Raw genomic sequence first — 72,089 nt, 5'->3', positions numbered from 1 at the left:
CTGAATAAACCATGCAAATCACCAAGATCCTTTTGGAACTAGCAATTAATAGAACTTATGAAAAAATCCAAAGTGACCACATATATAATTTTTTAATAGAATTTGGTGACACATATATTACTGAATTTATCAAAGTAAAATTATCAGGAGTATACAAATTATTTTTCATTGAGTGTGTTTTTAATAAATTAAAATTTTCATTATTAATAATGTAGAAAAAGAGGAATTGAAACTCAAGAATAGACATGAAATATGTCCTGAACATTTTGAAAACTCAAGACAACTGAATGTCAATATTCATAATTGCTTTGAATAGGAACTGTAAAGACAATTAATTGGCTAACAATTACATTTGATTTATCACCTAGATTTCAGGTGTATCAATAGTTCTGTGGTAATTACAGGAATTAAATTACAGATTACAAATTTTTTGAAAACATGTCTGCTGTTGTAAAGATTTGTTGAGTGTTAATGAAATAAGAAAAAGTCAATTAAGAAATAAAATAGACTAAAGAAAAAAATCCTCTTGTTCATTTATGCCTGACAATTTTCTAGTAAATTAGCATGATTTATGTCAATCTATTTTTCAATAAAACAAAATCTATGTTTCATATTTTGAATAAGGCACCAATAAATGGATTCAAAGTAATCTCAGAATAATCTAGCAAGCAAGAAAACAGAGAGGCTTCATTCTACTTTCTGAAATTCACCATATTATGTATAAGATAAAAGTATGGAATACCACCTATAAATTATTATTCCTAAGTTCTAAACCAGAATATGATCAAGCCTCCAGATCTACTAATTTACAAAAAAAATATAGGAAACAGACACATGTGAAATAGTACCAAAGGGATACAATTAGCAAATTCCATATTCTGGGAAATTATATAGGACAAATGGCCTCGTCTCCTCAGCAAATAAACTTTAAGAAAAAAAAGAGGTTAGAAGAAAGAGGCCTAAAAATTATAGGAGAAATTTCATTTTAACTAATTGTAGTATATGGATCATATTTGTATCTTGATTCTAATAAACATTCTACAAAAATATTGAGGCCATCAGGGAAGTTGAACATAAATTGTTTTATAATATTAAGAATTATTCTTAATAGTTTATGTATTTTGATAGAAATATGGTTATGTTTTGAGAGGAGTGCTGATTATTTAGAGATATATACTGAAACATTCAAGATGAAATAATATGATCCTTGAGATTTTTTTCAAAACAAAGCAGAAGTGCCAGGAATTAGCAAGAACTGTAGGTATGGCAAGATTAGTCATGAGTTGGTAAGAACAGATGGTACATGGATCCTTTATTATAATAGTCTCTACATTTGTATACATTTAAAATTTTCCATACTAAGAAATTTAAGAAAGCAGTACCAGATATTACATTTACAAAATATTTATTGCTCAATATATAAATATAATTAATAATTTTGAAATTAATAACATATGTATTCACCATGCTAAACTCACCTACTAAATCTAATAATTTGTCTATAATTTCTGTTTTGATTTTCTCTTAATAAAACCTGTCATCATCATCTCTCTTTTCTCCAACTGTTCTCTAAAATAGTAATTCTAATGATTAAGATGATCATCAAATGCCTGCTTATGATGGTAATAACCAGAGGGATTTAAATACAGTAGGGTTCCTGTTGCTAAATTACAAAAAAAAAAATTCAATACCCATTCCCCAGTTTTATCCTATTTAGTACAATTTAACACAATGAGCTAGGTTATGCTTATTCATGAGTGTTTTGAGGAGTTTTCCTTTAGGTTATTATACCTCCCCTTAAATATTTTATGGAGAAAAAAATCTATATCTCCTATGAGAAAGACCCTGTTAATCACATCTGTTAAATCTTGGTTTGGGATGTAAATAAAAATTAACTATGAAACTATATATATTTATATAACTTATGTGTGTATATATAATTATACAAAACAAAGTACTTAAAATTAATGAGACAAACATATATAATGTGCCTTGATAAAATACATACATATACTAAAACCAATAAAGTCCAATTATTTTGGTAAAAAATTATAATCTCAGAAATAGATTCATATCATACGAGGTTCATGGAAATTTCGCTAAAGTTTGTTTTGTAGTCAAAATTATGACCTTTGCCTAAAACCTTTTTCCTAATACATTTAGGAAAAAAATAGAGGGATTAGTCTTGTATAGTAAGAAAAACTGTATAGTGAACTAGCCATTAAGAACAGAGGCTCTGGAGGCAGATGAATAACCTGAGTAGGTTCTTATTAGTGAGTGTGGACAAGCTGCTTAATGTCCCAGTGCCTCAGACTTTTGTATAAAACTCAGATAGCAAAAGTTCATCAGCTCAGAAGATTGAATACATGAGTTACCATTCATAAAATTAGAACAGTGCTAGCAAAGAGGAAATGCACATTATTAGCATTATTATTATTGTTAAATGTTATTAGAGTCACAAAAATTAAGAAAACATACCGGGATCTTTAGCTTTAGGTTTTCATTCACATATCAAGAGAAGAATATTAAACATACCTAGCTCATTTCCATTTATATATTGATTTAACAAATAGTCATTAAGTGCTTACTATATGCCAAGCATTGTGCTTTGCAGGTATAAATGTGAATAAAATCACCCCCTCTCCACAAGATGCTTGTAGACATAGAAAGTATTATTGGCATATAAGTGTTCCAGGAGATATGAAAGAAGTATGCAGAGGTTACAATAGATGGGCAGCGGAAAGTGTGGGAGTTTAACCTGTTGAGAGTGACAGAAAAGTTCTTAGAAGGAAAACAGCATTGTAAACTCTCCAGAAAGGTAATTAAAGATTCGATCACCAGATAGTCAGGATCTGGAAGACCACAAGTTTTTCAGGCAACAGAGAAGTTGGCAGAGAGACACAAAAATCTGAAGCTGCATGCTGGGTATGATGAATTCTTTATTTATTCATTCATTCAGCAAATGATTTTTGAATGCCAAACCTGGCAGATGCCGTACTGCACAAAACAAACAAAATCTGTTTTTGTAAAATTGACATGTTAGAAAAAGACAATAATTAAATAAACAAACTAATAAATATCATAGCTCAGGTAGTGATTAATTCTACAAAGAAAAGTGAAAGCAAGTATGGGATAAAGGGGCTGCTGGAAAGTGGTGTCATTTTTAGGAAGCTAGTCCATTAATAAGATCATATTTGAGTAAAGACCTGGATGGAGGGAGGGAGCAAGTAGGATGGAATCACTTTTCAAGTAGAAGAAATAGCAAGATCAAAAACTCTGAGGGAGGACTTTGGTTAACTTGTTTGAGAAGTAGCAAAGGGGCCAGTGTGGCCGATAGTCAGTGAGAGAAATAGGACTTGAAATCAGAGAAATGGGAGGAAAGGGAGGTGGAAAGAACACATATGGCCTTTTACAGCATGGTGAGAACTTCAGATTTTATGTCGATTGGAGGAATTTGAATAAAGAAATGCTTTTAAGTTTCAAAGAACTCTAGTTGATGTGTGATGAGATTGCGGAAGGCAGGGATGGAAATGGAAACACGACATGAAGTTCTGACAGTGATCTACATGGCAGATACTGGTGCATAGGAACAGGATAGTAGCGTTTATGAAGTAAGAGTTGGTCAGATTCTGAATGCATTTTGAAGGTAATATCAACAGGCTTGGCTAATGGATCTAGAGAATGAGAAAAAAGAGAGAGCTCAAAGCTGACTACAAATTTGGGGCCAGAGCAACTGAAACATCGTGTTTCCATTTACTGGGAAAATAGGGTTACTATTGAGAAATTGAGTCTTATCTGGACACGTGAAGTTCAAGATGACTTAGTGTACCTTTAACAGAGATGAGGCATGTCCTAGTACCTTAAAGCTGCTTGGTATCCATCACCGGAGTATTAGATTCAATGGAGGCATGGTGATAATTTTAAGAAGTTATGGGGAATTTATTAGTACAGTAAGTCACTACACTTCCTAACCTGTCTTGTAGGCATGTGTGGCCTTTATGTGAATGTGTAGGCTGATAATGTCTAGAAAACGTGTCGTGAGCAATTTCTACATTATAACTTTAAAGACAAAGCTGCTCTCCCTGTGCCGTTCTTTTCCCTTCCCTCTGCTTGGGGAATGGCTCTGCCCAAAGTAACGTTGGAAGTCCAGTAATGTCCAATCTTAGTAAAGATGTCAGCATTGTTCCACTGGAAGGGGGTTGCTTAATTTATACTACCATATGGGAGAGAAATATTTTTCTCTCATATTTGAACACAGTATTTTGGACTCTCTTAGTTACAGCAGCTTAACCTGTACTCAACCTAACAGAGCATTCAAATGTTATTACTGGTGGACAAAATTTTTACGAATATTTGGTGCACATGGCATACAATAATACAAATGCTAAAACTTTCCAACTTTCTTAAAAGTTGCTGGACTCTATGTATATTTGTGTAATGCTAAAGTTTTGTCTACATTATAAGCATAGTTTGCCTTATAAGAAGGCCCAAAATGAAAAAAAATGAAAAGGAAAGAAAAAATGGAAATAAAGAAAGGAATAAAGAAATGAAGAAAAACACTGTATTTCATTAAATAATTAAATTAGTAGTTACTGAATATATGTATGTTGAATGTGGATGAAAGTAGGCATAAGTCAAACTGACTTTCAGGACTATGTATTTCTTTAAAAATATCTTTTTATTCAACTGAATTTCAAAATAATATTTATTTTTACTGAACATTTGAAATATCGCTGTTTTCATTTAAAATGACCAGCTTTTATGAGCTCTTTGTAGCTTCTCAAATTTTAACAAGCCTGAAATTATTTACTTCACCTGTAAGTAAAGAGTTCAAATAAAGTTGTAGGAGTTTTAGGTAATGGGATTTCTATCAGCCAAATATTAGACTATTTCCTGTTCAAAATGTGACATAAAGATGGGATCTGTAGACTCCAACATCCTCTGCTCCTTGCACATCTATCTAATGCTAAAGCCAATTTTTTTAAAAAAAATTATTTCTTTGAGGTTTAACTTGCCATCAGATAATTTTCATGAATAATGGCAAATTTCACAGCTCTGAGTTTCTTTTTATTTTTTCTTGCAGAAAATCCATAAAGCAAAACCACATTGCTTTAAAGAAGAACACATGGTTAGTTTTTAGAAGAGAAGTGAAAAATCTCTAGTTTGGCTACCATAATAATTATTGGCAGCCGCTAAATTCTATATACAGCATAAGGTATAAATTAGCTGATCACCAACATGTGTGTAGCCACAAGGTAACAAATAGTAAACTTGGAGGATAAAACTAAAAATGAAACAGGTTAATAGATGATGACAAAAAGATAAGATGTTTAGTTTTATGTTGATTGGGTTTTGCCACATTTCATTTATTTTAGCCCACAATGCCACTTGTTACTCAACATTTTTATGAAAAAGAGGCATTTTATGATATGTTTTCATTTTATTGCAAGGTGAGCTTCTTCATTTGAGCATAAAAAGAAAATAGCAACAATGCAAATAGGGCCATATTTATTCTGAGAGCATAAAACTAATGTAAGTCACCCTGTCAACATAGATTCAGAGCCAAAATAGGAAAAGAAAAAAAAGAGTAAAGTACCGTATGTGATTCGTTCCACTGTCCAATTTTACTGAAGGCTCTAGTTCCACAATTAGAAGCTGATGACAGCTAACCATATTTAACATGAATGTGTAGGTTCTTTTAATAAATTTGTGGGAAAAACACACTAATGGAGATTTTCACATTTCACAGAACACAGTGCCCAAGTACTAAAGTTTCAGAGTTATTAAAAAATAACTTAGAGGAAAATATAAAACAATGAATAATATGCTATCCTTCATACATCAGTATAATGTTAACAGCCTGCTGTCAATACAGCATACACCACTGGATTTCTTTCAATTGGTGATGATGGATTAACATTCATAAATTCACAACTTGCTTATTCCTCAGTGACCAGGCTCACACAAGATGCTTGATTGGAAACTGTGGTGATGGAATAGAAGAAAACTGACTAGAACTAACGAAACCCAACTATATCACTTTTACTTACTTGTGTGGTAAAGCAACACACAAGACGCCAAAAGGGAAGGATAAAAGGGAAGATTTAAAAAAAAAGCATCAATGACAAACATCATGAAATTTTAACTCTTATAACTGATATTTGTTTCATATTTATAGTTGGCAAATAAATTTTATACCCATTTTCTTATTCAAAATTTAATATTCTTCTCAGTAAGGCTTATAATCATACCTGTGTTATAAATATAAAATTATGACACAGAAGAATGATGTAGTTAAAAGTCAGATTTGAGAGATGGAATTAGTCTTAGTCTTGGTGGCTAAGACTAGCCTCTGGTTTAAATTCAAGTCCTAGGTCTACTTTGTAAGAAGTTTTATGACCTTCCTTAAAGTTATTTATGGTCTCTGAGCCTAAGTATCCTTGTCTATCAAAACAGGGCTAATTCCACATGTTCTGGTTAACAGAAAGAAAAAAAAATAAAAAAAAAAAAAAAAAAAAAAACAGGGCTAACAATAGCATCCACTTGGTGAGGGTGCTGGAAAAAATTACATAATATAATCAGATAAAATCCTTAGTATTATGCCTGGTCTCAATATATATTAATCTTATTATTACTATTAGTTTTATTATTATCATTGTTCAAATATTTATGCCCATGTCAGTAAATCCTGTTTGAGATTGCAATAAGGGCATTTATATTAAATAATAATATTTTACATAAAATAATATAGAACTTCAGTTGTGAATATTCTTATTCTTGGAAGTCAAGGAAGTGGCTTTGCCACTTTTCTTTCTTTCTTTTTATTTCAGGATATTATGAGGGTACAAACATTTTGGTTACATTTTACTTTGTCACTTCTCAATGTGATGTTAGGCCCATCAGTTAACTTAGTTGAGTCTCCATTTCCACATTTTCAATATTGGACTAATGAATTCTGCTCTGATACACTTACTGAGCTATGAGGATCAAATGCAAAATGACAATTACAAACTAGAAAGAACTGCACATGAGCAAAGTATTGTTAGTACTTGGAAAATAATTGTTAGTAAAGTCTAATCTCACTGTAGAACTCTTCTAGGTTCTCCACCATCTGGTATCACCTTACCAATTTTCAGAAAATTTCTTTCACACTCAGCAATTGGTGTTGCAAACATTTTCCTCTCGAAGCAATTTTAACAAAATTAGAGACACCATTAGGTAATCACCAAGCAAGATACTGTTCTATCTAATTCATTCTATCATGTTCAATGGGATCATAGGAGTCAAAGTGAGGAGACAAAATGGAAACTCTTTGCCAACACATGTGTTTCATTGTATGTTGAGTTGTAAAATCCTGATCTTTGATTTTTAAAGTAATTTCTCTTTCAGCTCTTTTCATCAAAAGTGGGTTTGAACATGTGTTAAAGTGTAAAACAATACAGCTTTGGAGGGGTTGTGATTAAATCCAGTCTGCCTTGTGATTTGTTAACAAATATGTCAGCTCCATTTTGATTTGGATTTTTTCAATTGATAAGAGTTAAAATGGTATGGCTTCAATTTTTAGTCCCTGCATTAGAAATTAGAGCTTAAGTGAAGACAAACATCAGCCTGGCTAATGGATTGTGTTTGTCTGGAATGCATACTCAAGAATATGCAGAGAGGGTAAAGAGAGAAGCAACACAAGCATATAGCATCATTCAATGGATATTTAACAACTCTTGTGTATCACATAAGCTTCTGGACATTCTGAATAAAGCAGTGAGCAAAACACAACTCTGTGATCCTATCAAGTTTACCTTCTCAGTGTATTATGCAAGGTACTGAAAAGACAGATACACATATTTTCATGCTTATATGAATGTGGCTGAACACTTTAAATTCACTCCTTATGTATGTATTTTCTCAGGAATGTTTATAAAACACTGTCTGTGGAAGGTGAATGAAACCATTGGGTTTATTTAAAGAACACTAAAGGAAATGTTTCTGTTGATCTCTTAAAGCAGATAAATTAAAAGGCTTTCAGTAAATTTGGAAGCCAAGAATATGCCACATGGGAGAGACTTGGTTCCTCTGTCTTCTATGCATAACCATTACTTTTATATCAGAATAAAGGAGCTTGATCTTCCACACCATAGTCTACGGGTTTGCTCACTGTCCCCACCCTCTCTGTAAATTCCGATGACATTTTCGTGTATGTGTGTTTGGGGGTGAGGGCAGGGGTTACACTTGATCTTGGTCTCTAAAACTGCTGAATTCTTAATCCTGATCCTGTTTTCTTTCCTATAACCTCTCCTCACTGTAGTTTGATCTATTCTGCATCAACCTTCGATTAATTCATTCAAAAGTACCTGGCCCTCTCAACCCTGCTCTGGGTTCTGGATCTCTGATCCTTCTCCCAGAATTGCTGACTTAAAAGATAAATTCCTGATATCTTTTTACACAAACTATTTTTACTTCATACGAATCCATTCTATTTAGCCCTATATGGGGGTGTCATTCTCTTCAGATCTATGAAAATACATGAATAAGAGTCAATCAAAGAACTTGCTTCAAGGAAGAGTCAAGGTTATTGTTTTTCCTTACTTAGAAAATAGATGTATGATATTCACATACACATGCACATTATATACATACACATACATTTACATATATATGTACTTCTTAGCAGAAAACTAACTTCTTTTCGCCTACTTAGAATACTATCTGAATGTTTGTGACAGTTGCTAGGTCCGAGAAGGGCATAGCTAAATTCCTTTTTCACTGTTATTATCTAGTTGATATTAGCTTTAGTTTAATCAACCAAGAACTCACAAATATATTATGTCACAAGATTGTTAGGAGAATTAGACGAGCTAACAGATAGGAAATAAGAATGTTATGTTTATATATAGTCACCCTTCACTTGAAGAAGGTAAATTTGTCCTTCGCAATCTCTGAATTTCTACTTCCTCCTAGTCCATCTTTAGTCTTGCTCTTCCAGGTACCTGATTTTTAAACTTCGACTGTCTTAGGCACTTTGAGTCCTCATCCTTCAACATTTTTATTGTTTTAAATTGAATAAGGTTTTTGAGTGCAACTTTAGGTTTACATATAACTGAAGAGATAGTACTAAGAATTCTCATATACATCACACCTTTCGTTCCCCTCTAACACTTGCCATTAGTGTAGTATATGTTTCAATTGGTGAACCAATACTGATACAGTGTTATTAACTAAAATTCATACCTTACATCAGGGCTCATTCTTTGTGGCATACAGTTCTATGGGTTTTGACAAATGTGTAATGTAATGTATTCACCATTATGGTACCATACAGAATAGTTTCACTGCCCTAAAATTCATGGTCTCCCACTGTTTATCCCTTCTTTTACTCCCCTCAAACCCTAGAAACCACTAATATATATATATATATATATATATATATTTTTTTTTTTTTTTACCAACCCCATAGTTTTGCTTTTTCTATAACATCATATAGTTGAAGCAATATAGTTATATACACTTTACTGACTGACTTCTTACAATAAGAAATGTGCATGTAAGTTTTCTCCATGACTTTTTGTGGATTGGTAGCTCATTTCTTTTGAACACTGACATTTCATTGTATGGATGTACCAGAGTTTGTTTATGCATTCACCTATTGAAGAACATCTTGGTTCATTGCAGTTTTGGGCAATTATGAAGAAAATGTCCATAAACATTCATGGGTAAGTTTTTGTGTAGACATAAATTTTTAGCTCATTTGGGTGAATATCTCTCTAAGATCAGGAATGTTGGATCATGTGGTAAAACTAGGTTTAGCTTTGTGAAACTCTGCCCAAATGCCCCACAGGGTAAATGTAGTATTTTTTATTCCTACCAGCAATAAACGAGAGTTAGAATGGATTTTAGTCATTTCAAAATGTGTGTAGTGGTAATACATTGTTGTTTTAATTTGCTATTCCATAATATTGAACATCTTTTCATATTAGTATTTTTTTGTCTCTATATCTTCTTTGGTGAGGTTTCATTTCATTATTTTAAAATTGTTTCTTTTCTTTTCTTTTTTTCTTATGGAAGGCCCAGAGATTTATTGGAAAAAAACACCTCATACAGCACAGAGCATTCAGCAATGTTGTTACTCTTCCGTATCCTCCTACCTATCTCCAATCACTGATAGGAACAATATTTATAATTAATTAAATGGCATTTCTGAACCCTAATGTGGCAGAATAATGCTCATACAGTACAATATTAACATGTGAATATCATAATGTCTTGAATACTATAGCTTTACTATAAATTTTGAAGTCAGGAAAAAGCAACCATTGAGTTTAGTTCTTCCGCAGGATTGTGTTCATTATTCTGTATCTTTTGTCTTTTAATGGAAACTTTAGTATCAATTTGTCCATATCCACAAAATTATTTGCTTGAATTATTATTGAGAATGACATTGAGAATAACTCTTAATTCTGAATCTATAAATCAAGTGGGAAGAACTAACATCTTAAAAATGTGTCTTCCTGTCCATGACATGGAATATCTCTCTATTTATTTAGATTTTTTATTTCCTTCATCATAATTTGGTAGTTTTTCTCATATAGATCTTGTATATCTTTATAAAGTTTATATATTTTTATTATTTTTAATATAACATCAATTGTGTTATCTTTAATTTTAAATTTCAGATGTTAACTTGATGGTATATCAGAAAACAATAGACTTTTGTTTATATACACCTTGCTGTCCTACAACCTTGCCGTAGTAGCTTATTAGTTATAAGAATTTTACAGTTAATTATTTGGGATTTTTTTACATTAACAATCATGTCATCTGTGAATAAAGATAGATTCGTTTCTTCATTTCCAAACTATATACATTTTAGTTCTTTTTTTTGTCATGTCTTATTACTTTAGCAAGGACCTCAGTACAATGGTGAATAAGAGTGGTGAGAAAAATGTCCTTACCTTGTTCCCAATCTTAGAGGGAAAAGCATCTCTTTTCTCATCACTAGGTATTATACTACTTGTAGAGTTTTTGTAGATGTTCCTTATTAAATTGTGGAAGTTCTATTCTGTTCCTAGTTTGCTGACAGTTTTTATCATGAACAGATATTAGATTTTGTCAAATGACTTTTCTGCATCAATTGATATGATTCTATGATTGATTCGTTTGCCTGTTGATGTTGACTGCTGCTGCCTATATCTGATGTTTATTCAAAGCTAAAGGACTCTTTAGTCAGCAGGTGGTGAATGCTGCCAGGACTTTGTCTTTCCCTTTAGGGCAGTAATTTTCCTTCTGGCCTAAGGTAGGTTTTGCAATACCATCCAGGAACTAAGTAAGGCCTGGAATCAGGGACTTCAAGAGTCTTCTTGTTATTTTTTTTTACTGTGGCTAAGCTGGTACCCAAGTTGCAAAACAAAGCCCTCTGAACTCTTCCCTTTCCTTTCCCCAAAGGGAAGGAGATCATCCCTTGAACTTCAATGTCTGTAATTGGGATAGGGGTGATGTAGGCACTGGTTTGGCTATTGCTTATGGCATCTCTCTGGGTCATGTGCACCCCAAGTCCACTTGCTGCCAACAACACTGTCAAGGACTGTAGCCTTTGTGACCTGACTACCTTACTAATTTATTCCAGGCCCCAGGTCACTTTTTGTCAACTGGTGGTGGGGCTGGCAGGGACTCAGGTTTCTACCACTGGGGCAGAAGATTTCCCTCTGGCTGGGCTAATCTAAATGCTCCCTCCATGGGCACTGGCAGCATTCTGCCCTCTGCTCTATTCCCCTATGACATGGTGGCCCTGAGTTCCAATGTAAAGTCCCACAATCACTTCACTCTCTCTCCCTCAAGCACACAGATTCTCTCTCTACCAGAAGCACTAGTTTGGAGCTGCCAGAGAATGAGGGAGGGGTGGTGTAGGCAATGGAAGATTGTCTTTTCTGACCTCTTCAGTGCCTCTTTCCTTGATATAATGTTAAAGGCAGGTATTGTGATCTCTCACGTGATTTTTTATTCTTCTGAAGATGTTTCTCATGGGTGGGTAGCTGTTGAGTGTGGTGTTCATGTGAAAGGAAGATTGTTCAAAGTTTCTATTTGAACATCTAGTTCTGACCCCCTCCACCTTGTTCTCTTTTTGTAAGAATAGAAGTGGTAACTTCTGAGCTCTTTACATACTGGAGCAAAACTAAAAATTTTCAAACACTATTTGTTCTCCCTGGAAATTGTCATATAATCTAACTTTAATGCATCTGTCCTTTTCCATCACAACTTATTTGCCTAATTCTCATGATTATAAAGCAGTGTCATAGTCTTTTCAAGGCTGATAATAAGCATGTGATACAAAAAATGGTATGAAGGAGCTAAGGCTTGATAATGGAGGAATGTGTGAACATTTTTGAGGGCAATTTATGCCACATTACCATTAACTATTATAATGAGACTACTGGAAATGATACTAGCAGATACAGACAAACAATATGTTTCTTTAATACAAGCAAAGAACATGGATAATTACACACACAGCTACCCAGAATAGGAGACACAGCTCCTTTTTCAGTTAGAGAAACGATCTACAATCTAACTACAATCTAACAATTCTCAGTTAGAGAAGCAATCAACAATCAGTGGTTGAACAATTAGTGTTCAACCACTAATGGTACCATCTGATTAGGTTGATTATCCTGTCTAGCTTCATAGTTTATGCTTTTATCTGCTTTAATATAGAGATTTTGTTGGTAAATGGACACTAGGAAACAATAGAAAGCAAGGATTAGACAGTGGCATTCTATAGGAGATTATCTCATAGATAAAGTCTTGGGAACCCAGGAATAGTGACAGTGACAGTCTTTTAGACTTTTTTTTTTTACACTATTCAATGCTTTTCCTATACTTCCTTATTGATGTCCCTAAGCATTCTCTAGTAAGAACTGGACACAAATTATTAATCTATCAACATGAGGAAACTAAAATCACAGGTTTCCAAGAGAGTTGCTGAAGGTTTTTTGTTGTTGTTGTTGTTGTTTGAGACGGAGTCTTGCTATGTCATCTGGGCTAGAGTGTTGTGTTGTCAGCCTAGCTTACAGCAACCTCAAACTCCTGGACTTAAGCGATCCTCCTGCCTCAGCCTCCCAAGTAGCTGGGACTACAGGCATGCACCACCATGCCCAGCTAATTTTTTTTTCTATTTTTTAGTCGCCCAGCTAATTTCTTCCTATTTTTAGTAGAAACAGGGTCTTGCTCTTGCTAAATTAGTCTTGAATTCCTGACCTCAAGCTATCCTCCCGCCTCAGCCTCCCAGAGTGCTAGGATTACAGGTGTGAGCCCCCCCCACCCAAGGTCTTAAAGTTATTAATCCAAATCAAGGACTTAGACAGAAGTCCCTATGTATATTTTTAAACCTTTGCTACATTGTGCAGTCCCTGCATGGAGGAAAAGAAAGAAAGAAAGAAAGAAAGAAAGAAAGAAAGAAAGAAAGAAAGAAAGAAAGAAAGAAAGAAAGAAAGAAAGAAAGAAAGAAAGAAAGAAAGAAAGAAAGAAAGAAAGAAAGAAAGAAAGAAAGAAAGAAAGAAAGAAGAAGAAGAAGAAGAAGAAGAAGAAGAAGAAGAAGAAGAAGAAGAAGAAGAAGAAGAAGAAGAAGAAGAAGAAGGGAAGGAAGGAAGGAAGGAAGGAAGGAAGGAAGGAAGGAAGGAAGGAAGGAAGGAAGGAAGGAAGGAAGGAAGGAAGGAAGGAAGGAAGGAAAGGAAAGGAAGGAAGGAAGGAAGGAAGGAAGGAAGGAAGGAAGGAAGGAAGGAAGGAGAAGAAGAGAAAGAAAGAAAGAAAGAAAGAAAGAAAGAAAGAAAGAAAGAAAGAAAGAAAGAAAGAAAGAAAGAAAGAAAGAAAGAAAGAAAGAAAGAAAGAAAGAAAGAAAGAAAGAAAGAAAGAAAGAAAGAAAGAAAGAAAGAAAGAAAGAAAGAAGAAAATGAGAGACGGAGAGGGAGGGATGGAGGAAAGAGGGTTGGGAGAGATAGAGAAAGAGGGGGAGAAACAATGAGCAATTCATATTATTGAAAGTTCCAAATGCTAAACAATAACTTGCTGAAAGGATTCTGAGGCCAATACCGCAATCAAAAACTGCTGTGTGGTTTTTGTTTCCAAGTTTAACAAGGTAGGCTCACTCTGTTTCTGGTTACCTATTGGAGCCTTGCAAGTATAGGTGTTTAATATAGGCTTCAGATAGATAGGAACATGTAAGAACTCATTTTTCTACACATGCTTTGAATGTTTTCAGTGGAGCAAAGCATTTAGCACAGCAAGTGATGCTAATGTCATGTATGTGATTTAGTATTTCCTTAAAGCAAATCACTGAGTGTGATTTCCACCCAATGTTCTTGACAATTCTAGAATGTATAATGGAAATTTTGATGGAACATCATTTATAGAGGAATTATCAAAAGAGTCTTCTGCAATTGAGACTCTTACCAAGAGAAATCTTACATGCACACCAACTACATAACAAAAAAATAGATTTAAATAACTTTGAGATGAATAGTGTGTGAATATTAAATCCCCATGGTTTTAATTTATTCCAGAATGAATATAGAGAAAGTAGACAGAATGTTGGCCCATGTCTTTTACAAGAGATCTTATATGTTACTTTCTATTATTAACTTGACATTTAAATATTCACATTCTCATTTTCTTTTTTTTTTTTTTTTTTTTTTTTGAGACAGAGTCTCACTTTGTTGCCCAGGCTAGAGTGAGTGCCATGGCGTCAGCCTCGCTCACAGCAACCTCAGTCTCCTGGGCTCAAGCGATCCTCCTGCCTCAGCCTCCCGAGTAGCTGGGACTACAGGCATGTGCCACCATGCCCGGCCAATTTTTTGTATATATATTTTTAGTTGGTCAATTAATTTCTTTCTATTTTTGGTAGAGACGGGGTCTCGCTCAGGCTGGTTTCGAACTCCTTACCTTGACCAATCCGCCTGCCTCAGCCTCCCAAAGTGCTAGGATTACAGGCGTGAGCCACCGCGCCCGGCCTTACATTCTCATTTTCTTTAAACTAGATACTACAATACACACCTGTACTTTTGAACACTGGTGTTATGGGGATTAATGAAATCATTCACAATATTGTCAATTCATCAGAACATGGATGCCATATGATGTCTATGACAATATTACAATAATATCATGTACTAAACCATTAGCAATTTGCTTGATTCTAAGTTTGTCTTTAACTATACATGAAATATAAGATTTCATGCCATCCATTATCTTATATCAGGTTTGGGAAAACTACTGCACCCTGGTCAACTACTGCCATTCATTTCCTATATTATCAATAAAGGTTTTGGGGAACACAGTAACCTTAATTCATTTACACATTATTTTTTGCTGCTCTCCCTCTACAAGGCAGAAGAGAACAGTTGTGACAGAGACTTTATGGCTTTCAAAGCCTAAACTATTTACTATCTGGCTTTTTACAGAAAAGCTTTCCAAGCCCCTGTCTTAAGTTTTTACTACTAGTTACTATTTCTGATCTGTATTAAAGTTTGTCACTATATTTTAAATGTTTTCATCCTTCATTAAAGACAAATACACAAATAAACCAATTTCCTTAAATAGAACAACAAATATCACTGTACTTTTCTTAGTGTCATTTTTTACTATTCACATGACTAATTATTTAATAGTTTCTGTCCTTTGTTAAGCACTAGTGATATGTTAGAGCCCATGAGAGGTACATTACATATACTCTGTCTAATCCTCAAAGTGGAATAAAACAAGAAGAAAAACAGAGACCTAATTCTATGCCGTAAAGTAGTAAAAAATGATGCCCACTTAGAAAAATAATTTTTTCTCTTTACCATCAGACTCTAACAACATGTTTACATATCTCCTATTTTACACATGCAAGAAGATAAAATATTTAATAGATATATATCTAGAAGTAGCATGCTCCAATTCTTGGCTAGATATGGTGTTGTACCTTTATTTCAACACTCTGAATAACATTATCATTAACCTGCTACTCAAGACAGAAATACAGGTCATTACTTAAATTTATTCATTTTCCAACCACCTTTCACAGCCTATTATCTCTCATGTCTCATTAATTTTGCCTTTTAACATTATTTTTCCCACTTTGCAGCCATTGTTTATAATGCTCAGCAAGTCTTAGAGGTATCAATAGCATTTGTTGTTGTTTGATCAAATACCTTCCCATATTATGGGTACAGCATCCATTCCTTTTGTTGGGGGATATGATCCTCCTCTTGCCCCTTACCTTCACATTTTGAGGTTCAGTTGGGACTGTCATCTTCCTATATAATCTTATCTCCCTGGCCTCAGTGATTGCATGAGAAATGAGAAATTGATGCTATGTGAACCTATCACAGTGTGCTAAATCCTTGGCCACTGCAGCAAGTAACATGGAGAGTGGTCATGAAACCAGGTAGGATTCTTTCTTTTTAACTTTCTGACCTGACTTGAGTTCTTCCCCTATTGGCAAAGCTAGACAGACATTAGGCCAGATGCTATTGTCAGCCTTGACTATTGCATTTTGGAAAAAGGTTTGCAATGAAAGGAATTTAAGCTTGAATGCAGATAATAGCAGCAGTAATATATGATATTTCTAAAGTCTTTGCCTTTTTTCTGATTTTCTCAAAGTTTGGTTATAAGGGCCAAAATGTTCCCATCATTTGCTTAAACTGTTTCAAGTTTGGTTTGTGTAACTTGTAACTAAAAAGATTGCAATTTACATTCTTTTGAATTGATGCCCTGAATCCACCTAAATTTATCCTACCTATTGTTGCTAAGGTTGTCTATCTGATTTCTCCTTAAAATATTAATACTGCATTAAAATTGAAAAGATATAATTTAAGTTCTATTTTATGGCTTACAGATGTTCCAGTATTTTATCTTATCTTTAGTCACTCTTGCCTTAACATTTTATAGATTGTGGTGATCACAACATTCTATATACTATTTCATACAACAATTTGTTTTGGTTTTCTTTATTTGATTAAAATGTCTTTATTTTTTTACCTTCCCATCTTACTTCTTACTCAGCCCCCATAATTCAGTACAATGTCAACTTCTCTAGGAGGATTCTCATGATCCATTTGTTGCACGTATATACTACAAGGCTATAGTAACCAAACAGCATGGACTGGCACAAGAACAGAGACATAGACCAATGGAACAGGGCTGAGAACCTAGATATAAAACCATCCTCATATAACCCTCTGATCTTTGACAAAGTAGGCAGAAACATACACTGGGAAACCCTACCCAATAATGGTGGAACAATTGGAGAGCCACATGTAGAAGACTGAAATAGGATCCACACCTCTCACCTCTCACAAACATTAACTCACAAGGGATAACAGACTTAAACCTAAGACATGAAACCATAATAGTTTTTGAAGAAAATGTTGGAAAAGCTCTTACAGACATTGGCCTAGACAAAGAATTTATGAAGAAGATACCAAAAGCAATCATAGCAACAACAAAAATAAATAAATGGGACCTGATCTAATTAAGAAGCTTCTGCACGGCCAAGGAAACTATCATTAGAGCCAACAGACAACTTACAGAATGAGAGAAAATATTTGCACGCTACACATCCAATAAAGGGCTGATAACTAGAATCTGTATAGAACTCAGGAAAATTAACAATAAAAACTCAAACAACCCCATTAAAAAGTGGACAAAGAACATGAACAGAAACTGTTCAAAAGAAGATAGACATTAGGACATTGTTGTCCATTAGGACAACAAACATATGGAAACATCCTCACCATCTCTAATCATCAGAGAAATGCAAATCAAAACCACAATGAGATGTCACTTAATTCCAGTGAGAATGGCTTTTATCAAAAAGTCCAAAAACAACAAATGTTGGCTTGGATGTGGAGAGATAAGAGCACTCATACACTGCTGGTGGGACTGCAAATTAGTACAACCTCTATGGAAGGTAATATCGAGATACCTCAAAGAACTAAAAGTAGAACTACCATTTGATCTAGCAATCCCCCTGTTATCTCTCCAAAGGAAAAAAAAAAAGACATTTTATAAAAATGACATCTGTACTCAAATGTTTAAAGCAGCACAATTCACAATTGCAAAGATGTGGAAACAACCCAAGTGCCCATCAATACATGAGTGGATTAAGAAAAAGTGGTATATGCATAAAATGGAATACTGCTTAGCCATAAAAATAATGGAGAACTAATACCTCTTGTATTATCCTGGATGGAGCTGGAGCCCATTCTTCTAAATGAAGGATCACAAGAATGGAAAAACAAGCACCACACATACTCAACATTACATTGGAACTAATTGATCAACACTAATGTGCACATATGGAAATAGCATTCAGTGGAAATCAAGAAGGTGGAAGAGGGGAGGAGAGGATGGGTAAATTCACACCTAATGAGTACAATGCCCACTCTCTTGGGGATGGGCACTCTGACTCAAATGGCACAAAAGCAATTTATGTAACCCAAATGTTTGTATCCCATAATATTCTGAAATAAATTTAAGAAAAAAATAATTCAAATTTATATCACTGCAGAGATAGGGAAAAACATTCATTTAATGATTCTCTGATCACATTTTTGATATGTAACTAATAGTCATTATTCATACAGAACATGGTAATATTCTAACCTTCTTTAATCATGCACAACTGATCTAAATATTGTAGTTTTAAAACATATACTATGACTAATATGTTTAAGAAAATAAACGGATAAATGGACAATAAGAACTTTAAAAATGTGCTGCACCTAATACATTTAAGAAAATAGAATAAAAATGGACAAAATATTTGAAAAAAATGAAGTCTTTCAACATAGAATGGAAATCTATTAAAAAGAATCAAAAGAGCAGTCTAACACAAAAATATGAAATATCTGAAATTAACTCAAAGAATAAGTAGAATGGTTATTAGTTGGAAGGAAGACCATTAGAATATATTTACATTACAGGAAAGAAAAAAAATATGAGGAAGTAAGGGACCCTAGAGGCAATGATCCTGAAGGGTTTGAAGTGCCACATCAGAAAATGCCTCATACAATATCCATCCTTAACATCTCCATAGCAAAAACTGTGTGTGTGTGTGTGTGAACCACAAAATATTTGATACTCCAATTAAATTATAAGGTAGATGTATTATTTCTACCAAAGGCTAAGAGTGTCTTTGGTAGAATAAATTGTGAGGAGATATGATGCTACTAATCTGAGAATAATTTTGAAAATATCATTATTTGGCAACCTATTATAGCCTACCAAATACCCTAATCAATTATATTAATATCATCAATGACAATAATTTAAGCCATATACTTGATGAAATGTACATGAATCCCTTCTAAGGCCAACTTGATCATACTTGCAGGTTTCTGCTTTAACTTCCTTCTACTTGATCTAATAAACTTTATTTTAAAATAATAGGATATTACTGTAGATAGACATCTTTTGTTTAACAATGTGCTTTTATACTTATTATTTTATTTAATCTCTGGATATTTTGCCTTCAAATTATGGACACTTATATATAAATTTGAAGAATTTTATATAGAAAACTCTAGATTTAAATGCCAGGTAGTAGATTGGCTTTCTTAGCCCTATAAATAAAAGAAAGGAGTATTTGACCAAGACATTTCCTTTAGTAGAGTGCAGTAGATCATTCCAAGTGAAAGATTTAGTAAAAAGTTTGTGATATAAAGATCAATTCTTTTATTAAGCATGACCATCTACAACCGTATGCAACAATTTAGTCTTTGTCAAAGGATGTTTACAGTTACTGTGGCACAGGTTATGTTGTACTACTCTGAAACAATGGAGTTAAGACCATAATCAGTGAAACAAATCAAACAAAGTGTTCTCGAGATGTGTAGACATAGCTATGAATACAGCCAAAGAATGAAGTCAATATGTGGTTCTATTGTTTTCTTGATAAAATATTGAATGTCACTCTACACAATCTACTTCAAAGGAATATATACTCATGTTTTATGCTAGTTAATAAAATAAGTGGTAAGTTGAGTTCTAGTTGTTTCTTCTTTCTTAATCTAATTTCCACAACAAAGTTTGCATTTCTTGATTTCCATGACTTAAAGGTAAATTATCTTTAGAGAACTGTAGCTAGAAACATCTGAAACAAAAATCTGTAGATCTGTGTGGATATGAAACAAAATAAAATGAAAAAAATAATACTCTGATGACTTTTTTTCTGTCAGATGTCTTTGAGTGATGATCATACTGCTAATGTGTCTGGAAACAAAAAGTAAATATAACTAAATACTCAATGTCATCCTGTAGAAAGAAAAACAAATTATTTAGAAAGTAGAAAGTAAAGTAACATTAAATTGCTCTGTTCAAGCAAGTGGTCAGAGGCAGAAAACATTCTCTTCAAGAAGAAATAGATTCTTATAACATAGAAAATACTTAATTTCCATAAATTGTTTTCTGTTAAAAATCAGAAATTAAAAGAAAAACTTTGCCATAGTTCTCCTTGCTAAACATCAGAATCACATATATAAGAACAGTTTTCTAGCTCTTTTCATATACTCTTTTCTTTGAGAAAAAGGATAAATACACATTTTCCTCAGCAGAATTTCTGAATTATCTTTGAAAAGTTAGCTTAAAAAACCTACTCAACAAAGACATATAAATGCTTGTTTCTGTGTCCAAATTCTTGCATATTCTTGATTATAAATAATCTCCAATAGCTGAATTTTTCTAGCGACTCATCATAATTACCACTATCATCCTCAATGAAAAAATATTTAATTATTTCAATTTAAAATATGAATATGGTTCTCCCTTGACTAAACTAATGAGGAAGACAAAGTTTTTATCCTGATGTGATGGGTAATTTATGACACTTATTATATTCCTGGTAAAGAAAACAACATGTAACTAAATATCCCAATTTCAAAAACAGAATCTTTTTTAGAAAATGACTAATATTAACACATTAATATGAGATTCTACTGCATTAAGTTTATGGTTATATTTTTTATTTCAGAATATTACAGTGGTACAAGGGTTTGGTTACATAAATTGCCTTTGCTCTGCCCAAGTCAAAGCTGCGAAGCATGCCCATCCCCCAGACATGGTGCACCTCACCTGTTACTCATCCCCTCATCAACATCCCCACCTGGCCAATCCCTGATGAGTGTTACTTCCATATTTGCACATCAGTATGGATCAAGTAGTACCAATTTAATGGTGAGTAGACGTGATATTTGTTTTTCCGTTCTTGTGATACTTCACTTAGAAGAATGAGCTCCAGCTTCATCTAGGATGATATAAGAGATAGTCCACTATTTTTTTTTATGGCTGAGTAGTACTCAATGGTATACATATACCACATTTTATTAATCCATTCATGTTTTAACTGAAGAATCAAGACTTGTCCTAATAAAAAGTAATGTAGCACTTCCTGTGTATGTCCCACTGTTATTAAAATTTCAGGTATTTGGGGATTGTTAAAACTGAACCTTTAGCACTCATTAAAACACTTGCTTGGGAGAGAGTCAGGAAGAGTCCTTAGGAAGCAAACTGACTTGGTGGTATGAGCCAGGACAAGCTGAAGAACATTGCACCAATCATCTCTGCTTTAAAAGCAATACCTCACATGAGAAATATTAATTTAAAGAGAAATCTGGTAAGCTATGTGGATTTTTGGATATATGTTTGTTTAAGCTATGTGTTTGTTTATACATTTGCACATGTTAATGTTTGTGTTTTTATTTAATAAATGTTACCCACTCATTGTAGAACATGAGAAAGGTATTGAAAAAAGTATATAAACACAAAAATAATTCTACTTCACCTGGTAAGATATATTTTTCTCCAATTTTATTTGTTTGTGTATATTTTTTAAAAAACCTTAAAATTTTTGATTACAAGGTACAAGAAGTTTGATTTCCAGGTGTTTTGTTGTTCTTGTTTGTTACTGTTGTTCACTTTCTAATTTAGAATTGATTTAATTTTACCTAACAGGACCAAAGAAAGTACAGAGTATCTATCCCATGGGTCCATCATCCAGCTTTCTCTAATGTCAGCATGTTACCTAACCATGGTATATATGTTAAAAGTAAGAGATTAATATTGGTGGCATACTATTTAGTGAATTAAAGATTTTATTCAGAATTTACTATTTTTTTCCCCACTAAAGTCCTCTATCTGTTCCAGGATTCAGCAGAAGATACTATAATGAATTTAGCCAGAATTTTTCTTTTTAAAAAACCCTAATATTATACTGTGTTTACTTGTACATATGGCCTTTAAAAATAAATAGATATCTGCTCAGAGGAAAGGGTGCTAATTACATAGCCAAGGAGGTCTCATAAATAGTCAACTCTAGTCTTAGACCTCTAAAAAATTATAGTGAAAAACTGGACCTCTGTTAAATGAAAGAACTAGGTTTAACACTCAGGAAGGAATAAACTTCAGTCAAACTAAAGAGGACAATAAAAGTTAGCCAGCTCCAAGAGATAGCTTCAAGAGCTCCAGACATGTTAACATAATATTGGGTTCTTGCAAATTAACCTGAAGATGAAAGAGCAATCTGTACTTATCTTGAAATGAACAGAAAAAGGATGAAGAAACTTACATTTTCTATTAAGAAGTTTAGTTTGTCTATACTGTGAGAATTTTACCCCCAAACACTTATAGTTTAACATATCTCCAAGATGTGTCTGGGAGATATGTTAAACTATAGCAATGGCATTGCAATATGAATTTGCAATAATTCAATTTATTTCTAAAGGAAATACTTTTGCAAACACAAAATTGTGGATTTTTTTTTTTTTTCAGACAGGGTCTTGTTCTCTCACCATAGCTAGAGTGCAGTGGCATCATCATAGCTCACTGCAACCTCAAACACCTGGGCTTAAGCAATCCTCCTGTCTCAGTCTCCTGAGTAGCTGGGACTACAGGTGCACACCACCATGCTCAGCTAGCTTTTTATATTTTCATAGAGACAGGGTCTCACTCTTGCTCAGGCTGGTCCCAAACTCCTGACCTCAAGGGATCCTCCCACTCGGCTGCCCAGAGTGCTAGGATTATAGGTGTGAGCCACCACCTTTGGCCTAAAATTGTGGAATCTTAACCTTTCTTCCCAAGTCTATCTTTGATACCAAATTTCACATTTTCAACAGAATATATTGTTTTCTACTTAACTAAGATTAAGACAATTCAAGATGACAAATTAAGAAAGAAAACCATTCCATCGAAGGGATTGTCTCTTAATCAAAGGAGAAACATAAAATATAACTGCCTAGCGGAATTGATGGCCCACTTGAAGATCAGGATCATGATTTTAGAGTAAAATCAGTTAACATGATTGTGTGTACATGTTTTTCACCTTTTCTGTGTGTGTGTGTGTGTGTGTGTGTGTGTGTGTGTGTGTGTGTAGTGTTAATCATATAGAGAAAAATACACAAATCATAAATATACAGCTTAATGTATTATCACAAGACAAACCAAAACCAGGTCAAGAAGCCAAATATTAACTACATTCCATAAGTTTTGTTTGTGCCAACTCCTGATCAATATCCTCATTCATCCTCAAGTTAACTGCTATGTTGAGTTCTAGTATGATAATTAGCTTATTTTTGGAATTAATATAATTGAAATAATTCAGTATATATTCTTTGGAGTCTGGCTTCTTTCTCCCAATATCATGACTATGCTATTTATCTATGCTATTATACATAGTTGTAATAAATTCATTTTCATTGCTTTATATTAAATAGTATTAGCATTTTATGAATATCCTTCTATTTATTTTCCTATTCTGCTAGTATGAATATCTGGGCAGTTAACACTTTTAGATATTAAAGTAACACTACCATGAATATTTTTCTGCATGTGTTTTGCTTTTACGTGTATATACATTTCTGTTAACACACGCTTATTGGTGGGACTTTTCTTTGTTTTATGCTGTGACTATGTTCAGCTTAATGGAAAATGTCAAACACTTTTCTGGAAGGGATATATCAATTTAGTTTTCCACAAGCAGTGTATGAAACTGTCTGTTGATCCATATTCATACTATGACTGATAATATTAGTCTTCATATTTTTTTTATTCCTGTGGGAGTATAAACATATTATTGAGTTTCAATAAGGCTTCTCATGCTGAATGATGGTATTGAGGAAATTTTCATGTTTCGTGGTCAATTGCATATGCTTTTGGTAAAATGTTATATACCAAGTTCCTCACATATCTTTTGAGGAAAGCTGAAAAGTTTTTAAAGAGAAAGCTAATTCTGAAATACACAGCATAAGAGGTGAAAATGGCTATAAAATCTAAGTGTGAAAATGTAGTATGGTCGCTTGATTAGCCTTCCTTTTTCATTTGCACACAATAGAAAAATAAACATCTTAGTAATTTAACATCTTTTTCACTAGAGAAATATTATTTGAATATATTTAAAAAGTGAGTTTGACAGAAGCTTAAGAATATTTGATGCTGAAATAGGGCTTATAAAATTTATTTGAAAAATCTGAGCTCCTATTTTAGTTTTAATACTGCCTTCAATACAATATAGCTAAAATGTATATGAAAACAATAAAGATTTCACAAATAATATATTGACTTTTGCATTATTTAGGCTATAAGTTCAGATGTGTAGTCCAAAGATCCCAAATAGGTAGTGGCTTTAACAAAATTTAAACATAAAAACCCAGGTAGGAAAGTTCCTCTGCTTCACAAAGTCATCATGGGCTGAGGTTATTTTGTATTGCAGCATCACCATTCCTAGGCAATTGCCCTCATCATATGGCCTAAGATTGCTCATCTCCTTTTCAGCATTCCACACAATGATAAGGACACAGACAGAACGGTAATAGAATTTTTGTTCAAACTTAGAGTAGAAAGTGGCTCTGTTAATACTTAATTTAAAAAAAAAAATCATTTTTACTGGTAATTCCCAGGGTAAACCTCAGATATACCACTATGAGAAAGGAGAAGCAGATAGTCTCTGTCTCTAAAGGTATAACACACAAATTGCATGTATCATTTCTGCTCACAAACCATTGCCTACAATATTCCCCATGGCCACATTTGAGAGCGCCGAATCCTAACCACTAGACCACCAGGGAGGACCATGGCCACATTTGAAATGAGGCTTTAAAATCATGTTTTTATCTGGAAGACTGCATGTCCAGTTAAAAATCCTACTTAAAAATCTCTAGGCCAGGCACAGTGGCTCAAGCCTGTAATCCTAGCACTTTGCGAGGCTGAGGTGGGAGGATGGCTTGAGCGCTGGAGTTTGAGGCTGAAGTGAGCTGTGTGATTGCACCACTGCATTCTAGCCTGGGTGAGAGCAAGATCCTATCTCAAAAAGGAAAAAAAAAATCTCTAAAAAGGGGAGAAGGATGTGAGCTAGCAACTGGCAGTGTCTGCTATATCATCAGAAAATACACGAGGCAAATCATCACATCCTGACTTTAACCAAAAAAACACAAAACAGTTATTTTAAAATTCATTTTCTCCCTTATATTAGAGAATGACTTTGTAAATATATATTTATATCCAATGACCGTTACATTTTACTTTAAACACTGTACATCTGGTTTGTGATTCAGAAATGATATATTAAATGTAAGCACGTGTGACCATGAAAGCAAGTTTTATTTTATAAATGATTTTAAGTTTTGTTCATTATCCATTTTTATTAAGGATATTTTAGGTGGCCTGAGTGACGTAAGAACATGTTTCATGGTGGGATCATTATCTGGAAGGCTCCTTGCTAAGAAAAAGAAATAAAGATGAGACATAACAGTTCAGACCAAATCACATTGGCAAAAGGAAAATTAATGAAATATGAAGCCAAAGATTTTTTTTATAAATCGGTTAGAAACCAAAGTATACAATATAATTTAGAGTTAAGTTTTATTTCCTGATTGTAGAGAATGGAAAAAGTAAGATTTCTTAAGCCACATACCAAATAGTAAAGTAGACCAAGAATAATAAGCCATGATTTTCAGAACAAAGATTAATTGACATGGATGAATCACTCGTGTAAGTTTTCCTATAAGCTCACATCCTCTGCTCTCGATCACTGTGTCTTTCTTAATTTTGAAGTGAAATGAATGGCATGATTAGAGGATTAGACAGCATCTAAAATCACCCCTTCATTCTAATTATTATTCTTGGATTATGAAGAAATCAATTTTTAAGTAATTTTAGCTTCTTTTATTTAGTTGACAATTTCTCAATTAACTGGTAATGTGCATTTGTTCTTTGTGTAATTAGAAACTTCCATTCTGTATAAAAAGTATTCAGAAAACATTGATAGTTTATACTTTAGACTATGCAATCAAACTAAGTTAATTAGTCCTATGGAAATACGATCAAAACTATGAAGAAAGAAAAATATATAGATCCTGCTGCTGAAACAGTCTAGCAAAAGATATGGCAGTGCTGAGTAATCCAAGAATTATAAAGTAACAAAAACCAACAGTTATTAATCAGCCAGTATTGAGCATCTCATGTGTCTAGCCATGAGAAATTTTATACAAAGTCTGAAACTGAAAAATAATGACCATTAACTTTTTAAAAGTTTTCCTAGGAAGCCCTTTTTGGATTGTGTGTTTAAAAAATCATACTCCACAGTGGCAATGGTAGTTTTCTAAAGTTAGTTAACTATTACAGACACACAGTAAGTTTTAGACAAGGCTGCTAACTTCTGTCAGATACTAGTATCTATTTATTCTGCATTAGTTTCTCTGAAGCTTAGCTGCTACAAACTCTTAACATTTAGGTGAATTCTAAGGCACTGTACGAGATTAGGAAAATATTCTCCGTGAAGTGGAGGTCTGAAATACCACTGGACAAATGTTGAGATTGATTCAGTAGGGGTAAGGCAAGGTCAATTGAATGAAAATTTGACTGTCAGATTGAGGAAACTAGATTAAGTTCTACTGTTACTAGTGGCCACAATAAATTTTAAATTAAGATAGTGCCGCAAATGAGATCGTATTATAAAATATAATAGTGTTATTTTCTCTTAGTAATCTCACTGCCTTCTCATTTCATTTTTCATCCCTATTCAATTTGTCTGTAAACACTATATTGTGATCATGATCATTATAATAGCTATCACAAGTAATTTCATATTAAAAGACTTTACAAATAGTGTTCATGACAACTCAAAATATTGCAACACAGGTTGTATTACCTTATTTTACATATGAGAAAACTAATGCTTCTGAGGGTTCAAGTGATTTGCCTAATGGGAAGAAGAGGTGGGGTAACTCAGTGAAAGGACATCCCTTGGTAAATCCAATTATGCATTAAAGTCTTCTACAACTAATTACCTGGTGAGTATGATGGTCTGGGGGTAAAACATAGAAATGGGATCTTTATTTATTGTTTTCACATGGGTTTATTCAGAAAAGAAACAATAATTAGCAAACAATGAGACTTTTTTTAAAAAATTTTTTTTGTTTCGGCATATTATGGGGGAACAGATTTTAAGGTTTCAATAAATGCCCTTTCCCCCCACCACAAGTCTGAGTTTCCAGCATGACCATCCCCCAAAAACAATGAGACTTTTAACTACCAAAATAATTTCATGTAAACAGAGATGACCAGGAATGGTAAGTGCCACTCCACCACAGACATCACTTTAAACTATATGTAAATTACATGTAAATTTAATTTTTTTCTGGCCCAAACCAGAAAAAAGGTTTTGATAAGGACCATGAATTTCTCCCTTACTTAGGGAGTATAATGTGCAGGATTGAGATCATTGTGAGTTACAAGCTTTTTTTTTTTACTCAAACCCTACCTGTTTGAGAGGCAATGTAGAACTATAGTGCCTATGTTTAATATTCCAGTCCAATGTTTACCAGCTATATAATTTTAGGAAAATTATTTAATCTCTGTATGCCTCATTTTCCCATATTGAAAATATGGATAATAATAGTATCAATTAATATAGTTATTTATATTCATAAATATTAGTTCTTCTTATTCTTTTTCATGTTTAGTCTACTTCTTCCAAGAAATCTTCTTAGATGGTTTCCCATTAATTGGCAATAATATGTACTTATATTAAATATGTAATATCTGACATTTTTGCTTAACTCTCCACATGATTACTATTAGCATTAGTAATGAAGGCAGAGACCTAATAAGGTACAGAGCACATACCATATATATATATATATATATATATATATATATATATATATATATATATATGTATGTATTTCTTATTTTTGGCCTAATATGTAAAAGGTTTTGGCATTTAATTGTTTTTCTTGGACAAAATGAAATGACTAAAACTCTATGAATGCTAAATTTAAAATGGAAAAATAACTGACTCATCACCAGAAAGGTAGGCTATAGAATAGAATGATTATATCTATATTTTGCCTGCTGAATGGAATGTCATTTATGGGAAAGCCAACACTTCATTCTTCTATTTTTTAATTCATTCAATTAAAAAATGTAGTCTGATCTAAATGAACTAATATAGAATGAGAAATAAAGTATCAGTGGATCATTATTAATTAATGAACCAATTCCTTATATTTAGTATTTATATTTGGGCTGAATGCAAAAATTAAAAGGAATTACATGCACAATAATGAAGTTAGTTTTCATGAATACTAATAAAAATTATGTAAGAACATAGATAACATTTTATCATTTCATCAAATAAAAATACCCCTAAAATATAAACATTTTGTATTCCCATGTGGTATTCAATACCTCATAGGACAGTTCTCTTTCATTGAAAATTATTTTACAAAAATAAGTATTGTAACATTAATAAAATGACTATTTACATTATTTAAAAGGGCACCAAAAGCCATTCACTTTGTTTGATCTTAAATTAAATGTATGTAATTTAGTAATGCTATGGAACACATGTACCCTATAGTTGAAAATAGGAAGAAATGAGAGACCTTCTTTAAACTGCTGGATAATTGTCTCACTCCTTATAATTTTTTTTTTAGTCTATATAAGTGTTTAAACACAATCAATCATAGTTTTAGATTATATTGAGCTCTTATTTGTGAACAAGATCTAAAGCTTACCATTTATGGTTTACTGTATTCTCCTTGCCTATCGTCTTGTTAAGGCGGTGGGAGTGGAAAAGCATGACCTGAAACGAAATGAAATAACAATATAAAAACTCTATATGTAGTTAATATGTGTACACAGAATGAATAAAAATATTTCATCATAGGCTGGCCTTAGTAAAATTGCAAAGCAGTATTTTGAAGGCTCAATCATTCACATGCTAATCTTTCCTCAAGTCAACATAGTGACCTATTTTTTTAGATCATACAAAAATAACATTTAAGTGCCAGAAATAAAACTTTTAGAAAATGAATTTCACTTGAAGAAAATGCATATCAAGTGAAGCTTTAGGACTTTCACTATGTGAAAGTAAGTTTCATTGTAAACAACACACATAAGATGGTATGTTGGAGATGTTTCACTCAAACCACAGGCAAATATTGTTGGCAAGAACATAAAACATATACCACCTTATAATAGTTTATGATCAACTCAAGAAAATTTTAAATATCATTAGCTTTCTTACATAATCATCTTACTATGAGTTGACAAATCTTTTACATAAAATCCCTGGAGAGAATGTATTGCTAGGACATTCAGTCCTGTTTTATGGAAAAGGTGGCACAAAATCCAGAGTTTTAAAATGTCACCTAAGGCCTGGTAACTTCCTGTAACATATGGATCATAATTCTCACATTAGAAAAGAAAGAAACAAGAATACATTAATAGCATATCTTGCCATTTCTACAATTAAGAATATTATAACATTTGTTGAGATTATAATATGGTAATATTAATGTAATAAACTTTACTTCAATGAAAGATTATGAAGACAAATTGTATTCTAATTGATGTTGTTATAAATAACTGCTTCTTCCAATGTAAAATGCTATAGTAAGGGTATTCATTTTTATAACAAATGCCTTCAAGCATATGCTTAGGAGTAAAGCAGAACAACTTTGTGTAAATTGTGTTTTATAAGGAGGATTTAGGACAGGTTATGAATGCATGTAATTTAGTGAAAATACTATTATTAATGGTATAAACTGCCAAATGGAGTTCTCTAGTCTCCAGAAGCTATGTTTACTGCCTTTTCCAAAGTGACTTAATGGATTTTTAAAGCCATGTCTTCAGTTTCATTGCTCTTGTTTAATGGAAAGTGTAATTTTAAGCTTCTCCTGATTCCATTCAGTGGAAAATCCCGTTTGCATAATCCCACAGCTTTTCTTTATTGGAAATATCTTTTGTAAAACCTGGTTATTCAAGTTTCTCTCTACTTAGAATTGATTGAAAAATAAAAAATAAATGAAAATACACAGTTTGACATTCAGGCTTCCATGTTATTTAGGCATATTACTGGAATTACATCTAAACAGCTCCAGATCTTCTCAGATTGTCTAAAACTGTATATTAAAGGAAGAAAGTACGTTCTAAAACTGTATATTAAAGGAAGAAAGTATGTTATGATACAAAGGATTTTCAAAAACATATTTTCAAAATGATGGCTTTTATATTTTCATTCATTCAATAGAAATTTATTGAGCGCCTACTATCTGTAAGGCAAAGAACCAAGGATTGAATTACACAGATACACAATATAGGATTGCATCTGTATAGACTATTTTGTGAATTATGTGTTGAGAAATTTTGTATGCAGAAATTACTTTGTCTTCTGCGTAATTGTATTTTAATTAACTTATTCTGTTCAAAATAATGAAAAATCAAAAATAAGCTATGTCAATAAATATAGCATGAATGTTTCTGATTACAAGCAGCACACACACTGTCTCTTCTCTCATATAAAACACAATTAAAATTATAGAAATGAATAAAAATAACATTTAAAAAACGAAACACTCAGCCAGAAAGAAAACTGAATAAGAATCATCTGCTGAGAGAGATTTTTTCTTTATCACCAATACATAAAAAGAATGTATCCATCATGAGTTGATTTTTGTGAGAGGTGAGAGACATAGTTCCTGTTTCATTCTTCTGCATGTGGCTATCCAATATTCCCAGCACCATTTATTGAACAAGATTCCTTTCCCCAGGTATATTTTTGTCTGCTTTGTCAAATATCATATGTCAATATGAGGATGTTTTTATATTTTGGTTCTCAGTCCTGTTCCATTGGTCTATGTCTCTGTTCTTGTACCAGTCCCATGATGTTTTGGTGACTATAGCCTTGTAGTATATCTTGAAGTCTGGTAAATAGATGCCTCCCCATTTGTTCTTCTTTCTTAAGGTTACTTTGGCTATAGAAGGTCTTGGATATCAAAAATAAATTACCTTCTAGCCAGGGTAAACAAACACTTTAATTCAGACAAAATCTTTTTCAAGTATCAAAACTAAAGAAACATTTAAACCTGCAAGATTTCAGGAAATATTGTTTAATAAAATATATGTGAAGAAAAAATAGAGGAAAACCTTCAGCTAACAAAAGAATAATGAGAAAAATTAAAGTCAAATGCTGGGCGTGAGCTTTGAATATAACTGTAAGGCTGGTGGCGGGCCCCCTCCCTTCCCTAGATCAAAAAAGAAAAGGCTCATGAGACAAGACTCATCAAGGACCTGCCAAGGACAACTGCCCTGCTGAAAACTACCACACCCCAATAAGAGAGTTTTGGCTCCTGGATTCCACAAATACCTCCAGCCTCTCCTATTTCTCTATGACCACAAAAGGTCACCCCAGCTCTTCCCACCAAAAGTTCCTAGCCAACCCCAAACAGTATAAAAGGATGCACCCCCTTCAAACAGAGGCTACTTCTGGGGTCCCCTCTCTCTAGGGACCCCAGAACCTCATCCAGGGGTGCATAATAAAGCCACATGATTTGGCCCCCACTCTCCCTCTCTCTGTCTGTCTTTTCTTTTCACTGCTGCCGAAAAATCTTACAATAATTAATAATAGAACCAAGACTACTAATCATGGGGAAGTGTCACAGAAGACAATGAAAAACTAATCTACTATAACAATGTAAAATGATACAAATAGAAATTTTATATGGAAGAGGAATGACTTGGAAGAATGACATAGAAGTATTTTATGTTATGTTATATTACAAAGGTAAGATATGAAGAATATTCCCTTTACCTAAAATGTGTGGTGAGGAAAAAAAATTGAAAAATAAGAGAGGGAACTATAGTAATACATATGATGAAAGACACAGAAAACCAAAGGATTTATATAAAGTTACAATTATAAAAGCAATCACTGGAACAAAATTACAAAACTTTCAAAGTATCAGAACTACACACACACACACACACACACACACACACACACATCATACATATCAAATAATGAAAGAGACCATTTGTTAACAAAAACTGAAACATAGGAAATAAAACAAAAACTATTTTGTTCTATATTAGAAAATTGTGCTATCAAAAATATGAAAGGTATGCCTCAACTAGTAAAAGAAAAAGGTTTCCAGCAATCTAAGAAGAATTCATACAAAAGAGAAAGAAACAAAGAAAAAGAAATAAAGAGAGAGGAAGGAAAGAAGGAAGGAGGGAAGGAAGGAAGGAAGGAAGGAAGGAAGGAAGGAAGGAAGGAAGGAAGGAAGGAAGGAAGGAAGGAAGGAAGGAAGGAAGGAAGGAAAGAGGGAAGGAGGGAAGGAAGAAAGGAGAGAAAAAGAGAGAAGAAAGAAAAACAAAGAAACAAAGAAAGGAGAGAGAGAAAGAGAAAAAGAAAGAAGGAAAGAAGAAAGAAGAAAAGAGAAAAAGAAAAGAAAGAAAGAAAGAAAGAAAGAAAGAAAGAAAGAAAGAAAGAAAGAAAGAAAGAAAGAAAGAAAGAAAGAAAGAAAGAAAGAAAGCGAACGAATTAATGAACGAACCTTGGAAAGACTAAGTTCCGTGGCATTTTAACCTGCCCTATGCTCATTTCTCCTCCCTAGTTCTATGATAACCTGGAAAGCAAAAGCCTAAAATCATGGTGAATACCATCAGGACAGCAGCCAGTGATGAAGTCAAAATGGAATTAAAATTCCTACAAAGCCACATTCCAGAGAATTGCCATTATTTGACCTGCTTGAAAGTTCCACAGAAAACCTACTCACAGAGCTTGTCTTTATTTTATGTCATTGAAAGCTTTTACACTGAAAACAGCCTTTTTCCTAGGAACAGAATATTAGTCAAAAGAAAATCAATAATGAAAAATAAAATTAAGGATAAATTTTCAAAACCATTTTAAATATAAAAAGATTAAAGACTCCATTTAAAAGGCAGAAAATGGCACAATGGTTAGAAAAAACATGATCCAAATATATGCTACCTAAAAGAGACACACTACAATTAAGGACACAAATAGGGAGAAGGTAAAAGTTGGAACAAAATATACCATGTAAATGATAACACAATGGGAGCCGGAGAGGTTATACTAATATCAGACAAAATTGACTTTAAGATTAGAAAAAAGTTTGGCAATTCCTCAAAAAGTTAAAGTTACCATACTACCTAGTAAGTAATTTTACTCTCAACTATATTCCCAAGAGAATTCAAGCATATGTCCACTTAAAAAGTTGTATTTGCATGTTTACAGCAACATTATTCATACCAACCAAAAAGTAAAACTAACTCAAGTGTCCACCAACTGACAAATATTTCATAGTTAAATAAAATTATAGGTAGATTGTAGTGATGAATATTGATATAAAAATTCTAAGATATTTGTAAGCAGACTCCAGTAAGAAATATAAAATGGCATTTATTATAGAAATATATTTGTGGCACAATATCAATTCACTTATGATTATGAGGTACTAAAAATTTAAAGAAAGAAATAAAATATATTATCCTGGATAGAGCTTGAGCCCATCCTTTGAAGTGAGGTATCACAAGGATGGAAAAACATGCACCACATGTACTTGCCATCAAATTGGTACTAACTGAGCAACACTAAGGTGCTCACATGGTAGTAATACTCACTGGGTGCCAGTCAGGTGGGGACAGGGGGTAAACTCACAACTAATGGAAGCAGAGTGCACTCTATGGGGAAAGGGCATGCCTGTAGCCCTGGCTTGGGCAAGGCAAACGCGTTGCATGTAATCAAAATGTTTGTGCTCCCACAATATCTTGAATTAAAAAAAAAAATATATATATATATACACTAAAAATAAAGAAATAAAATAATCAGAGATACTGAAAAGTTTTGTCAAAATTCAACATCCAGTTTTTATAAAAATAAAATAATTAAGTAGATGGATATATCCTTACCATGATTAAATATATCTATATAAACCCAAATGCTAGCATTATCCCTTATGGGGACCAGTATATACATTTTCAGCACAGTCAGGTATGAGATCATGATAGTCTTTTCTTCACTTAATGTTGTACTTGAAAACTACTCAGATTAGAGAAGGTGAGAAAATTAACATTATAAAATTGGAAGAGAAAAGATAAACTTTCAATATTTTCAGTTAATATGGCTATGTATAGGGAAAATCCAAAAATAATAATAATATACCAAAGCAGCAATAACAAAACAATGAAATTTTAACATTTTTTCAAATTTAATTTTCATAAATAGATTCTATAAGTATAAATAACCACAAATTAGAAGATAAAATGAAATTGAAGACCCTATTTATAAATGTCATAGAATAAATGATATCTAACATGAAATTTAATAAGGGAGAAATTTATAATGAAAACATGAAAATTGGAGTTTGCAAAAGAAGATATAGAAAAATGACAACTATAATCTTGGAGAAAATATTCAGTATTATTCAATATAATATAACATATAATTTTCAAATAATGGCATAAATCTTCTCACAGTATGTTATAAATTTAATATGATTCTCATAAAAAGACATCAACATATATTTTTTCTGGAACTAGACAAAGTAATCCCAATGTTTATATAGAAAAACAAAAATTTAGAAAATAGCTCAGAAAGAGGAAGAAAGATGGTAATAAAGGATGACTAGAACTACCAGTTAATAGAACCTATTATAAAACTTCAATAAATAGAACAGTGTTAATAAAATTAGAGCATGTTTAAGCAGACAGCAATGGAACAAAAGTTCAGAAATGACCTTTATAGAAACAGAACTTTAGTCTATGAGAAAAGGTGTCTTCAAAAATAAGTGGGAAAAACATTACCCAGTCAATAAAAATTGTGTTAGGACAACTGGAAAATAATCTGTAAAAAAATGGCTAGATCCCTACATCACAAGGATGAATTCTAAAAGAATACAAATTTATATGTTAAAAAAAGATAAAGGAAACCATAGATGTATAAGAATGAACCAAGGAGAATATTTATAACTTTGGAGTGGAGAAACTATTTCTACCTAAAATCCAGCAAGCAGAGGAGACAATTTTGACAATGTTGATTATATTATAAAATAACTCTTGCATCAGAAAGAAACAAACTACAGTGAAAACTTTAAAAAATAAGTCAAAAGCAAATGATAAAGTGATAAAAAATACATGCTACTCATGAGACATAAGACTTACCTCCCTAATATATATTAACACAAATTTGCTACCAAGTCATAGGAAATAAATTTTTTAAAAACCACAAAAACAATGATCTAAAGAATGGGAACACAGCAGTGAGGATGATCCTTTTAAAACATACGTCACTGAGTTATATTTCCCTCTATGCACATGTGTGCTCATTGGTCAGTTCCAGCTTAATAGTGAGCACATGTGGTGTTTGTATAACTCAGTGGAAATCAGAGTGGCAGTGGGGAGGAGAGGATGGATGAAAACCTACCTAAGAGGGGTACAATGAACACTATCTGGGTGACAGGCATGTTTACAACCCTGACTCAAGCATTCAAAAGCAATCCATGTAACCAAAAACATTTGTACCCCCATAATACTTTGGGGAAAGAAAAACGAGCCAAATGCAAAAGTACTGGCAAGTGCCAGTGGCTCGGTTTTGGAAATCATATCCATTGGCATTTAAATTCAAAGAGAAGAGGTTTAAATAAGATATATTACATCAGACCACCCTTCTGGTCAATCATCTCCAGCAGCATAAAAGCCAATGATCTTCGGATGACATAAGAGATTTTATAATAACCAGAGCTGTTTCCTCCCTGTCTCCTCTTATATCCTAATGTTCTTGCCTCATTCATTTTCTCTAGACATAGTATTCTTTGCTGCTCCGTTAGCAAGTTTACCCTGTGTCAGCGTTTTTGTAGTTTCTATTTCTCCTGTCTGAAATGTCCTTTCTTTTTTTTTTTTTTTTTTTATTTCGGCTTATTATGGGGGTACAGATTTTAAGGTTTCAATAAATGCCCATTTCCCCCCTCCCCCCAAAAGTCTGAGTCTCCATCATGACCATCCCCTAGATGGTGCACATCTCACTCATTATGTATGTATATACCCGCCCCCTCCCACCTGCCCAATACCCTATTACTGTAGTACCTATGTGTCCACTTAGGTGCTACTCAGTTAATACCAGTTTGCTGGAGAATATATCTGGTGCTTGTTTTTCCATTCTTGGGATACTTCACTTAGTAGTATGGGTTCCAGCTCTAACCAGGAAAATATAAGGTGTGCTATATCACCATTGTTTCTTAGAGCTGAATAGTACTTCATGGTATACATATACCACATTTTATTAATCCATTCTTGGATTGATGGGCAGTTGGGCTGTTTCCACAGCCTTGCAATTATGAATTGTGCTGCTATAAACATTCGAGTGCAGGTGTCTTTTTTGTAGAGTGTCATTGGATCATTTGGGTAGATGCCCAGCAATGGGATTGCTGGATCAAATGGTAGATTCACTTGTATCGCTTTAAGGTATCTCCATATTGCTTTCCACAGAGGTTGAACTAGTTTGCAGTCGCACCAGCAGTGTAGGAGTGTTCCTCTCTCTCCGCAACCACGCCAGCATTTATTGTTTGGAGATTTTTTGATAAAGGCCATTCTCACTGGGGTTAAGTGATATCTCATTGTGGTTTTGATTTGCATTTCCCTGATGATTAGAGATGTTGAGCATTTCTTCATATGTTTGTTGGCCATTCTTCTGTCTTCTTTAGAAAAATTTCTGTTCAAGTCCTTTGCCCACTTTTTAATGGGGTTATTTGATTTTTTCTTCCTAATTTTCGTGAGTTCTAAGTATATTCTAGTTATCAGTCCCTTATCGGATGCATAGGATGCAAAAATGTTCTCCCATTCTGTAGGTTGTCTGTTTACTGTCATGACTATTTCTTTGGCTGTGCAGAAGCTTTGTAGTTTGATCATGTCCCATTTATTTATTTTTGTTGCTGCTGTGATTGCCTTTGGGGACTTCTTCATAAACTCTTTGCCCAGGCCGATGTCTAGGAGAGTGTTTCCAACTTTTTCCTCTAGAGTTCTAATAGTTTCATACCTTAGGTTTAAGTCTGTTATCCAGCATGAGTTGGTTTTTGTGAGAGGTGAAAGGTGTGGGTCCTGTTTTAGCCTTCTGCAGGTGGCTATCCAGTTTTCCCAGCACCATTTATTGAAAAGGGATTCTTTTCCCCAGCATATGTTTTTGTCTGCTTTGTCAAAGATTAGATGGCTATATGAGGATGGTTTTATATCAGGATTCTCACATCTGTTCCACTGGTCAATATTCCTATTTTTGTGCCAATTCCATATTGATTTAATTACTACAGCTTTGTAGTATAGTTTGATATCTGGCATATGAGTCCCAGTCCAGATGGCTTCACACCTGAATTTTACCATACTTGCAAAGAAGAACTAGTACCTATCTTGCAGAAACTATTCCACAACATCGAGAAGAACGGAAACCTCCCTGACACCTTTTATGAAGCGAATATTACTCTGATACCAAAACCAGGAAAGGATGCAACAAAAAAAGAAAACTACAGACCAATATCCCTAATGAATATAGATGCAAAAATTTTCAACAAAATCGTAGCTAACCGAATCCAGACACTTATCAAAAAAATAATCCACCACGACCAAGTGGGCTTCATCCCAGGGATGCAGGGATGGTTCAACATACGTAAATCTATCAATGCAATTCACCACATAAACAGAAGCAAAAACAAAGACCACATGATTCTTTCAATAGATGCAGAAAAAGCTTTTGACAAAATTCAACACTCTTTCATGATACAAACACTTAAGAAAATAGGCATAGAAGGCACATACCTAAAAATGATACAAGCCATATATGACAGACCCATAGCCAACATCATACTGAATGGGGAAAAATTGAAATCATTCCCACTTAGAACTGGAACCAGACAAGGCTGCCCACTATCTCCACTTCTGTTCAACATAGTACTGGAAGTCTTGGCTACAGCAATCAGACAGGAAAATGGAATCAAAGGTATCCAAATAGGGGCAGAAGAGATCAAACTTTCACTGTTTGCTGATGATATGATATTGTATCTAGAAAACCCCAAGGATTCAACCAAGAAACTCCTGGAACTGATCAATGAATTTAGTAAAGTCTCAGGATACAAAATCAATACACAGAAATCAGAGGCATTCATATACGCCAACAACAATCTAATTGAGAACCAAATCAAAGACTCAATTCCCTTCACAATAGCAACAAAGAAATTAAAGTACCTAGGAATATACTTAACCAAGGACGTAAAAGACCTCTACAGGGAGAACTATGAAACACTAAGGAAGGAAATAGCAGAGGATGTAAACAGATGGAAATCCATACCATGCTCGTGGATCAGCAGACTCAATATCATCAAAATGTCTATACTACCCAAACTGATCTACAGATTCAATGCAATACCTATTAAAATCCCATCAGCATTCTTCACAGATATAGAAAAAATAATTTTACGCTTTGTATGGAACCAAAGAAGACCCCGAATATCATGAAATGTCCTTTCTTAATATCCACAAGGTTCTTTACCTCAGTTCCTTTGAGTACATGTTCCCTGATTACATTTTTATAACTGTAAGCCACCTTCATCCTATTAGCTACCTAACTCTGTCCTGGTTTATTTTATTTCTATGGCACTAATCCATCTCAAATACTTGCATTTTAGTAATGCTTCCGATTTTTTAAAAATCTACAAGAATGGTCAATTTTATTTAAAAAGTTATTATATTATTATTTGTTTACTTTCGGTTTTTCTAGTATCTAGAAAGATAGTTGCTATATATGTGTGTGTGTTCAAAAAGGATTTGTTGAATGGGTGAAAGAATGAACAGATGGTTCATGTAAAAAGACACATATGGCTTTGAAATATTGGAAATGATATTTAATTTCACTATTAATAAATAAAATGCAAATTAAATATCTACTGATCCCACTTAAAAAATTTATCTGATTAGCAAAAAACAATAAACTGTGTTGAAATGACTATGTTTTTGGTAGGAGTGTACATTCGTATACCTTCTCTGGATGGCAATTTGGAAGTATTTATCTGTAGGAGATATAATAGATACAGTGACAAAAATAATAAAGGTTTTTTTGCTCTTTTATGTACATGATTCTCTCAGGAGATGGTGAGGTGGCTCTAGATCTCACTGAAGGGGTTAAGTGCAATCTCGCTTTATGCTTAGAACAGAGCTATTGGTGAACAACTCAACTCTCACACTATCAAAATTATATATATGCATGTATAATACTTTTTGCTTCAGCAATTCACATCAAAATTCATCGTGCAAATGTACCAGAAAATGTGTAAGAGGATAAGGTATATTTAAAAGACTATGCATTGCAGCATTATTTTAAAGTATCTCAGTAATGATTAAATATACAATGACACATCCATATGATGTAATGATGTGTAGCTAGGAAAGAACAAACAAACAACAAACAAACAAACAAAACCACAGAAGCTTTTTGTCCTTGGTATGGAAATGCCTTCAGCATCTTTTGTAAAGTGAAACAACCAAACTGCAATAATTTTTGTAAAAATGGGGAAAATCATTACATATAACATTGACTTCCATATGTAATACAATTCTCTAGAAAATAAGAAACTAGTAATAGTTGTTACCAATTACAGGGAATAGATGTAAGAAAAAGACTTTTTAACATATTCTTATATCTTTTATATTTGGGTCATGCGAAGATCTGCCAACAGGTTTTAAAAAATAAATTGTCAATTCTAAAAGCTTAGCTAAACTCTCATTCCCTAATTCTCAGTGGAGCAAAATCATTTGTACATTTCTATCTTTTCATTAGTTTATAATCTCCTTAGAGATAGCAGTCATGTCCTATTATCCATCTTAATATCTATGTGGTATATTGCCTGGAATATAATGTTTATACATTTTCAAAATGTATATTTAAATTTTATTGAATTGAACTGAACTGGCTGGTTTACTTCATAAAAAGGCTTCTCCTAATTCACTGTCTCCTCACTTTCTCTTACTGCTGTCTCAAAGTAAGCCAAAAATTTCTTCAAATATGTCATGTCTGAAACTATCATTTTTTTCTTTGAATCTAAATATCCTATATGAATAGATCTGTGCTTATTATTTTAGGCTCTAACTCAAATAAACCATAGTTGCTGGCATATTCGTATGATGAATTTTTGTGTAAAATTGCTGAAACAAAGAGTGTATATATATATAATTTCAACAGTATGATAGAGTTATTATGATAGTTACTGGAGTATGTATTTATTAGAGACATTATTTACCTGTCATTCTTTTCATTTCTTTGATTTACATATGTGAATGAGTACAAGTACTCTGTACTTCTCCAGATCTCTAAAATATTATACATTCTAGACCAACAGTTACATTAGTGATTTTACAAACTGCTAATATCACCAGAGCCAGCCTTTTATTTCTCTCACCAGTATTTAAATATATAGTTTAAACAATACAAAATAAACCTAACAAATGATCCTAGAAATTCTGATGCAATTGTTCTCTTCTTGTGGAAAATAGACTCATACGAAGCTACTCCTATGTCAGGACTGTGTTTATAGCCTCTTTCCTTGTTTGGGCATATTATAAATTCTCAGGACATAACACAAAACCATATTAAATATAAATATATAAAGTGCATCATAAGACCAATTTTAAATGAGTTTTATTTATATAACTTTAGGGATTTATAGAGCCACTTGTTTCTTTTAATGAGTTGGAAGAACTGAGATTTTACTATACTCAAGATAGAAATAAGGGCCAACTGATCTGATAAAGACAAAAGTAGAGGTCTTCCTGAGCTTGTCTCCCAGATATATGCCATTTTAATTCAAAAGATTTAAGAGTCATTTGAACTCAAGTCAAGATGAAAAGTAGAATTTATCAAGTACTGGCCTTCTTATTCTAAGTGCAGAGACCTATCAATGTCTGTCTCTTGGCTACCCTCTTTGTAATAAATGTAGGCTTGATATATAATGAAAACCAGCTGAGTAGTTTAAGGTGCAGATGACTTCTTTTCTTCTTATTCCAACTAAGATTGGTCTTACTCTTCATAATCTCTCACAGCTGCCAAAAATCCATTTTATCTTTGCATGAGGTGAAGTTTCCATTAACAACTATTAGAGTAGCAGAGGTCAGACATTCAGTGTCAGATATGCTACTAAAAAGAAGTACCGAGCAAAGCAAGAGCCTATGAAGAGGGGGTAAAAATCAGTTCAGACTTTGGAACTTATAAAAATGCTTTGCTCTTTCACATTTCCCTTGCCTTTATTGTTGATAAGATAGTTTTAGAAGAAAAAAGAAAGGAGACTTTATGTGTGAACTCATCAATTATGACAATTGAAGAAAGATTAATTGAGTTAGTGCTTGCCTCACAAAATGTTGCCAATACTGGACTGCTCAATATCTCCAGGTCACAAGCTGTAAGGATGTAGGGATGTAAACAGGGTTAGTAATTTCAACACCTGGTCATGTTGGATGATTCTCTGGTTCAAATCATAACACAACACCAAAGAAGGAAAAACAACCCTCAATTTCTTACTTATTGAATAAAAAGTTTAAATGTACATGGAAAAATTTAAACTTAGTGTACATGTATATATATATATATATATATATTTACCTATATACCTTTTTTGAAACTACCATCCATTAAGAGCATATATACATAGGTAGATATTATTTCATGCACGCATTAATTTTTCCATTAATCCAGTATATTCCATTCCACCCATTCACTAATATTGATTGAGTGTCTATATGCATCAGATCTACCATTTCTGGGAAAGTGTCTGGGGTTAAATTCTAGGATTAAATTTCAATTGATTATAATTCATGAGAAGATTTTAAAAATAATAATTTTAAAAGCATGGCACAAAATTTAATTAGGGCACATTAAATATAATGCGTTTTATTATGAGACTTAAAAAATGGAACTAGGAACTTGTAGAATTTAAAATTGGGCAGTGGGGCCCAGAAAATATTCACTTTATGGTCTGCCTGGATATTTTCCTATAGATATTTCACAGCCATCTCAATCCCAATATGCTCGTAGTTGAAATATTTATTTTTTGACTGAAACTTATTCCTTCTATATTTACTTTCATGGTATATCAATGAGTAATTAATGGTGAATCACTAATTATTGAGTGACTTATTTCCATTTGAAGCAAGAGAGAGGTTCCACAGGAATCTCAATCATCCTAAGGGGCACTTCAGAATTTGAAGAGTCTAAGCTAGAATTTTGCAGCTTTACTGCAGTCCACTTCGACTTCATTCATTGTCTGTTTTCTATAAATTCATCAAAATTTCGGGTATGCGATAAATCTTTACTATACATGAATTGGGTAAATATATGGGTTCAGTCTGCCATCTTGAAACAGTAGTCTGTGTAACCATGTTTTGCTTTCTAGCCACTCAAGGACATCAGAAAAGGGTCTAGAATATTACAAAGATAAATTTCACAAATTTTGGAAAAGAAAAATCTTTCAGTAAAAAGAGAGATTAATTATGTTGAATATAAACTAATATAGGGAGTACAATACAGGAGGTATAATCAAATATAACAAGTTAGAAATTTAACATGTGCATTTTTCCTTACTTTATGGAAAATCTAACTTGTGAAAAAGTTTGCTTTATATCAATTAATTTTCATTGGCATCTTTGTATAAAATTCACTGTATTAGCATGGAGGGAAACCTTAGGAAACTGAATTATTTGGTATAGGATAAATATACTGGCTGTTTTTACTCATGAACATTTAGAATAATTATACCTATTAAGATATTGTGTAGTATTTCATGGTATTTTCCCATGTCTTAACCATTTTCTTAGTCAACATTTTGTCTTTCGCCTTTCTCTAGGCCAAATAATTACTTTTTCCAAAATCTACTCTGAATTTTTATGTATATGAATGTAACTTTGCAATAAATCATGATGTTAGACATTCTTACTACAGTGTATAAAAAAATGCAGCTACCAAAAGGAAATAAAATCAGTTCTAACCGATTTTACTAAAAATCTTACTAAACCCTGGATTCCCCCACTTAATATGGTGTGGTGGAGAATAAACAGGAAGTGTGTAAGTTTTAGAAGAGGATAAATCTGGATTTAACTCATCTTTAAGCTATTCATCAGTGTAGTCTAGGACATGTTCCTTAATTTTTCTAAACTCATTTGGCATATGAAGGTATTTTGCAGCATTTCAATTTCATAGGTGAATATTTTTGCTCCAAAGATTATTAGATTAGTTTCCTTATTTTCTGGTATATTATATACCCCCCAGACAATTATCTAAAGTAATATATTTATGCTTGAAAAATGAGGTCATTTTTCATTGAAAAATGAAAACAAAGTAATATATTTATGCTTAAAAAATGTTTATATTGAAAATTTCATATATATATCACTGATTCAGTTATAAAGCAAATTTACTTTAAACAATTATTAATGTACATGAAATATAGTTTTCTTTGGCCTAATTAATTAATAATATGGTAATTTATACATGATAGTTATATTTAATTAAAATAAAAATAAAATGACACAATCAGTTTTCTAGTCTTTGGAAAAATATATTTTCTCAATTATATTACTTTTGATCACTTTATGATAACTTATATCCAAATAAATCCATATTTTAGTGAGGTGAGATTATATTGTATAACTCTAAGTGAATATTCTATGAAAGGTTTAAATCTAGATCATGTTTCTCCAAATATTTCTTTTGAATCTTCTATCAAATCTTAATGCATTACATATTTGTCACTTGACTACCTAGGTTTAGTTCTCTATAATTCATACCCTGGCATTTAGGATTAACTTTCTTTTATTTAGCTTTCAAGTAATTTTACTGAGTTTTGGGAAAATTTATGGTTATCAAAATATATGAACAGTTCGAATGATGCTTACAACTCCCAAAGGAAAAAAATATCAATCCCCCAATTGAATGTGATTTTTAATTTCTCTACTTTGAATAATTTAATATCATGAGCATCAGTTAAGACAATTATGGCTATAAATAACATAAAATTCCATCTCACCTCAGTGAACAAGAAGGAAAATTTACCATCTCACATAACAAGAATTTTCGGCATTGAATAGCCCAAATAGTTCATCCAGCAACTTAATATCACCATCATGAATGCAATTTCTTTGAATCTCTTCATTCTGGCATTCTCTGAATGTATCCTGTCTTCAGGCTTGTATACCTCATCTCAGGGTGACCACCACCATTCTAGGAGTGACATGGGAGAGGTAAAATCCTCAACCTCATATAAAATGACTATTTTTTCCTATACTTCTCTTGTTAAGAGCATAAAATATCTTAAAAACTCCCCAGGAAGCATTACTTCATATCACCTTGACCTCTAAACTAACCATGGAGAATGGCAGAAGATGACTGGTTTAGACTAATAGCAATTTCTGTATAAATCATGTGGGAAAGGTTAAGCACCAAAATAAAACTGAGGCAAGCCAACATGGATGGCAGGGTGAATAGCTCCTGCATAGGTAGCAGTCAGTCCCTACTATGAGAAGCAGGCTACATTTTTCCCCAAACTCATTTTCATTGACCCATATAATCTGAATTTTAATCTAATACTTCTTTTGGTGCCTGAATATCATCTAAAATATTTTAAGAGTTGGTCATCAAGAATATATTAGGAACCTTATGTGTGAAATATCTTGGACTACATGTATATCTCTATTTCTAGAAAATGAAACACTGTGATTTGCAACTTCAACAAGACCATCACAATGGGGTAAAGTTGGGTCCTTGAATGAAAAGTTTGGAACAGAGCAAACAAAAAATATCCACCTTTTTTCTTTTGCTTGCTTGTGTATTTATTCTTCATTACATAAGAAACATCGTATTTCTTACGAGTAAATAATGGGTAAAGTGCAAGAGACCAAAACTAAAAAGTATATATCTGGATACGACACTGCTCGCAAGTTGATCATGACAGCCAAGTGAAAAAAAATGGATAATTACAATATTTGTGATAAATGACATGACAGAGATAAACAAAGCATGCTATGGAGACACGTAGGACTAGTATATAATTTAGACAGGGGTTTTGAAGGCCAAAAAAAAGCTTCCACAAGCTAGAAAAGGTGCTGTCATGAAGAATAAAGTAATTCTTAAAGTGTAAAAAGAGTCAGCTAAGTAGAATAGCAAGAAGAATGGTGTTCTCAGTAAAGAATTACTAATACAAAGGGTCTGTGTGTTTGTGTGCAAGAGTTATGAGACACAGGGAGAGAGAGCAAGGGACTTATTGGAAGACTGGAGAGCACTGGGCTATAAATAGCAAAAAGTATTGAGTGAAAGGCATGAAGTTGGAAAGTTTGGCCAAATCACAAAGGAGCTTTACTAACAGACCAAAGAGTTTGAAATAGAACCTTGAAGGTAAATTCAAGAATTCTGAGCAGGATTATGACACCATTATATTTGCAATTTAAGGTTCATTCTGGCTCAAACATAGAAGATACACTGTGGCTGGGAATAGATTAGAGACAGATTGCTTAAGAGCCTGTTTTAAGTAACATGGACAAGGAATTAGAACTATCTGAAACTAGCCACTGGCAGACAACGAGGTTAAAAAGGAAGGGGCAAATTTGAGAAATATTTAAAGATAAAACTGACAGGAAGTGGTAAAAGAAAATTTTGTGGGGGAAAATTATAAAAGGAAAGATCAAGGAGGCTTGTCACCTTTCTGACTTGGAAAAATTCCTCAAGGATGCTGTCATTCATGAGGTCAGGACATACACGAGGAAGAGGTTTAGTAAGTAATCAAAGATCAGTCATGCACTCAGCACTAAAATGTAGCAGGCGGATTAATTGCTCAACTGAAAGTACCCTATCTTCTACTATTTGAAATACAAGTCTTTCTTCACATTCCATCCGAAATGTACCTCGTTAGTGAAAGCATGCCTGAAATCTTCCCACCACATTTTCAGTGACTCTCTTGTCTCTACTGTAGCACTTACCCTTGTATGATATGCATCACAGCTTGTGGCGGATGCTTGTTTGGGCAACCAGATTGTGAGCTTCTTATAGACATAACCTTACATATTCATGTTTCAAACTCTCCATTGCCAAGCCCCCCCCCAAATCCTTACATATAATAAGCACTCAATAAATGTTTTCTGAATTGAACCAAGAAATAATATTCTTTGTTGAATTCCTGTAAAATGAAAACAATAGATGCTTTGGGTCCCACTGTTGAGTTGAAGGTAAGGTCATTTCTTACCATCAGGCTATGGCCGACTTAAATTAAATATTTATACCATTCATCTGCTGCTGTGTAACATGCCTTTTAAAACACAGGAAACATTAATCTGCAGACGAATAGTATAAAATCTTTTTACAGTATTTCTCTCAGTTACAAGTAGAACGTATACTAAACAATGTTTCTGTCCCAATTTTTAGTAGAATCATAGTAGAATGCATACTATCAATAGACACCTACAGTGAGGGCAATAATGTGCATATGGTGGATTATAACATCATCATGCTAGTTTCAAAAATTGAGAAAATAAAAAATATAGAGAATGTTATGACTTAACTAATACAAGCACGTGCATTAAGTCAGGTCTTTAAAGGAAAGCTTTCACATATGGGAAACATAAGCAAGAGCACCATGTGTTTTGCTATGTGGTAACCCCTTATGTGCCTTCATTTGGTTGACCTATATCATAGCACTGTGGGTGTTCAATATTGCTCTCTAGATGAGGAGTGATGGGACAAAGGAAAGGTAGGCAATGTGGTGACCAGACAGCAACCTGTACCAAAGCAGAGGAAACAGAATTGGTGCAGCTATTACCACGACCCGTAGTATAAGTATGAATTGCTCAGGTTGTTAGATTGGTTCATAAACACAGTGATGTCCAAGAAGTGTCAGGTTGAAACTATGACAAAGTTGAAGGCAGAAGAATTTAATAGGAAAACAAATCCAAAATTGTTTTGGAGCTGTAGAATGACCAATTGTCTTCAGTTTATCATTAATCCCTTCTTTTACTGGAAGGGAGTTAATGGTAGGATATCTTGGAAAGTTAAACGTAGCATGAAAAATGTAACTGGGCACTCCACAAATTCATCTTCGTATTTCCACCTGCTTGGTGATGCTTGCCTGGGTAGAACTTTCCTGTTCTCTATTTAGTGAGAAGTGGGCTGATAAGTTTGTATTGTATGATCTGGTCTTCATTTACATTTTTGCAAATACTTTCAATCTGGTGATGAAGAGCTTCCCATATTTATGGTACTGAAGACCACTGAACTCAACATAACTGAGTCCTGTCTTTTTCCCAAAAGATTTTTCTCTTATCTTCTAAACTTTGAAAAATTTGTTTTTGTATTACCTAGACCCTTTTCTCATTCCACATTATTTGGTTAAGAAATCTTACCCATATCTATCTTATAGTCTCTCCTTTGAGATTTAAATTTGTATATAAACTAAATACTTGATCTATTTGGAAATTGGACATGAACCTCAAATTTAAATTTTGTACAACAAAAGCCCTTATTTCACCACCATATAATTAATCCATGTAACAACAACAACAAAAAACTTCTACCCATTGAATATCTACTGAAATAAAAAAAAAATACAAGGTTACAATCCTTAATTATAAAGAAAATAGGAGAAGACCATTGCAAAATGTGAGATATGCACATACTTATGGAAAGCATAAATCAGGTGGGTGGTAGGGAGGTGATTAAGCAGTTAAATACAAGAGTGCAAAAATAATTTAGAATATAGACAAAGAAGGAAATAGTGACATAAGGCATCAAGCCAAGAGAGGCTGATAACTTAAAGATGGTGAGTGTAGTTGGCAAGTTGAAAGAGAAATAGAATTGAAAACAAAACCCGTAGGTGGGAAAGTCAAGTTTTATCATCTTGTTCACCATAATTTTGAATTTCTAGTTATTTATCACAGGCTATATATTGAAGTGCTCTTCTACAAAAAGATTAAGTAAATAATATTGTGTTAACCAAAGCAGTTTTTTGAGATGCTAGTACTTCAGGATAAAGCTGATTTCATGTAGAAGTTCCAAAGTCTACTCAACCAGTCCTGTCCTTATATATGATTTCTTGATCAGTTTTACTACGTTGTTCATAAATATAAATGGTAAATTATATTTCTATTCCCAGACATTGGACAAAAACTTATAATGAGATACAGATTCTATAAGAATAACAATAAGAAAAAAATGACCCCAAAAGAAACACATAATTCAAGAAACAGAAAGAAAATATCCTCTAAGAGGCTATGAAATAGGATTCTTTCAAAAAATAAAATAAAAAACAAAACAAAACAACAACAAAACAACAATTAGAGAATAAGCCTAGTGGGCTGGGGAGTCTACATTACCTGAGGCAGGGAAACAATTAGGGCAATATTGTTTTAAATCTTTAGAGATATCAATGCACCTTCCAATATCTCAGGTAACATTTAATTTTAATTAGCACAATTAAGATATAAAAAATACAATTTAGATATTCATATTATAACATTCTTAATTACAGTAATTACTTATATCACTCATCTTCCTCAGAATAGAATTTAAATACTTTTACAATAAGAAACAATGATACTAAACAAATGAACAGCAGTAGGAAGGAATATCATGTAGTTTTTAAGAAAAAGATTCTGGAGCACACCTACCTGGTTCCATACTGACTACTCAAAGTAGAGTGTAAATTACTTGATGTGAGTATCTTCTGTTACTTATCTATAAATTGGTAATAATAATAGTACCTGCCCCAAAGAATTTCTGTGATTATTAAATGAATCATGGATTAATATTTGTCAAATATTTACAACAATATTTCAGTTCTGGTAGGAACAGACTGGTAGGTACTAATTCCTCTATTAGTATTGGTTATACACACAAAAATGGAAATCAGCTGTTTCGTGTTTGTCTAAAATTAACATGGCTATTTTGGCTTTTTAAAAATTAGTTTTAGCATATCTTTATCTATCGCTTTATTTTTGATTTACTTGTGTCTTCATATTTAAAGTTGCTTTCTTATAAACAACATCTTATTTTGTTTATTTCAGAATATAAGGGTAAATTACATATTCTTACGCCTTGTTTTTTATCTCCTGACCATTCTCATTTAAAGTGATTATGGATATAATTTGATTATTGTCTACCATATTTCTAACATTTTTCTATTTTATTCTGTCTTTTTTTTCCCCCTTCTTTTGTATCTCCTACTGGTTTCCTTCCTTCTATGGTTTCAATTGAGCACTTTATACGATTTCATTTTCTCTCCTGTCATAACATATCAGTTATATGTATTTTTAAAAAATTTTAGTGGTTGCTGTAGGGTTTTCATTATACATTTACAACTAGTCCAAGTAACTTTCAAACAACAATATACCACTGTATGTGTAGCACAAGTAACTTATAACCAACTATTCCCAATTTCTTCACCCCTTCTGATATAACATTGCTGTCATTCATTTCACATAGTCATAAGTTATATTGTGAAATATTAGATTATTAAGTATGAAGTGTTCTATTTTACTTAGTCCTTAAGTACTTAATCCTTAAGTACTAAGTTTGACAGTCGATATGTCTGACATTTCACTTTGATATTTCTTGTTTCATGTTTCTTGTGAAGGTACATCCTCATTCTTTCAAATGCACATTTTGGCTTGTGATTATCTTTCAATTTTTTTTAGAGAAACTTTTGTAAACTCATGAATAAGTCAAAAATTCATGTTATTTTCAAACATGAGTTCCATCATGGAACCAGTGCAGTACAGACAGCTCAAAATGTCAACGAAGTGTTTCGGAAGGATGTGGCTAATTAATGCACAATATGCAGATGGTTTGAGAAATTCTGTTCTGGTGATTTTAATCTTGAAAATGAGTCATCTGGGCGATCTGAGACCAAGGTGGGTAATGATGAACTGAAAGCTGTAAGTGCAAGTGAATCCATCTCAACTTGCACATCTCAACCTGTCCATAAGCAGCAAGGTTTGACGTTACTATTCAAACAATGTTGGATCATTTCAAACAAGTAGGCAAAGTAAAGAAGCTGGATAGAAAGATTCCATGTGAATTGAACAAGTGTCAGCTGAGAAATTGTCTTGAAGCTTGCCTTTCTTTGCTGTCATGGCATAAAAGCAAACCATTTCTACACTGTATTGCTACATGTGATGAAAAATGGATTCTCTTTGACAATTGCAAGAATTCAGCACAATTGTTGGATAAAGATGAAGTGCCAAAACACAGTTCAAAACCAAATTTTCATGAAAAAAAGCTAATGGTGTCTGTTTGGTGGTCCAGTGATGTTATTATCCACTACAGCTTCATGAAACCTGGTCAACTCATTACAACAAATGTATACTGCAACCAATTGGACAAAATGAGGATGCTTGTGATTAAGCAGCTGAGACTGGTCAGCAGACAGGCAAATCCTCTTGCAAGACAACACTTGATCACGTGTCACACAAACAAAGCTTTTAAACAACATAGGCTGGGCTTAGAAATTCTCTGTCATCTATCATATTCACCAGACCTTGCACCAACTGAATACCACTTCTTCCAGGCTTTGGACTACTTCTTACAAGGAAAAATATTCAATTCTTAACAAGCTGTAGAGAATGCCTTTTGCGATTTCATTGCCATTCTCTCTCTAGGCTTCTTTGCTACGGGCATATATAAGCTACCATTAAGATGGCAAAGCTGTGTCAATAGTTTTGGTGCATATATTGACTAATTGTACTGCTTCTTGTTTGAGATATAATTAACTATACTTTTGATTTTAAATCAGACATGCCATATTTAATGACCTAATACATTGTTACTGTTGCTTAAACAATTATCTCTTATATTGGTGAAGAATAAGAAAAATAAAAAAAATTTGTTTTACCTTCATATATTATTACTCTAAAGATCTTCCTTATTTATGTAGATCTGAGTTTCTTTCTTTCTCTCTGAGTTTCTTCTCTATTCTTTCTATTTGAATAACTTCTTTTAACATTTCTTGCAAGGTAGTTCTACTGGTGACAATTCATTTAGCTTTGTCTTTCTGAGATAGTCTTTATTTTTCCTTCATTTTGAAGGATAGTTTGCTAGATACAGAATTCTAGGTTGATTTGTTATTGTTGTTGTTTAACATTTTAAATTTCTGACTCCATTCTCTTTTTTTCTTGAATGGTTTTTAAGAGAAGTGCATTGTAATTCCTGTTCTGTTCCTTTTTAGGAAGGGATCCCCCTCCCCACTCTTGACTTCTTCCAAGATTTTCTCTTTGTCTTAGATTTTCTGCAGTTTGAATATGATATACCACAGAAAACAAGTGCAGATTATTTTGATATTTATCCTGTTTAGCATTGTCATAACTTCCTGTACCTATGGTTAGCGTCTGTCACTATTTTAGGAAAATTCTCAGTCATTATTACTTCAAATATTTTCTCTGTTCCATTCTCTCTTTCTGATATTCTTTCCCCTTTGATATCCCCATAACATGTATGTTACACTTTTCATATTGCCCCATAGTTTTTGGATATTCTATTTTATCCTTGTCATTCTTTTTGTTTTGCTTTCCCATTTTAAAAGTTTCTATTGACGTATCTTCAAGCTCAATAATTCCTTTTCAGTCATGCCTGGTCCACTGATGAGACCATCAGAGATGTTCTGCATTCTGTCACAGTGTTTTTGATTGGTAGCATTTCCTTTTTATTCTTTTTTAGAATTTCTGTCCATCTGCTTACATTATCCATATTTTCTTATATGTTGTCCACTTTTTTTCCATTAGAACTTTTAACATATTAATCACAGTTATTTGGATAATTCCTACATCTTTGCCATATCTGAATCTGGTTCTGATAGTTGCCTTGTCCTTTAAGACTGTGTTTCTCTTGCCTTTCAGCAAACTTCATCATTTTTTTGCTGAAAGCTGAACATGATGTATCAAGTAAAAGAACTGAGTTTGATAGGCCTTTAGCGTAATGTTTTGTGTTTATCTTGCTAGGAGTTAGGCTGTGTTCACTGCTTGCTATAGTTGTAGTGTCAGGAGATAAAATTTCCTCTAACGTTCATTTTTGTCTTTTTTGTTGTCTTTGAGCTTTCCTAAATCCTTCTAAAATAGCATCTGAGAGTTTCAGTATTTTACTTATAATCCCCTGTTTAAAGTGTGGTGGTAATGTGGGGGTAGAGGAAACATTCGATAACCTCATGATTGAGTTTTGGTTTTTTAATGAGTTTGAATTGGTTATTTTCCCTTCCATCACATCAAAGACTAGAGGAGGCTGAAGTTATCCCTTCCCCAGATTGATTAGGCTTTGGTAAAACCCCAGGTAGGCTCTGGTAAAATAGCTTCTTTTGAGTGCAGGTTTTATTAAGGAGAACAAACAGCTCTTGTCTTATTTCCCAATGGTTACTGTTTTCCTTTTTCTACTGGAAGCACAGGGGATTTTTCTCAAATCTTCATAGTTAGAACAGTAGTATTCCTAGGAGTAAAACTCAAGAAAGTATTGGGGGTCCCCCTGAATGGGGATCCCTTAGATCTGGTGCACACTAAGCCTCCAGCAACTTGTCATTTGCAGTTCAATTTGTTGCTATCAATTCTAGCTTCAGCTGTGGGCTTCTGCTCCTGGCCTTTTTCTGCCCATAAGCTGTGATTCTCTATATCCAACTACCTTTCTTTCTAGTTTTGGGGATAGTAGTTTGCTCTGTGAGGTCAATTCTAAAATGAATCTAAGAAGAGTTGTTGATTTTTAGTTTGTTCAGCTTTTTATTTTGTTATGAGGATGGGAGTGACAACTTCTAAGCTCTTTACATGTCATATCAAAGACCAGAACTTCAGATATTTCTGTAAAAAAAAAAAAACTGCTTGTAGCAATTAATTATTCACTATACTCCATCTTTGGAAGACCTTTGGCAAAGTCAAAATAAAGATCTGGTAAATTGGAAAATAAAGAAATGTTGGGTAGAGAATAAAAGAAGCAAAAGATAACTACTTACTGGCTGATTGAACATTAAACCCTTGGTATAAATTCATAGAGAGTTCTTAATTTGCCTACTTTACTTAAATAAATAACAGTCATTTATTCTTAGTTTTCATTAGCTTCTTCCTGCAATATGACTTTTTCTGGGGCCTTTATTTATAGTCATGTTACCTGCTGTTTTCTTTATAGGCCAATTTACATCTTTGGGGAGTAGACAGAGAGAATTTCAGAATGATTTAGGAACCAGCTGGATACAGTAACTTGCCATGTTTTTTCTCTGCCTATGAAGAGAACATCTGGTAGATATACTGTGATGGAGTGTGCTTTTGTCTTCACAATGAATCAGACATCTTCCTGTATTTCCATTCTAAAGAGAACATGTTGCTATGGTGCATTTAAAAAAACCCCAATCTGTAAATAACAATTTGTCAAGAGACCCTGGCAGAATTATGTTCTATTTTAGGGTCTTGAATGGAATGCATGGTCACTGCACAAAGAGTTTGGGGAAAGCAAAATGAGTTGAAATCATGCCTGCCATGGTCTTCTTTAGGTTGTTAAATCTCCTGCTGTGAAAACACAGGAAATATTAATAATCTGACAGGAACTGTCAAGGTTCCTATGGTGGTCTTATGCCAAGCAGGCATAGCGATACTTGAAGGAAAATAATCCTAAACTAGCTGGAGAAAAACCTGACTATAAAACTGTTACCATTTTAACGTTTTTCTTTTAACATTGAAAAATAGTATACCTGCTTTGAGCTAATAATTCTTATTCTTTTGGATATGGTATATTCCTAATAATTGACCAACTCTATCACTTAGCTTTCCATTGTTCCACATGATATGTAAAGAGAGGATGCATTTAAATACATGTATATGACATACATAAGAGTCTTATTTCATAACTTTAAAACTTGATCTTGATTGGGACTAGCTATATTACATTACCTCCTCCATAGATTCCTTTTCCCCTCACCCAAACTGGCCAAATATACTCCAGTGATATTAAAGATATTCTGCTGATAGCAATAGCTATCATTATTTATATCTTTGATTATGTAGTTGTTTCCTCATAGCTTTACAATATAGAAATTGTGTCTTGACAAATGCATGTGAGTAGTCATGCAAAAATATTTTCTTCTCTGAGTCTTAAATTTCATTCAAGTGACAATATAATAAAATTATACACAAATCAATTTTATTTTCATCTGTCTCACTCTGTTCTTAGTAGAGGCCACCACAATTCCATCTCTGATCTACAGAAATAACTTTCTAATTAATCTTTCCAAATCCATCCCTGCCTCTCTTTTATCATTTATCTACATAACATAGTGATGGACCTTTCCAAAAATCATATTTAACTACCATGCCTTCTGCTTAGAACATATACTTTCTTTCCATTACGCCTTTAATAAAGACCTACAGGGCTCTGTGAGGCCTGGCCCCTAACCATCTCTCTGCAGTCTGGCTCTCTTGTGCTCAGCATCACTAAGCTTCTGTCTTCTCTTCCCACACATTAGGCTCACACCACCAGAAGGTATTTTGCATGTTGATTCCATTGTTTGGAGCCCTCCATTTTCCAACCCCCCCCTTCAAAGGAGCACCTCCTCCCCTCAGCATGAAGTCAGATCTCCTATGAGACAATGTCAGTTCCACATACCTTTCCTCCACCCAACTCACTACTAGTGACTATCAAGCCCAATGAGAACATGCACCAAACAGATGCATTGAGTCTTTTCTGATATGTAATTGAGAAAGGCATGCATGTGCTGAGAAATGTATTCTCAGTATATTTTTATGTGTGTGTACATGCACAGGCATACATTAAAAAGGAAAGAGAGAGAAAGATTGAGAGAAAGAGCAATGTAGAGCTGACACCTTTCTAATTAATGGCACTTTTTTCAAGAAGTTAAAATATACGCTAGCATTTGCACTGAAATGCACATGGTATTTTATTGTGTTGCCATGTGATGTAATATTATAATTATGCCTTTTTTCATGTTTATTTTAAAAGTTAATACAGTTGATCTCATTATTCACATATTCCAGATTTGCAAACAGACCTATTTACTAAAACTTATTTGTAGGCCCCAAAGCAATACTTACTCCATTTTTATGCACATGAAAATGCACATGTCATTCTGGACATGTTCAGAGATACAAAAATTTTGAATCACCCAACTCACACATTCCTAGTTGAGATATAACAAAACCCTCTGCCTTCTTGTTTCAAATATCATACTAGATAGCCTGAGAATGAAAATGGTTGAGGGTAGGGCAGTATAGTGCAAGAAGCTCTTATAGTGGGGTCAGTTGGAGAAGGTTTGAAACCCAAATCTGGTAATTGTAGTGGGTAGCCTCAGGAAAATCCCTTAATACTTTGAACTTGCTTTTCTCTTTTATAAAATAAAGAAAATAGAATCTTCCAAAATGAGTTGCTATGATTTAAGATTATACCTTTTGTGAGATATTCATGTGTGTGTTTTAATATTTCTCCTAGGAGCAATGGGCTAGTATTTGCTAATTGAGTGTTCCTAGTGTCTTCCCTGAATATAACTGAGGTGAATAATGACCTTACATTAAAAATAAAACATAAATTAAAATTCATGGATCTCAGAAAAAAGATGTTCATAAACTACAGATAAAAATTAAAATGAAGAAATTCAAACCTAGAGATATTAAAATATTTTTAGTCACATAGGTATTCATTGAGATGAATGTATCTAGAACTCAGACATTCTAGTTGATTTAGAATGCTAAATATTTCTCAATAAATATCATACAGTCTCTTTCTGTGTGTGCACACGTGTGCCTGGAAATCTCTCTGCCTCTGTTGCTCTTTTCAGAAAGGTGACATCCACAATGAAAGCTGAATAAAGAGAAAAAGGACATTAAAGTATAGAGATCAGTATTTCAGGGAAAACCGTCTGTAGTAGGGATCTGTTTTCCTACGCTCTCGAAGTCCTATTCGCTCTATTTGAACTTGTGAAAAACTCAGGGAACAACATCGACCCAGAACAGTTATTAGATTATTGTTGTGATTTTAAAATAGTGGATGATTTAACAATTTAATCCAAATCTCTAAATGGTCCTGGAGAAAGTCTGATATAAATTATTCTTCTCTAATTTTGTTTTAAAACAGACACAATTTTTGATTTGAATAGAATTTAAATCTTGCAATTCATCTTGTCAAGATTATCAGAACTGACAAGGTTTTCTCAGAAAGAAACTGATGAGTCAGAAAATAAAATTTAATGCCTACTTGTTTTACTTTGTTTCTAATATGCTGTCTTCAATTAAAAAGTTAATATTCACCAGCTTTTATTTTCTATTTTTAGAAGTCATTAAGACAATTATCCTCTAGTGTAAAGCTAAATTTTACTTTTGGCTAATTTCCTTCTATTGTAGTGCTAAGAAATCTATGGCAGAGACTGTTACCTACCTCCATACCTGTAATCTTTAGCTTACTGCATGGCTGGCTGCAAATAAAGACAATACTGCCCAGCTTCCCTTGCAGCTAGTTGCAACCTCATATCAAAGTTCTGGCCACTGGGATTGAATACAAGTGCAATGTGACAGCTTCCCGGAAATAGCCTTAAAAGAGAGCTGATGCAGGTCCTTTGCCCATTCTCCTATCCTTCCTCTGACCTCCTTGAATGTGGAACATGGAGTCATGATCACCTTCAGGACCATTCAAACAGTGTGATCACATAGGACCCCATGTTTAGAAGGACACCGCACTCAATTTATTTGCTCTGTGGTAGCCTTCTTGAAATTCTTAATAATTTTATCTTTGAACTTTTGTTTTGTAAGTGAAGTCCTGTGGAACAATGGGACATATGCTTGCGCAGAGGTGATACATGTAATATATGTTTTAGATGTTCCTTGCTTCCTCTTACATAGCATGCTCTATGCCCCATTAGGTCAGAATTACAATGGATGGTGTGTGGGAGTTTAACAAGATACAAAAGGTCACTTTGTATTCAACTGAATAAGCAGAGAATACTGTCAGTTTTAAGAGTTCACGCTATCTGAAGAAGAATCTGCTTCAAATTCAGGGAGAAGGCAATAGCATTCTAAGAACACAAAGGACCATTCTATTATAGTCATTCTTACTTGTGTTATTTCTCTGTGCTATTAGCCACTACTTTGCTGAAAGTGATGACCTCAATAAAAGAGAAATATAAGGCAAGCCATAGTTCTTTCTCCTTTCATTCTTTCCTAACTCATCAGTAATGTGAAGGTAGATATTGTGTGCATATAAAGGTGAAATAAAAACATTTGAGTCAGCATTGTGCAGTGTTTCCATTGTTCTGCAAGTAGCTATGAAATATGAGTTGTTTAATTTTGGAGTTAAAGATATGAGTTTAATGCTTTTATATTTGCACTTAAAACTAACATCAGAAAATGTAAAGAGATAATGGTAAAATTCATGTTAACAACTTACAATTTTAACTTTTCTTTTTATAGAAGAACATTAATAGCAAATAAACAACATCCCAACAAGCTGAGAGAGAAACTGGAAAAGAAAGAAGTGGTTTTATATATTGTTACTTTTAGATGCATCTTTTTTCTGTTTTTTGAAAAAAGAGTCTAGTATTTTCATTTTGCATTTCACTTTGAAAATTAAAGATCTGACCCTGCCTGGAAGAGATGGCTAGAAATCACTCTTGGTCCATGAGATTGAGGACCTGACCCTAAGAATGGCAAAAAGGAAAACTGGAAGCAGGCTGGGTTCCGTACGACTGCCAAGACTTACAAACCAGCCATGGACTGTTCACATCCAGATTTCTCAGAGTGAGAAATAAACTTCCATCATGTTTAACCAACCCTTTAGGGCAGGCTCTGTTATTTGCAGCCCCACCTAATCCTAACTCATACAAGCATTGACTTGAAGAAAGGAGTTTTAAAAGGAGCAGATCTCATTGTCATGCATTTTTCATTGCAGACAATATCTTAAAAATACACAAGAAAATCACCTTTAGAAGTAAAATGGTCACAGAGAGATGAGTGACCAGGTTCATAATGAGTCTTAAGTGACTCACTGGTGTTCTGATGTACATTTATTTATTTCTTGATTTACAAAATCTAAATGGCCCTAGCAAATGAGATTTGCTTAGATGTATATCCTTGAATTTTGGTAAATTAGTATTAGTTTCTTTTTCATCAGAGACATGTATCTTCTGTATTATTTGAGTTTTTTTTAATTTTTAGATTTTTTTTCTCTTTTTCTTCTTTTCTTCCACTGCTGTAGAAGTATGTATTATTTGAATATATTTAAAACACAGGAAGATGATTATATAAATAGAATGACACCTAAGGTATTGTCCTGGTGCTAAAAAAATGTCCAATGAGGAGGCAGGCAGAAGAAAATCTAGTGACAAATGCAAAGCATAATGAAATATTCGTTAGTTTAGCGATAAAAGAACATGCCATGAGAATAATCGCTTACAAAGAAGGGGACCTGGGAAATTAAGTGGGTCAGTAGCATTAAAGCTGATAATTGGAGGATCAATGAGATATTACAGAAGACAAAAAAAAGCATACAGAATTTTCAGACTAAGTAAAATGAGCAATAGTATACTGTATAGATATGATGTTCAGCAACCATAGCAAGTATGGTCATATTTGTGTAAGTATACTTGTTCTGATTTATGTAGTTAATGTTTTCTATAAACCTAATACAAATAGATGCTAATTGACCTTGTTATCAAAAGTAGGAGAATTTTGAAATTGGAAAATTTAGAAAAGGTAAACTATCTGGCTGGGAATGGAAGTTAAAATAATCAGCTAAATATTTTGAATGTTATTTTGTTCATAAGGAAATGATCTTTTATTAAAATAAGTACAACAACACCGAATAGGTGCAGAGATTCTAAGTGGTGCACTCTTCTAATCCTTTAAAGAAAGGCAGGCCATGACCCAATAACAATAAGGAAGATAATTCTCTCAAGTATTATTGGAAATAGATTAATGGAGAATTGTCATAAATTAGACCAATTTGTCATGTAAACTCAATAACTCAGATAAGAAATGACAGTGGGTTGGCTCATACAGTGCAATATGAATAAAATTGTGGGAATTTAATATAACAGTATTTATTTTAAAATGAACTTAAGAAAGTTAATATATTTTTGTATTGATTGCTAAATCCCCTCTCCTGGAAATACATTGTAAATACCACCTTAAACTGAATGATCAAAATTGTTCCCTAAGGAAATGAGGAAATAAATAATCAATCAATGAATAATAAGCAATGTAGCTTGCAGGATCAATTCCTTTTTCCCTAGGATAATTCTTCATATATGTATTTATAGCCTCAGCTGAAAAGTATATTGCCCAAAATGAAATATAGATACAAGTCTGTTTGTAATTCAACATTTAATTTTGAAGTTAAAGTAATGATATTTGTGCTTTATGAATCAGTCAAAATATGAATCAATCCCTTCTAATAAAATTAATAGGTAGACGCAATGTTTACTTTTGCAGTAATGATGTGAGTGAGAAGGTTAGACAATGACATTTGTTGAGTTCCCAGTATGTGCCTCTGGTTGCACTACTGCAGAGGGAAATAGTCCCGTCGTTATATAAGCTCAGAAAGCTGGGTAAAGTGAGGTACGTTGCCCAAGGCCAAATGGCTACAAAGTAGATGTAAATCTTTTATAGTAGAAAGAGGAGCTGTACAAGCATGCAGCCATCGTGGCAGAATGAGTAGCATAAATTGTCTGTAGAAGTTTGCGATGTCTCACATGTATCAAGTTTGTGAAGATTTAAAAGGTCTTGCTATTTCATCTACAACTTTAATCAAGTTTCAATACACACGACTGACCCTAGCCACTAGTAAGTTCACATGAAGCCAATGGAAAAAAAGATCATAAAGACAGATGGAGCCGTTGGATCCATGCACAATTATTGCCTTATGTTCTTTTATATGATCCTTGTAAAAATAGGTCAGCTTAGCTGTCTTACTCAGATGAAAATGTAATAAATGTTTACACAATTCATCACTTAAAGAATCTAAATTTAATTTCCTGCTTGGACTTCTGTCTGTAATAAAAATATAGAAGAAACAGCATACATTATTTACCTCTTGAGAATGACAAGTTATAAAGTGGGACCTTTGAGATAGGAAGACTAGATGTTTCTATAGCTTGTTGTTCCAATCACTGCATCTGTCATCATCATCAATATAGATTAATTTGACCACATTATTAATCTTGTCTATTTATCAACCAACTTCATTGGAAAAGGTTATCAACATTGCACAGTTTGTCATTATGTGGCTACGGATAGAAACATTAATTCTCACATCTCATTAAAATGTCATTTAAAAGGCATGGCAAGTTTTGGAAATTGGTGAATATAATTTCAAAATTTTTTTGAAGGAGAGAGAATGTTAGAATCAGAGGTTTCACTGTGAAGTCTTAATTCTAAAAGCATCATTCACTGACAACATAATATGATAGATTTTGAGGAACTCCCTTCTTTCAGAGGCCCTTATCTATCTCTTGCTTACCAAAATTTTAATGTTTAAGTTTTATTTTTAGTCTTTTCCTTTACAATAAATTTTGTCCTATTAAAAAAATGTTCGAATGTTGAGATATTTATCCACAAATGTAAGTTAACTATGTTAAATGTCTCTCCTTTGGAAAAGCTAGCTGAGGACAGTGTGCACTAGTAATGAGTAATGAGTAGTTTGATGAACAGGTAAGGAGAGCATTTAGAACTTAAGTAAAAAAGAATAAAGTAGAGAAGTAAGAGATAAAGGGTTTTTTAAATAATATTAAAGATGGTATTTGTCCATTTCACAATTTGTACAGTATCTCTACCTTCTTTTAATGAAACAATATCAACCTGTGCATGTATTCATAGTTTTTATTTTATTTTAATTAATGGTCTAAGAGTATAAAACTTACAAATGCATGTACACAAATGTGATTATAAGTGAGTATTCTTTAGGAAATATGTTTTCCTCATGATCAGACATGTTTTTTGTGGTAAATACACATATTAGCAGTTAAATTTATGTGTATGTTTTAAACATCAGCTGAGATTTACTTAAAGAGAAGAAAACTATATAAAAACATGAATAAATCAAAGATAATTTATTTAAAATATTTAAAGTAATGCCTTCCATATAGTATGTACTAATATAGAATCACTCTTAGTATACCTACCATAAAGACTTATTATCATCACCTAGCCTATGCTTAATATTAGTATTTTCAACTGTGGTGGTCATGGTATCATGCGAAATATAGGAATATTTTTTTGTTGAGCAGTTCTGGAGTAGAAATTTCTCTTTTTGACAGTAATTAAAACCTTCCCATAATCTGTTGTGAATTTTTCTTTTCTATTATTTTTCCATTTAAGGCAACTGAGAATATTTCCTTACACATTATACTCCTTTTAATATTTGAAAACAGTTTTTCAGCCTTCATTTATTTGAATGCTATTTGAATGCTAATCTGATTATTTTGTAGAGCAGGGATTTCAAGTCAATTTGACTGAGACCTTTTCTTTTTCTTTTTTAAAAATCATGCTGATTATTGGAGTACTGATTTTTCTTTCCTTTGTAGACATAGAATTTGTCTTATTTGCTTATTCTGGAAACTTTTAGAACATTACATTTATCTTTGATGTGCTAAACTTCCTAAATTTGTACAGCAATATATCTACATGTGGGGTACTTTCTTTTTTCTTTCTTATCATTCTTCTCTGCTTTAGAGAAGCCCTTTCAAGCTCAAGTTGACTATGTTTCTCCCATTTCTCTGAAATACTTTTTATTAGCTGCTTATTTCCCTAATCCACTTTATTATCTATTATCTTTTTAAAAAATTCCTATTAAATGATTTTGAGACTATTCAATATAGTTGTTATTGACTACAAATCTAATTCATCATATCTATCTCTATCATCTCTATCTCTATCTCTATCTCTCTATCTCTAACTCCATCTCTTCCCTAGGAGTTATTCTTGTTATCTATGGAGTCATTCATTCTAAAGTGGTCTTTTATACCATTTACTATGCTTTTAAGTAGGAAGGACAATTGATGGTGATGTGCTGATACTCAATTCCTTATCCCAAGATCATCTTAAAACAAAAAGGTCAAGGTCATAAAGGTTCATGAAAGTTCTTTATAGTATCAGAGTCTCATAGTTCTATTTTTATTCACCTTCAATTTAGTTTAGTCTTAATACTCACTTCCAACTCTTTCAAGATACATTTTAAATCCAGCAAATAGATAAGAGGAATTAGCAAGATTTATACATCTATAACTATATCTATTGTTCCTACTCATATCTTCATATAACATTTTTTCACAACAACATATCACTCAGAGAAGGAAAATATCATTTTTAATTTAATTAATTCTAATATAACCTTGAGTATAGATCCTTATGACTCTTTATCAATTTGTTATGTGATTACATTTTAGCAGATTAAATTTAGAAAATTATTATATTGTCCCCTAACCCTAGTCTCAAAAGAATGATTCAACTGGGTCTCTGGTGTACTGCCCAAACCCTTGGAGCTGCTGCCAATCCTATTCTTGTTTTAGATGTTGCCCTTAGTCTTATGAGCATAATTCCATTTTATTCTCAGGATTAGCACAATGTTTGCAAACAGCAGGCTCTCTGTAAATGCATGAGAAAGAACAGGTGACATAAAACAAAACAAAGGAAAGAGAGAAAGAAAATAAAAATTTTAAAGGAAAATCTCTCACAGAAACATCAATAACCAAAGCCATATTCCCCTATTTTTAAATGCCTTGTAAAACAAACAAAGCTGTCATTTTCTGATGAATAACTTTGTGTTACTCCAACAAATTATCTGATTCTTTTATTATCAAGTGGCATGATTTCATATGCACGTAATCTTGCTTCAAGTTTTCATTAAATGGAGAAGAATATAGCAGAAACTAGAATTTACTGCCAAAAGCATTTGCGTACTTATCTCTGTTAGGCACTGAGGAATCAGCTGCTACGATTCTTGTGTTCAATTAATTTAATTCAGTGAATTGGGTGTAAGCAAAATATTGGTGTTTATTATGCATCTCTGGAATGTGTATAAGAACTAACTTTAATTAAAAGCTTAATAATATGTTTCTTTAAATAAGGAAACTCAGGAACACTAACATTCCTTTCAGAACAATAGTATCCTCACCAAGACAATGATCATTAGTCATGACGGTGACCTTGGATACTCAGCCAACTAGAGACATTCTTACCTGGCACAATTAACTAAATTAATTAAAGGAAGGACGAGAGAGGTCAAATAAGCTATTATTTTTGGTAACTCCTTCTAGCTCAGTCCATAGTATATTTGAAAACTTTCTGTGGCCTCAACATATGCAGATTATGCAATTCAAAGTGTGAAATTGCCATATGTGCAGTTCAAAAGTAAACCTAAATTTCTTACCAATGGCCTTTGTATATATCTCCAGTATTTGCCAGAATTGAGGGTGAATGAAGGGAAAAAATTTATAAACTCTTGTGTCCGATTTTCCTACTTTCATTATAATCTGTCTTTGAAATCTGAAGTTACATTATATGAATTGAAAACATTTATTTTTAGTAAAACTGGTTGTCAGGTTGTACGAGTGATAGAGAGAAAATTGCAGGTAAGTTATATAATTTTAAGAAAAATGTCATAAAGTTATAGTTTTTGGCTTCTAGACCTACATATATCATACATTTCCCCTAAAATTAGAAAGAAAAAAAAAGCTGTTCTATTCACAAAGTAACTCAATTTTAGCCAGGCAAGGCAGAACTGAGTCTAAGTCACAAGGTCTCATCTCTCATGTAGAATTTTGTTTCCTTTCAGAATTTAACTATATAAATGCCAAATTTAATTTCATGAGAAGAAATAAGTCAGAGTTTCTGACAGGAAACCAGGAATGAGCAAAAGAGGAAATTTGGCAAAAGAGGAAATTTCTCCTCCTCTTTGCATCTACCTTGTTTTAGTGTGTTTTATTCTATTTCTAGGCATTACTTACACAGTGTCCAATTTTGTGCTATTTTTATCAATTTCTTTATTTTTCTCCCTTTTGGCTGACTATTACACCTTTATCAGTGTCAAAAGAAAAAATTACAACAAATTTAGTTAAAGATCTAATTGCCTTTTCTTCACGATTGATGAATCAGAGCAGCTTCCATTCTGCAAAATAGAATGAGACAATAGCAGAGCAGAGAGTTATGTAAGGTGGCAACAAGAAAACAGAAGAATAGAAAAAAAAAGTTGGTTAACATCAGGTTACTTTTATATAGAGGGTAAAGCAGAGGGGATGTCTTAATTATGCTGACTCAGGTAGACTGGACTCTCCTGGATGCAGGAAAAGCTGGTTTGTTTTGAGATCCACCTTCTTTCTTAAAGCTTCAATTTGATTATGCGGCATTTAGCATGAGTGGCTCTGTTTGTTTTGGTCGAGTCTGTTGGGGCCTGGTGCAGGAGCTCAGTCCAAAACAAAGGCCTGCCATAATTTTTATTTAACATCAGAATATTAGCAAAGTAAAGCAAAACTCATATCACCTAAATCTATGGTTTATTAGCAGCTTTATTAAAAGATTTAACAAAATATTTACAAACATTTGGGTAAAATAATGTTATTCGTGCCTAATGTAGAAATTAGTCTTAAGTTAGGAACAAAGGACTGAGGAATCAGTTGAACTTGAATCAGAACCTTTAATCTACAATTCTTGAATTACGTGAACTTGGGCAAATTGCTTATTTTTCTCAAACTTATGTTTCTTCTTATAGACAGTGAAAGTAGCATTTCCTAACTATCAATATATCATCATTATGGGGATCTCAATAGGTACCATACATAAAGAAAGTCCTTAGAATGTGGTGGAATAAACATCCAATGGCTCTTAGCAATTTTTGTAATTTCAATGATCTATTATTTTACACCATGTGATAGAATGAATTGAAGGTGTTCACATAAATGTAGATATGTGTACACACATTATGAGGCTTTCTCCATCAGAATAACACTTTGAATTTAAGCTGTAATAATTGGTTTTAATACCGAGAGCCCTGTTTTACTCTGGGAAATAGGACATACCTGACAATACAAAGTGTTTACAGCAGATCAGCAATGGACTGGGCGGTACTGCCTCCCCCTCTGTGACCATTATTACTCTCTGTTTATTTCTTTCAACCTTGTTTCCTGCCCAATAATTCAGAACTCAAAATTTAAGTTTGGATTTAAATTTAAAACTTGTGTCTATATCATTTTTTGTTCGTATTTTTGTTTTTTTCATGTATGATTTAATCTGAGACCTGGGGCTTTGGCTTAGGTTTCTTCTTGAATATGACCATAGTCCCTTGGTCTACAAAAAAAATGCTAGTTGGGATTTGTATCCTACTGTTAGCCCCATCTGTTTCACTGCATGGCAAATCTGGTTTCCAGATTTGGGCCCTGCTAGTCCATCCTGCTGCAGCCCATGTCTTAAGATGAGTTTATACCAGTATATGCACATATTTCACATGCATATGTTTGTATAAATCACCACAGATAAAAATGGAACTTTGTCAGATGGCACAGTGTTGTAATTCACTCCACTATGCATTTCTGGTGCTAATATTAATTTGAAAATAAAGTAAGGATGTCTATCTTCTTTATAGTTAATGACGAATGGAACAATTTTGATATTTTAAGTACTAAACAATAATTAGTCTAGCACATTGGCAAACTATGACTATTAGGAAATGAGATAATCTGCTATTTGTTTTTATCTCTCTACCACTGAAACTAATCATCATTCAGGCTATAAATTTAATAAAGAGACTGTCATACTTAGTCATAATTAATGACGTAGCCAGTTTGAACAAATTACCCTAAAATGGAGATCATAAAATTTTATGTAGCATGTAGATAAGAGATAATAATTTTCAGATAAAATATTATAGAGCTGTTAGCTAATTTTGCTATATTCAATCACACAATAAACGTTAAATCATTGTGTCAAACGCTGTCCTTCTCAGTCTCAATGTGGAAATCTTTATCTCTCATGTGCTCACTTGAGTGGAATTGATGAATAATGTATCTTTTTTTCTGTGATTTGATGATGGGAGGTAAGTAGCATATTTTTATAGTGAACATAAAGCTTGCATTTAAGGGATTGCCTTTTGTTAGGTTATTAGAGCTGGTCTGTGATAAGACTGGTCATGTTTTGTTTTTAAGTGTTTGGTGTTTAGCTACTGCAAATTTTACATATGTGCCTACAAAATAAATTAAGCTATCATTTATTTATTTGTTTCTTTCTTTCTTTTCTTTTTTTTTTTTTGAGACAGAATCTCTGTTGTCTAAGCTAGGGTGCCATTGCGTCAGCCTAGCTCACAGCAACCTCAAACTCCTGGGTTCAACCCATCCTCCTGCCTCTGAGTAGCTAGGACTACAGGCATGTGCCACCACACTCAGCTAATTTTTCTATTTTTAGTAGAGGTCTCACTGTTGGTCAGGCTGGTCTGGAACTCCTGAGTTCAAATGATCCTCCCACTTCCGACTCCCAGAGTGCTAGGATTACAGGCGTGAGCACCACACCCAGCCTTAAACTATAATTTAAAGAAACTGCAATTAAAACCTGTCTTAGTCTGTTCAGGTTCCTATTACAAAACACCATGAGCTGGGTAGATTATAAACAACAGAAATTTATTCCGTACTGCTCTAGAGGCTGATAAATCCAAGATCAAGGCACCTGCAGATTCTGTGTCTAATGAAGGATTGTCTCCTGATTCATCAAAACAGCATGTTCTTGCGGTTGTCCTCACATGGTGAAAGGGGTGGGGCAGCTCTCCACAATCTCTTTTATAAAGGCACTAATCCCATTCATGAGGGCTCCACCTTTATGACCTAATAAAGTCTCAAATATCCCACCTTCTAATGCTGTCACCTTGTGAGTTAGGATTTCAACATACAAATTTTAGGAGGACAAATACTCAGACCTTAGAACAATCCATGATCTACTGATAAAATTATTTTGCAATTCATGAAAAAGATGCTTATTAGATTAGACACAACATGAAACAGTAATTTAGTAATCATTCCAACTAAACAGAAAATTAACTAACTTGAAAATGTTTGAGGACATTGTGCATGAAGATGAATTGATTAGGCTTGTCTGGGTCCTTAACTGAACTTTCAAGAAGTCTGGTACCATAAATAGTTGTATCCAGCATGCCCAGCTGCCTGAAGATAACCAGAAAAATAAACCAGCTGTGCTACAGGACCTTACGCATATGTCACTTTGCAATATTCCAGCTGGAACTCATTTCTGTCAGGTTCCCCCTTTTGCTGTCCCTTACTTCCTGCTGGAAGCTTATCCCACTTGTTGGCATTTATTCTGGAGCTGAAATTTCTCTCCAAACAAAGCTTACTTCCTTAACCGGGGTTTTGTTTAGGTCTGATTCACCAGTCTGCACACAATGACAGCCTTCCCCTCTTCTTGCAGCCATGTAAGCAGATGGAATCTATTTTCCAGAAATTCTCATTGACCTGGAATTCAAGGAACAGAGATCTCCCCCTAAAAGATGCCCGCCTCCCGCGCCCCCCCCCCCGCCCCTCGCCCCAACCCTCACTACCTTCCCTATGTTCTCATAGTCAGCCACTTTGGCTGATATCTCTGGGATCAGCCCCAATAAACAGAACCCATCCAGAGGCTCAGAATCTGGCTAACAGATGCGGGCCTGCTTCTGTCTCAGATGAGAACTACGTAGGATATTTTCTTTCTTCTCTTCTTCCTAAGGCTTTCTCTCTCTGTTTTCACATGGACCGTACCTTCACTTTTGCAGCTCTTTTAGGATAGAACCTATAATCTTCATAGACACAGGGAGAAGCATATAAACAGTAATTTAAAAAGAGGGGACTACTCTTTGCCAAAAATCCCACTCTATTTTGTGAAAGAAAAAAGAACACAACTAGAGAAACACAAACCTAAGACTTAAAATATGCTAGATACTGTGCCTTTTCCTACACATACATCTTACCTAATATCATCTTCATAATGGCTCAGTGTCGGAGACATTTTATTCACCCTCCTATTACATAAAGTTAACTGATCTTGAGACAGTTTAAAACATTTTATTTACCAAATATCATTTAGATGCAAATATTATTGTTCAGTATAATTTTGACTTGTTGCTTTATCATGTATGTTTGTCATATTTCCATTGTAGAAAACTTATTTTCCAGTATCACACACTTTTCTTTATTATGAAAACAATTCTTTTAAATTTGCCCAGATATGCATTTGATAAAAAGACTACTCATCATTTGCATGCTTCAGATTAGAACTAAGTACCCCACTGATAATGCACTTGCTTCTTTCAATTTACTCTGACCTATAATTTGTGTGAATAGTGAAATTATATGTCTATTTTCAACCACAGTTTTATTATTTACTGAATCTAAAATGTTTTGGAGGGCCTCTTTTAAAAAATTCAAAAGAATAATATGTAAGATTACACAAAAATTCAAATATTTGAAACTCTTCCAAATCTAGGCAGACTTCAATCATTTTCTCCATAATCTAAAACAGATGATTACATTAGGGCATATGAAAAATGATGTGTAGTTTAGTGCCAAAGAGACAAAAAGGCTAAACAAATCATTATGACTTAAATGAAAATTTAACAGTCCTTTATCATTTACTGTTTAAATATGAAAAACTGTTGCAATACATTATTTAAAAATATATGAAGATCAGTAGAACATGCATAAATAAATAAATAATCAATCCATCCTGAGTCTGCTAATTTGACAGTCAAGGAAACACTGGCCAGTGAAGAAATTCTTTCATAATCACCAGCCGAGGGTTTTTAAGTGCTAGAAATAGAGGAAGTTTTATGATAGTTAAGCTAATTCAACATTGCAAACTAATCTTCTGGATAATATGAAATGTGTCCATCAGCCAATATACAGTTGATTAAAAGTCTCATTGTTCAATGGCTAGAAAAGTGTCCTCAGTTAGATCTAGTAAGGATCAAGCACACTGAGCAATTTCAAGTTCATGGTCCCTGGTGAGCTTCAGCTGATTAACCAGTTGGGGTGAAACACTGTATTTAGGTTTATATCTTTGGTGAAAATATGGCTGTAAGCAGAAATTTTTTCTTTCATAATATTACAATTTTTAAACATCTTGGAATATTAAAAATACTATTGATAATTATTAAAAGTAGCATAAGTGATAAAGAATAAAGAAGTAATTTTAAAAGTAATATATTATGATAACAAAAAACACCAACAATACATCATTTTTATTACTGGTATCTTTATAGGTACATTTATTTGTTAACTAATCACTGTTACTATACTACATCCTGAAAACACATAAAAATTCAACCTTGTTCTAAAAAGTGGCTATCTTAAATTTTAAAAAATGTCTTAAATCTTAAATGCATCAGAGGAGAAATTGTGCAGCCTTCTAGGCATTCTTCCTGGAATGTGATAGTATTTAAAAAATTAAATGTGCACAAACCATTGATGGTTTATAGATGATAAAATGGAGATACCATGTCAGAATTATGTGTTCAATGTGCTGAATGAAAATTAATAATGTAGTTATTTATATATATATATTTGCAATTATCATTTCTAATAATGTTCTTCTTCCAAAACATCTACTAAATAGTCTTTATGTTTGTGCCACTTTTACTTTTTAAAAAACACTTTTCTTTGATTGCATTCTCCTTAACCACCAATATTGTGGTTCCTATATCTACCAACAGAGGGAGAGAATGTAGCTTAGTGATTTAATCAGCCAAAGTTAAATTTGCTCCTTACAAGGGAATTAGCATTGTCTCTGTCCACAAATAAATTCAAGTAAAATATATGATGACCCTGATGATTAGATATTATTTATAATTAATATTTAATCAAGATATAATTAAATTAAAATGAGGTATAGGTATCATCTCTTTACTAAATTCTAGCATTTATTAAGCTATTCTTTAATTCAGACTATTTCCATCATCAGAAGCTTTCCCTAAATATGCTCTACGTGTATAATAAAACAAAACAAAACAAATAACTCTGGAGGTATTTAATTAGCTTCCTTAGCTTTGCTAATGTTTTTTTAAAGGTTGAGAGGATGTCACCATTTTAGTCAGTATAATTATTTCCTTCTTGGATAGACAAATCCAGCTAGAGATCAAATATATCTTCTCTCTTTCTAACCTGTGCCTTAAGCAACATCAAAAGCTTATAACATTAAGAATTGGAAAATTGGGGTCAGAAAAATGGGTCGGAAGCTGTCGGTGGAAGATGAAAGTTTTACAAATAATTATATGTAATATGACTACTTCTATTTATATTATTAAAATAGATGTCTTTCATTGTATTTGTAAATCACTTTGGGTAGTAAGGACATTTTAACAATGTTGACTTGACATATTCCATGAGCATGATATGTTTTTCCATTTGTTTGTATCCTCTGCAATTCTTTCCTCAGTTTCATACTTCTCCTTGCAGAGATCTTCCACCACCTTGGTTAAATATATTTCTTGGTATTTTATTTTCTTTGTAGCTATTGTGAATGAGATTGAGTCTTTGATTTGACTCTTGGATTAACTGTTATTGGAATATAGAAATGCTACTGATTTCTGTACATTGATTTCGTATCCTGAAACTATGCTGAATTTATTTATCAATTTCAGAAGAATATTGGTGAAATCTTTGGTTTTCCAATTCTATGCTTCATTTGTAACTAGAAAAGAGCTTAAATAGCCAAAGCAATCTTAAGCACAAAGAACAAATCTGAAGGCATCACATTACCAAACTTCAAACTATACTGCAAGAATATAGTAGCCAAAATAGCATGGCATTGGTACAAAAATAGAGACATAGACCCATAGAACAGAATAGAGAATCCAAATACAAAACCATCTACCTATCTACAACAAAGCAGACAACAATATACACCAGAGAATGGTGCTGAGAAAATTAGATAGCCATATGTAGAAGAACGAAATAGGATCCCTACTTCTCACCACTCACAAAAGTTAATTCAAGATGGATGAAAAACATAAATCTAAGGCATAAAACCATAAGAATACTATAATAAAATGTAGATAATGTAGAAAAACTTTTCTAGATATAGGTTTAGGCAAAGAATTTATGATTAAGACCTTAATGGCAATCATGGCAATAACAAAAATTAATAAATGGGATTTGATTAAACTAATGGACTTCTGCAAAATTGATAAAACAATCAAAGAGCCAACAGACAACCTACAAAATGGGAGAAAATATTTGCAAGCTATATATCTGATAAAAGGCTAATACCCAGAATCTACAAAGAACTCAAGCAAATCAGCAAGAAAAAAGCAAACAACCCTATTAAAAAGTGTGCAAAATGCATGAACAGCAGCTTCTCAAAAGAAGAAAGACAAATGGCCAAGAAACATCAAAAAATGCTCAAGGTCACTAATCATCAGGGAAATGCAAATTAAAACCACAATGATGAGATATCACCCCAGTCAGAATGGCTTTTATTAAGAAGTCCAAAAACAATAGATTCTGGTGTGGATGCAAACAGAAAGGAACACTTATACACTGGTGGTGGAACTAAAAATTAGCACAACTCCTTTGGAAAATAGTATGGAGATTCCTCAAAGAACTAAAAGTAGAGCTACCTTTCAATTCAGCAATCCCACTATTGGGTATCTGCCCAGAGGAAAAGAAGAGTTTTCATCAAAAAAAAACACCTGCACTTGAATGTTTATTGCAGCACAATTCAAAATTGCAAAGATGTGGAATCAACCCAAGTCCCATCAATACTTGAGTTGATTA

This window comes from Microcebus murinus, chromosome 15 (genome assembly GCF_040939455.1).
Source record: "Microcebus murinus isolate Inina chromosome 15, M.murinus_Inina_mat1.0, whole genome shotgun sequence".
Classification (NCBI taxonomy): domain Eukaryota; kingdom Metazoa; phylum Chordata; class Mammalia; order Primates; family Cheirogaleidae; genus Microcebus; species Microcebus murinus.
This window is presented reverse-complemented; position numbering follows the sequence as displayed.